The sequence below is a fragment of the Nicotiana tabacum genome, chromosome 7 (genome assembly GCF_000715075.1).
Source record: "Nicotiana tabacum cultivar K326 chromosome 7, ASM71507v2, whole genome shotgun sequence".
Taxonomy (NCBI): domain Eukaryota; kingdom Viridiplantae; phylum Streptophyta; class Magnoliopsida; order Solanales; family Solanaceae; genus Nicotiana; species Nicotiana tabacum.
In genome coordinates this window covers 132,214,397-132,275,720 of record NC_134086.1, presented here as the reverse complement: position 1 = coordinate 132,275,720, position 61,324 = coordinate 132,214,397, and the positions used below count along the sequence as shown (strand labels likewise).

The 61,324-nt window shown below is 36.1% G+C and overlaps 2 protein-coding genes across 4 annotated transcripts; both read right to left on the bottom strand.

The window, feature by feature from the left end:
* Nucleotides 1-586: 586 nt before the first annotated feature.
* Nucleotides 587-7,460, bottom strand: LOC107799963 (cullin-1-like). Of its 2 annotated transcripts, XM_016623106.2 has the most exons (9): nucleotides 7,375-7,460; nucleotides 6,838-7,000; nucleotides 5,249-5,348; nucleotides 4,240-4,425; nucleotides 4,092-4,139; nucleotides 3,812-4,015; nucleotides 3,605-3,682; nucleotides 2,680-2,769; nucleotides 587-1,162 (listed from the first exon to the last, which is right to left on the bottom strand). In XM_016623106.2, exons 2-9 carry the CDS (start codon nucleotides 6,966-6,968, stop codon nucleotides 1,124-1,126), a joined length of 876 nt encoding a protein of 291 aa, XP_016478592.1. In that variant the 5' UTR covers nucleotides 6,969-7,000; nucleotides 7,375-7,460; the 3' UTR covers nucleotides 587-1,123. The 2 variants fall into 2 exon arrangements, with proteins under 2 accessions (XP_016478592.1, XP_075073760.1); XM_075217659.1 differs by lacking the exon at nucleotides 587-1,162 and having other exon boundaries at nucleotides 2,698-2,812.
* A 1,160-nt stretch (nucleotides 7,461-8,620) lies between these two features.
* On the bottom strand, nucleotides 8,621-28,532 carry LOC107799965 (protein MICRORCHIDIA 6). 2 transcript variants are annotated; one of them, XM_075217657.1, is made up of 21 exons: nucleotides 27,926-28,462; nucleotides 27,660-27,760; nucleotides 26,924-27,270; nucleotides 26,581-26,655; nucleotides 26,424-26,458; nucleotides 23,707-23,785; nucleotides 23,496-23,585; nucleotides 23,348-23,423; nucleotides 21,651-21,729; nucleotides 20,855-20,983; nucleotides 18,662-18,760; nucleotides 18,471-18,572; nucleotides 18,229-18,375; nucleotides 17,109-17,201; nucleotides 16,192-16,243; nucleotides 15,971-16,082; nucleotides 15,370-15,665; nucleotides 13,574-13,683; nucleotides 12,154-12,227; nucleotides 9,069-9,111; nucleotides 8,621-8,951 (listed from the first exon to the last, which is right to left on the bottom strand). In XM_075217657.1, exons 2-21 carry the CDS (start codon nucleotides 27,716-27,718, stop codon nucleotides 8,841-8,843), a joined length of 2,208 nt encoding a protein of 735 aa, XP_075073758.1. In that variant the 5' UTR covers nucleotides 27,719-27,760; nucleotides 27,926-28,462; the 3' UTR covers nucleotides 8,621-8,840. The 2 variants fall into 2 exon arrangements, with proteins under 2 accessions (XP_075073758.1, XP_016478593.2); XM_016623107.2 differs by lacking the exon at nucleotides 27,660-27,760 and having other exon boundaries at nucleotides 27,926-28,532.
* Between the last annotated feature and the right edge of the window lie 32,792 nt (nucleotides 28,533-61,324).

Genomic DNA, 61,324 nt, shown 5'->3' with positions numbered 1-61,324 from the left:
CTCCTATGGTGGACGGAGCTGAGAATAATCAAGGATACAATAATCGGAGCTCGAAACTTAGCTTTCCAAGGATTTTTCCTAACACAGTCTATGAATTAGGCGAAACATCTCGCCCCTGTGAACAAAAGGAAGAGGTTGGTGTTAAGGTGGCTCAAAGAAAAGGAGGGACTTAATTCTTTACAATTAGATGAACATAGGGAAATACAACCAATGTCCAGCATTTTTTTTTTTTTTTTTTTTTTTTTAAATCTAAGGAGGCATTGACACTTTCAAGGTTCGGGAACTGAAACTTGGAAGAAGTTTTGACTTTCAATAGGCAGTGGAAAAAATGATTTACGCTTCAAACTGCTTTTACTCCAACAGGTGGAAGCATTTCATTTTGTGCATACAAAGGCTTGTATATCTCTCTCCTATAAGGTTTCCCTTGTAACTTCATATATTGCATGTTTAACTCACTGTCATATGTTGCATGTTAACTCACTGAATGCCTGTCATCCTAAAGAGAGAATGACCAAGAGACTATGCGTCAAGGACAGTAAAATGGTTAACTTTTGATGGAAATTTTAAGCTCATGAACATTGTAAGCTAGTTGGAATTAGATCAAACTATATACAAGCAAATACAGAAACAAAGCATGTGCACCAAAGCAAAGTCTGTTATAATATCTGAGCTCATGCAGGTTTTTGGTAAATCATGATCCATTCCTCAGAGTCTGCATAATATGTATCTGCACCTGTGCTACATACAAGTATCTTCTCCTCGTATGAGGTGTATACTATACACTGCAGAAATGTGCAAATTGGTAAAGTTCATTAACCCCTAGATAGTAGTACTTCTTTTTTCTAAGTAATCAAAGCCCCTAAATAGTAAATATTTTTGCTCTGCTAAATCCCTAGGTAGACACTGTCAGATATGAATATTGCCAAAAAGGAATTAGGAGCCTAACACTAAACAGCACCAAGAGAGGAGCCGCAAAAAATAGAGGGTGGGAGAGATCAGCAGAATCTTCACTGGCCTATAACACTGTCGGGGCTTTTGTTAGTGTTTTTCTGTTCCGTTTTCCTATCAAACTTTTCTGAGGAACTATCAAACACTATAATCTCGGTAAATATGTCACACTTCTTTACCCAATGTTTAAATTTGCACATCTGGACAGTAATTCCTGTAAGAAAATCCAAAATAAGTAATGTTATAAAAACTGTACTGCAGAAATACCAAGAAAGACCATGCAATTAACAATAAATCAAAATTCTGCAAGATCTTTGATATGTTGCGAGGAAAGAGAGGTTTCAGGCATGGTAGGATAATGTAGCATTTAAAAAGCTGTTACAGACGGTATATTTTGTCCTACAGCCCACATCTGTTATTGTTCTCAAAGACGCATCACGGCACCAGAACCAGGTCATACTGATGCTATCTTGCCTATTTGCTTTAGATAATCATGTGGGGGGAGAGAAAAATAAGTAAATGGAGGGAAGGAAAAACATCCAAAACTGAATAAATATATCCCTGAAACACTTAGCAGCATATTTTACCCTAGACCCCACTTTGTGGGATTTTACTGGGTAGTTGTTGTTACTTAGCAGCATATTTTGGAAAACAAAAGAGAGAAGAAGATCAGAAACCAAAGGCCAAGGTGGAACAAAATAGCTTAATCATTCACAGTACTAAAATAGAACATTCTAATAGGCAGTTCGACAAAAAATATGTGAAGGTCACTGCAAAGTTGAGCCTAAAGCATTACGGATTCTACAGAGAAAAAGCTCACATGTAAAGTAAAATTGGTTCTGAATCTTGCTCAATCTGTCAATTTTCAAGTTATGATCACATTAAATATAAAGTCATTTTTTACTTAAGAAAAGAATCTAGGTTCACTTTTTAACCTGGATTAGGTTGATTTCATTGTCTAACCAATTTGCTTTAATCCTCATTTGGTTCCACTTGAAGGTTGATTATGACTTACAGACTTGGAAGTTACTAGCTACAAGGATCTTTTTCAGACATTCATTAATATAGATTAATTACAGACTCCTCATTTGATTACACAGTTTAACGACTTCATAATGTATGCTACACAATGAGCATACATTATTCATGCACTGAAAATTCAAGTACATATAAAGAGTATGCTGGTTTATGCACTAACTTTGATCATTTTTAAGTTTTCTCAAAGGATGCCTTCAAGAAAAACCAACCAGATGTAGTCTATACTTCAACAAAGTTGATCTCCGAAAAACTAGATATTTTTTTCCATCTTGCATTGGTAGGATTAAGAAAATAGAATATAACTTCTCCTAAATCTCATAAGTTCAGAAACGCTACCTTTTAAATTTCCACATTAAAAGATAGTAAAGAAACAGAACAATCCATCTTGATTTTCTCTAAGTAAAATATAGACAATAGTGGTGCAAGTTGTGATGTTTTGCATATTCAGATGCAATATATATTTGTACGAGGTATGCTATTTACTACCCATGCATCAAGTGTCTCACTCTTACCCAAAAGCAATAATTAACTTTATAACTAAAACAATTACCTAAAAGCAAGATAGTAGAACTAACATGGGTCACCTATGTTGCTGGTGATGGGACAAGATAGGTATGAAAAGCTAAAATCTATTGAGAGTGCATTTATATGTATTGATCTTTTAGCATATAGAGACTGATAAAAAGAAACAACCTGATATCTTGTTGAGTTGAGGTTGTTCTCAGCCTTCTGTTTTTCAATCAGCTGGCTTGTCATTTCACCAATCAACTTCAAATGCACAACCTAAAAAGAATTTTCAGTCCAGAATCACCAACTGGTCCACTAACTTTTTTTAGTTAAGTAGTCCATTGGATGGCATCAAGTAGATGAAATGAGTGGTTCACCAACATATTTTGTTAAAACGAAAAAGATTAGGTGACAGAAAAAATCACAGCAACCATTCTCTAGAAAATTGACATTTTTCAGAAGGATAGTGTTAGTTATTGGTTTCTAAATCAACTGCAGCGCATATGTATGAGAAGCACTTGGAGAAGTTATTCAAATACCATGGGTGTACACTGTTTCGCATGGTTTGGTCCATTTATGAAGAAGGTAAGATAAGAAGTGGAACAAGAATTTAGGGACATGGGTTAATTTCTGACATTTAATAGAACTAACAATTGAAAACGCGGATGTAAGGTCAGGCGAAATATGGTTGCTTGAGATCCGGAGATCAAGTGACACCGTATCATTAATACAGAAAGAGTTAAAACATACAAAGGAAGTTGGAATTGACCCATTAACATTGTAGGTTCACATAAATTTAAATAGCTACAAACATTTTAGAAAGATATATCAACTGCAAGTCTGCAAGACATCAGCAGACCCAGTTTTAACGAATAAGAGTAGTCTGCACAGACATAGAGCCAGAGACCACAAAGCCTATCTGAATATAACATCCACGACATAATTTACAAAAATGATAAACTCCCGTGCAGCTTCACTCACTTATTACTAACATAGAGAGGAAACAAACAACCATTCTTCCACCAAGTGACATTAGGGCAAAAGATACAGCTAAAAGGTATTATTCTTCTGAGACAAAAATATACTTGATTAATGGAATTGACAGCAGTACCTGAAGTAGCTTCTCTACAGAGGAAGGATAGAGGAACTGACTCAACCTTCCTTTTTCATCATTCAAACACCGTTCGACCTAACAGTAGCACCTTGAATTAGAATGATAGTAGAGAAGAATGGTTTATTAGATATAAGAAATTAAATGAAAGAAACAAATTCATGCAACACAAAGCTATTTTTTAAGACAAGATAAAGTATAGAAGACCTTCAATATATAATCTGCTGAAGAATAGCTATGGAGCCACTCCGAGGCAATTCGAGCATAGCAACTGGATGTATCTGTAAGCAATTTCTCCTCAAACATGTGATAGTAAGTTCCTTTTTTGGGCCCATCATTTTCCACAAAAAAGTTAGAGAGGCCCTGTAGCAGGCTCCTGTCAATTGGTTCCTCCCTTCGGTCTTGGCTTATCTACATGTGGCATACTGTAAATCACTAACAGCATAGTTGGAATCAACAACAAACTTGACATGCTACTTAACAGTACCAGTAAAAGTGCAGCATCAAAAATTTTTGGAAGGAGATCATTGCAAACCTGAAATGAACAAATGAAAAATCAGTATATTACGAAGTTTTTGTGTCTACAAATAATTAAAAGAGTGATAATTTCCTGTAAAATATACAGAGACATTTACCCCATTCTGGAAACAGGAAAAGGCAATCTCTTTAAGGGGTGCAGATCTTTTCTGATCGGTGCATTTTTTATCAAGGTAAAGGAAAAACCCTCCAAGACACTTTAACATTGCTTTGTAATTTGTCCAGATACGTAAGAATTCAGCTAACAGAGAGGTACCACTCTTATCTTTCAGAGAAGGCAGAACCTAGAAGCAAAGTAAAAAGTGATATTCAACACTAGGCATTAGCAAGTGCTAGTAAAAGAAGATGCAAATAATAGATAAACCCACATTCATTGCATTGCTTTACTGCCGTTGCAATTGAAAACTACTAAAATTGGATATGATTTTCAGGTTAGCCTGCAATGCATGGCCAAAGCTCAAGAGACAAGGACCAATATGTTTTCTTTTGCAAAAATAACCTCTGATCCTGAACTCATCATTGAGAACAAAAAGTTTTTAAATATTTTGGCACTCTCTCCATTACATACTGAAGAAAATGTTGTATAGGCCAAAGTATACAGAGGTAACTCAAATCACATTGTTATAACAGAGGCCGACTGCATCAATGAGCACCTTAGATCACTTATTAAACCCTACCACTGAGTGTATTCTTAAACATAAGCTTAGGCCAATCAAATGGAACAGTGTTCTTTGAACAGCTGAAGCTCTGATATTAATTCTCATATTATTTCTTTTGTAAAAAAAAGTTTTCCTTAGCCAAGTCATCTTTGTAATTACAGAATCTTGGTTGCATTTAGTTATAATATTAGAAAGAAAATTCAATTTGTGAAGCATTTCATATCCAAATTAACCTGCAAATAGAAATGAATTGTACATCATCAGCATTCTACCCGTTTAAATGTGAGTGAAACCTATTACATAATCAAATGAAAGACAATAATACATACCCAAATGAAAGACAATAATATTTACATAGGCTAAATTCAGCATATATAGTTAAGACAACATTGAAGTGAAAACTTTGTTAGAGAAAATATGATCCCACTGTTGGTCCGTAAATTCTCACCTTCAAGTTTATACTCTCATCCAAGGTAGCATGATACCTATTAAGAAGTTCTGCTGATAAATCAAATGGGGGAGGTTGAACGCACAAGAGATAAACACAGCTATCAAGAGTTAAAGATACAAATTGCATGGGAATATAATAACACACTAAAGCTTATGGGGCTATAAAGCTTCCGAGGAATTAAACAAACAGGACAAGTAGAATGGCAGAATCAGAAATAATAAAAGTTAAACCTCCTTCTCTATAGTTCTTTCTTTGTGATTCACACTCCTTTTTCTTCTTATTTTTTTTTTGGGTGTGGTTGGGGGTGTTGGAATCAAAACTAACATTCACTTCCGGAAGCTATGCTAGCACATTACTTGGCACATTTGTCAAAAGATCATAGTCTTAGATCTAATTATTTTTGTTAGAACTCCAGCGTAACTAAAGAATATAATTGAAAATTTGACTTTCATGGTAGTTTCAAGTTAAATGACAGTTGCAAAAGCTGAAAACATATCTTAGCTAATATGATGGTAGAAGCCAAGCTGACACTGAGATACTGAAAATTTGGATGAATGCACATGCACAAACTTCTTTTGCCTCTCTGTTGTCACATGCCATGAAAATCAAAATGGTAATTCAGATGTAAAACAGCAATATTATTTTGATTAAACCTGTATGCATTTAGTTGAACAAGCCATTGTTGTTGTTGTACTCTCATAATTACCATCACATTTTGATGCAAACAGATTCTGCTAACTATAAAACAAATTAGAAAACCAATAAGGAAATACAAATAGAAAGGATCCTAATAACAGCGAAAAGGAAGGAAACACAATAACAGTAAACACAAAACCCAAATAGATCCTACAATGTCAACCCATGATATACGTCCAAATTGATTCACATAAAGAGAGAGAATATTCATCTTTGGTAATTAAAAATTCCAGCAGAGTTCATCAAACTAAAACCAAGAAACGAAAAGATTTGAACCATCATTAGCTGATTAAACCATCAGTTGCTGGGAACTAAGAAATCTTTTTGCAATTGAGCTACCAGAAATCTAATGCTGCATTTGGTTGGAGTAAGAAGATGAAAGGCTGGAGGACTCAAAATTTAAGGCTCATTGTCATTGTATGGCAAGGAAGTAAAAGAGAAAACGTGAAGTAAATGGGATTATTTACCTCACAATCTCAGTTTTTTCAATCCATCCAATATTGGACCAAAGAAGGAAGTTTATCACTTTTGCTTCCTTTAACCATACCAAACAACTAATTACCAATAAATCAACCATCTTCTTTCTCCCTAAAACTCCCCTCAAAATGGTCTTCACTGCTTTGGTCTAGTGGTAAGAGCATAACTTGTAATGTGTGTTAGGCGCACGTCATGGGTGCTAACCTTGCCGCAGATGAAGCCTGGTATTTAAGTGAAAAAAGTAGAGGCGCAGGCTCATTATTCACCGAGTTTTGGACCATCCACCACTTCCCTCAAGGATTCTCAGTTTGAAGGAAAAAAAAAGTATCTCCCCTCAAAACATAGAGTAATACTACTAGCAATAATGAATAAGGGGCAAAAAGCAAAGCAAGCATAACAAAATTGAAGGATACTCATAATATCTCATGTATTCTTCAGACGTGAACAGCTTACAGGCAGGGTAACCATCCAAAATAAACTTCACTTTCTTAATACCCTCCTCCAACGTCTTCATGCTCTCTTCCAGCTTCCCTCTGTTACTCATTCTCTCAATTCTTCAACCTATTCTTCCAATTTCTACAAATCAACAAAACCACAGCATTCAACTAAAACAAAATATGTAAAACACTAAAAAATACAAAAAATCACGCACAGGGTACTACATCGACACTTATCACCCTACACGATCATTCATTCATCAGTCCAGATACACCTCATTCCATTCAACACATAAATACTTTTATACGCTAGTATTTCACAATTCAACGTGCTATATAAACCTATACATACAACTGTATTATATTTATACATCAGTTTATACGACCATCACCGTACACATGTCATTTTTGGTTTAAAAAATTCACTAAAAATACAATGAACGATGAATCCGAGAAAATTTTAAAAGTACGTAACTAAAACAGAGAGGATTTTTTGCCGAATCAGTGTCTTACCGGTTAGGGTTTATCAGAGGGAATGGGAGGAAATTTTGTACTTTCCAGCAACGTCTGTTTCTATGTGATGAATGCATGAAAACTGGGGAAAAAGCGAAATATAAGTAAAGTTGAAAGCTGCCTCAAAAGCTGAATTTTCCAGTTGTATATCCGACGGTGTCGTTTTAGTAGTTTCATTCTCTGTTTTATGTTCTTTTTATTACAGCATATATTTGGTATCCTCATAATTATGGGATTTCATTGGAACATCCGGCGCATGCTAAAAATCTGTAATTAGATTATGATTTTGTTACACCTTAAATGAAGCAAGAATTATTCAAATAGATTAGCATGTTATCTCTACTCTATTGAGTACTACTTATGATTATACCTGTATTAATGCATATAATGTACGTGCAGCATTTTTACTAAGTATAACTTATTGAGGTAAAATGTATTTTAAATAAGAGTACGTGTGGGAAGAGTAAAGAAAACTGAAAACATTAAGATTTTTTTAAGAAAAGGAAAGAACCCCGAATAAATGGAAAGTCGAAACTGAAAAATTATTTTATGATGGTTTGATTTAATTTACAGATTTGACAAATTGAAGAAATTAACTCAACCAAATCATGTGTACCACTAAAGATCGTACACAACTGCACGTAAGTAGGCGTTTGGACATAAAAACATGAAATTTAAAAAATATTGAAGTTGAAAAAGAATAGTTAAAAATTAAAATTATGTTTAGATATGTATTTCAATTGAAAAAATATTAAAATTTTGTGCGAGAAAAATATTATTTACTTGAAAAAGAAGTGAAAATCACTTTTTCAAATTTGAAACTCATCTCCAAATTTTTCGAAACTCACCTTCAAATGTATAACCAAACAATATTTTAAAGAAGAGTTTAGATAAAAAGAAAAAAATGTACACGGACAAAGAGTTCCTAAGTTAATTGTTTTCGTATGTTTTTGAGATATTTTATTAAGTACTTATAACTATAGTTATTAATCTTAGGTTGAGTTTGAATTTGGTATAATACTAGTTCTATATAAATCTTGTTATGTTTTTACCCCTCTATCACGGGATTTCATCAAGAAACGCCTAGCTTACCAAGTGTAACGAGGTAGGAGTAAGCTGAGGCCCATTCCGACGTCTAGATCAATATAGTTCTTGTAGAAAGAGACATCATGTAGCCACTTTAAGGACTGCTTTTCAAGAATTAACCAATGCGCCCTGAATTTCAATTTTTCAGTTCAAATTTTCAGGAATGATAGTCATAACAATAAAAAATCGAGAATGAGACTTGTAAGAAACAGTGAAAACTTCGATTCCACCTTCCATTCTGGTCCATCAACGAAAGAAGAAAACAAGATTTTGGTACAAAACCGCCAGAACAGAGAAAGGAACCAGATTTTATCAACAAGCTAAAATTACAATTCATTTGCAAAGAGAGCTAACGACAGTGCAAAGATGGGGGCACTTCCTTAAAGAACTACATCGTCTTCCGGCTTGACTTTGTCTAATAATCTTGATTCCACTAGCAAGTGCGCATAGGTACGTTGTGCTTCTTTAAGCTCCTTCCGAAGCTTATTAACCTGCAACAAACATATGATGATTTTCCATTTGAAATCAGGTACTGCCTTCAACTACTGATGATTGAATAATTGACTTGCAACACTGAAATTTACTAAGGCAAAACGTTATTTAATTACCTTCCCATGAAGTTCTTCCTCCCTCTTCTCAAAATCCGAGCACCTGGGACAAGAACAAAGTAGTTACACATTAATAAAATTACAGGGGATACACAATGGTGCTGCAAACATAATGACACACACATTCTCTCTCTCTCTCTCTCTCTCTCTCTCTCTCTCACACACACACACACACACACACACACACACACACACACACACATATGTATTTGACTTGATTGTAATTGTATTTTATATATTTCTATGAGATAACACATAAATATCCCCTATAACTTGTTCCCTTTTTCAACTACACATTTCAACTTGGGGACCTATTATACCCCCCATAAATTTGTCTGAAACAGAGTTATTACCACCTAGAGAGACCAAAACTGGATCATCATCATGGCATTGAGACCAGAACTATTTTACCCTCATCTTCTCCTGCTTCCATCAACTTCTACATTGATTTTTCTGTAATAGTCATCTTCTTCACACTCCAGTGTTGACCAAATATTTGAAGACCAATCCTTAATTCTCTCACCTTTTCCTAGAAAAACATACCCTTTTATCCCTTTTTTTGACCGGGGAAACACCATCATTGCAGTGAAAGAAATGGTCTGTAACTCTCAAATGCTTAGACCTTGACCAAAGCTCTTCATGGTCGCCATACCCACGGCTTCTCGCAGATGGGTATGTATTGTGTTTTTTGGTATTAACTTGTAGTTTGAAGCAATGGGTTCTCTTAATTGGATACAGTGTTAAATGGAAAATGATCTGTGCGTTAAATGGATGGGTCTTTGGGGAGAGTGGGTATTGCTTGGTTTTTGTGCTTAAGAACTTGATGAGAACGTTAATATGTACTGATGTCACATACTGGCATGTTATGGAAGTTGAATTGTGTATCTTCAAATGATTTGTTTAAGACAAAATCAAGTGTACTCTCTCTAATAGCTTAATTCTTTAGATGAAAGAGTCGCACAAGGTGTTAGAGCAAGGTAGGGGTCCTCATTGTTACCATCAACAAAAAAAGGAAAAAGGAGAACAGGTCCATATTTGCCCATGAACTTTGCAAAATGGTTTAAATTTGCCGCTCATAATAGTTTGGGGTCAGATCTACTCTTGTCGTTATAAAAATGGGTTAGATTTGCCCGACTAGTGAGGTCAGATCTATCCTTGTCATCACAAAAATGGGCTAGATATGCCTTAATTAATTAACAGGAAAGGCTTTCCAAGTACATGAGCCTTTTTTACAAGGAATATCAAATTTGCCCCTGAACTTTGTGAAATGGTCCAAATTTTATTTTTCTCAGCCACTGTCCTTCATCCATCTAAATCGATCGCCACCAAAATAATTGATTCTCTCCGCTCTCAAGAATACCACTGTTACTCCACCACTTCACCCTAAGACAAGTGTAGAAAGAACAAATGAAAATTTCACTTAGAAACTACTCCATTCAGGCCACCCTCATCTTTACCACTTCCCCCGTTATCATTTTACCTACACTAGAAGACCACTAGCTCATAACCATTACAACTCCACCTTGACCGCCATAATATTGCTGCAAATGATTTAGGAGCTGAATATTGTGTACCTGAGTTTGTTTTAGCATTAGGGGATCAATATGGAGATTTGTCCTCGTTATTGGTTATCTAAGAAGGATTGGTGATGGAATTGTGTCGATAGAGTTCCGGCAAAGATAGGAATTCAATTTGATGGTGCAATTGATCATTGGTTGAGTTGCATTTGAGTTGATTTGAGGCTTGATGGTGGTTAATTTGAGCTTGGGGGATAGAGAGACCTCGCCGTTGGAGGTTCTGAGTGTTGAAGAAGACGACGTTACTGCACCGGAACTGTGATCTTCTTCTTCAAAGTGCAGGGAAAAATCTGGAGCATTTCACATAGTTCAAGGGTAAACTTGACCCTTTTCCCTCGTAAAAAAGGCCCATGTGCTGGAAATCCTTGGTTGTTATCTAGCTCATTCTGGAATAGCAAGGGCAGATCTAATCTCGACTATTAATGGAAGGCAAATCTGAACCATTTCGCAAAGTTCATGGGAAAATTCAGACCTTTGCCCAAAAATAAGAATTCACGTGTCTGGCCCATAAACAATAATCGAACCCAGACGTTTGGGGCGTGGAGGAAATAATTAAGTAAATAAAGTGTGCTTTCTCTAACAACTTAAGCTTTTAAATGAGATTGTAAGACAATTCAATAAGAAAAGCGTGGTTTTTCATAGCTTGGTACATCAAGTTTTCCTACTACTGTCTTAAACATCTCATTGCACAAGGAATTCTCTTCTAACATTCTTTGCTTATCTATGAAAAATGCTAGAGGAGAATTTCTCATTGGAAATTATATTTGAAAAAGACAGAGAGAGGTCACAATTATTGGAACAGAATTCGGGGTGTAAAAGTTTAAGTACAAAGACAGGAAAAAACAGGGGTAAAAGCTAGAGGAAAAAGTCAAGTGCCCGCTCCATAAGGAGAAAAAGCTGATGGAATGAGCATGAGAGTGAGCTGGAAGCCAAGTGCCTGTAAAATATGGAAGTTCCTTTGGAACTAACTGGGTGTGCATTTTCTTTTAAGGAAGCTTTATGTGTGTGTGTGTGTGTGAGAGAGAGAGAGAGAGAGAATGATGCGTGAAGACGTGAAGCGGATGGCCGTTAGTCACGTGATGAAGCACAAAGTTACTGGAAATGACTTTTTCCTATAGGACTATTGATATACTTTTAACCCAAACCAGATTTTGAAAATGGAGAGAGAAAGAAGAGGAACACCAAACTTTTGGCCTTCATTTTTCAACTTTTCACACACCTCAGTGGAGGTGCATACAAATTCTTTGCCATGTCAGCGCTCAAGGGTGCAAAAGATCCACTCTGGACAAGCACAGGAGAGTTATAGTTCGCCTCAGCCACAATTGAAAGGCGAATTCATGTATTATCCCTTTTTCTATAATGTGTGTGTATACATATAAGGAGAAAAGAGAAGTTGTCAGACTACATAACTTTTTTGTCATACTTGCATTTCCTTCTTGTAAAAAGGCAAAAAGAATAATTTGGAACTTGCATTAGATGACAGACTCATTAATGAAGTATATACTTACTGGGCACGGAGCTTTTGATTCTCTTGAATAAAGTGGGAAGCCTCTTGATCTTGTAAGCCACTTGAAGTGGGAGTCTACAACAGTCAAAAGACATGCAGATATTGAAAAAAGAAAAGAAATAACAGTAGAATATTTTCTTATTAATGCCCAGTTCATTATGTCTCATCTTTGCGACCAATCTATCGTAGTTCTGTAGGCAAAGTAACTTATATGCAAATCAGCGATTAAGGCCAATAACAAGATCTTGACAAAAAGATTGAGGAGAAAATCCACATTAACCTGTACTCATTAAAATAGGCAATGAGCAATGCACCCGCCGAGAAAAGCTCTTCTAACACAAAAGCATGAGGTTTCTTTCAGATAGTATGTAGCTTTTTTTTTTTTCCGGATAACCGGAAATATCAAAGGGCTAGTGGCGCACAGTTCGAAACTTGGTAGGTAATAGACCAGCCCCTCTACCCTTTTCCACTTAAATATCCGGCTTTTGCCTGTATTATGGCTCAAGCCGATGACTTGCACATCATGCACTGTGCTTTTACCACTAGACCAAAGCCTTGGAGGCTTCTGGCAGTAAGTAGGTTTTGGCATGTCAAAATAATTATAAAGAATAAAGATAAAGGAACTTAATCATTTATATGGAAAAAAATTACTAATTAAACATCTTCCCTCATAGTCCCTTTTTAACAAGTATTGAGTTCATTCACAGCAGGGGAAGCGCTACCTCTTAAACTTAACATGAGATCCAAGAGTAAGAACTTCAGCTAATCAAGTCTATTATTCTATAGATAACATGCAGTCGATATGGTAAGTAGATTTATTCCTTCTTCAAGCTATAGCACACAATCAACAAGCAGTCAAATGCCAAAAGCAAACTAGGTTTGGCGGAGAAATAAGATGTGGAAAAATCCCAAAACAAAAATCTTTCACAAGCCAAATCCAAAGTTCAAATTTCTGATTTCAAGATACCTAGGGATAGTGATGCCATATTTTTTTATGGATGCAACTAGTGGTGACAAAAAACAGTTATACATCCATATTATCCACTAAAAATGGGTTAAATAATGAACTCTTTAAAAATAAGTCAAATATGATAAGATCCTTATTAACCACTAAAAAATGGATAACCAATGGGGTTTTCCTTTACATTTGCAATAACTCAAATTGGGGGTTCCTCAAGTTTGGGAGACTAGGAATTCTCCCAAAAATGATTATATTCAAGAAGCCACGTATAATATAGATATCCACTGGTTAACCTATTTACTATCCGTATTAAATATGGGTCGGGTAGGATAATTTGTCCGTTTTTGTATTACCCATTTTCTAACCGCACATATCTGACCCGACCCGCCCGTTTGCCACCCCTAGATGCAATTGTACAAATCAATACTAGTGGAAGGAGAGCATAATCAATAATACATACCAGAATTTGTTGACTTCGCCCACCGCCAGTTAAATCAACTACTAGTCCAGCTGTCCGTTTCAAGCTTTCCTGTTCTATTGGACGATCAGCTTCTTTCCTTTTTGAAGCTCCTGAGGTTCACAGCAGACAGTATTGTTGTCAATGGTTGAAAAAGGTTATACATAGAAATCTAATGTCAAAAGTAAAAGATGGTGATTCATCTAATATCAAAAAGTAAAAGATGGTGATTCATATAACCAAGCAGGCAACCACACACAATTGCACGAGTGTTTTGGGGGAATTGCCACTCCTACCTCAAAACTAATGACTTCATAGTAACTAAATCATTGACAACCTACAGAAATGACAAACGGAAAAAGAGATCCATTGTACCAGAGCATGTGATCATCCTTTCTTTCTCCTCAGAAATCAAAACCTGATTTTATGCCGACGCGTTGGAGATACAACGTTAACATGGTGAAGGAAAACATAAACCAATACTTGTATTCCCCTAACATTACGATGGAAAGGAGATATCTCTTCATAGCTGGAGAAAAATCATTTTGTGTTGTTGTAGGGAGCATGCAAAGGTACATATGGACTGAAAGGAGGAGGAATTTTGTTAACAAAATAGACACGGGGTGAAGAATCCTGCTGTGGATATGATGCGAGATATTGTAACGATTTGGGAAGCAAAAGGGGATGTCTAAAAAAGGGCAAAATTCAAAGCAACTTTATGAATATTTGGTTCCTCTAAATTTCAATGACCTTGTCAGATACGTCAGAATATTGGTTTCAAGAAGGTAGAGAAGAAACTTCATAGTTGTACCAGAGGTCACAAAAATGGAGGTTGGAAAGATATAGCTGGAATGTTTCAGATATTTGTTGAGAAGAGTGGTGGTCCCGTACCACCTATGACAATGAACTATGCTGAGGTGAAGAAACAGGAAGAATGGCCAAACTGTAACACCAGAGCATGGAGGAAAGATGGTTAAGAAAACTATTGAGATGAACAAGCGCTATATAGAACAATGCCTGGTCGGACCTAAGTATGTGGCCTAGCGTCAATGAGATGGGATGAAAATCATGGGAGATCAAGGTTCAAATCCCAGCAAAGGCAAAAAAATTAAGTGACTTCTTCCCACCTGCCTAAGTCTTGGTGAGCAAGTTAAACGGTATGTATGCTAGTGGGAGGTAGCAGATACCCGATAGAACAATTGAGGTGCACGTAAACTGGCTCGAACATTACCATTAACAACAAAAAACATTGCATGTATGGAGCTTTGGCGAAAGGACATCCAAAATATCAGGCTGCGCTAGAAATTAGTGATTGGGCTCGGGGAAGATAGAGAACTCATGTAGAAACTATGGTGAAGAAGATGATTGGGATTTTTTTTCTCTTTGAAATTCTTTCTTTTCATTCTACTTAGATGGATCAACATGATCTCCCGACAGAACATAAAAGGAGACGACAAGACCCGTGCGCGAGAATATGGTCATTAAACATGAATATTAAGGTCATCTATACATGATGTTTGACAATTACTTAGTTTAATCCAAAGTTCAAAATTAAAAAAGAACAAAGTTTTTCATGTAATGCGCTATCAAAATAGGTATGCAAAGAAACAGAAAAGTCGGATACTATTGCTCGAAAGAGAGGCCTCAAAAGTAAAGCTAGATTGCCAAAAGAGGAAAAAGAAAAGCTCCATTCTGGTTATCAAGGCCGTTAAAAATCCTCTCAGCCATGAAATACTAAGCACAATGATCTAGGACAACTCCATTATAGAGGTGAGACATAGCTCTCATTGACACATTACCTTGTCTAGAGTTATTTTGAAAGACTGGTGTTACAGTTCCGCGTACTGTAATGTTTGAACCAACAGCACTAGAGGAGTGTTTACCCAAGAAAACAGGTTTATATGAACAATGTTGTTGCCTAGATTCCAATGAAGCCTGAGGAGTTATTGGTCCAACAGCACTAAAGGAGTTTTTACCCAAGAGAACAGGTTTATATGTGCCATGTTGTTGTCTAGATTCAGATGAAGCCTGAGGAGTTATCGGTCGCTGAGGTTTTTTCTTTGGGTGGTAACCAATGAGCCCGCAGTGATAATCCCTGTCAAAGGATTAGCATTAAGTGAGGAAAATATTTAGGTAGTTGATTATGAAAAACTTAGCTCTGCCTTTCCCATCTAATCCATGAATATACAGGGAAAAAACTGCATGATTTCTGGTAAACAAGAAATTGATGACTATGCAAGCTAAAAGCATCTTTTCTATTTCCTAGATACCTGCAAGTAAATGCTGCCTGAATCTATGCAGATAAGACAAAAAATCTAATTGGCCAATGCTTGCAACTTACCTCCAATCAACAACAGAAACAGTTCATTGGCCTTTTCTTAATTTCAAGTAATTACTTACCAGTACTCCCATGTCATCTCCTTTAGGCGTACTTCAAGCTTTTGAAAAAGAGGGGTTTTCTCGAAGTCCTGCTTATTATGAGTTGGCTGAATAAAGTTTGCTTCTAAAACACCTGGAAGGCGAAGGAAATCATTAATTAACCTCTCTAGCCAGGTTAAGGGGAAAGTCATACAAGCATAAAGAATAGTCAAACAATGCAAAGATGTTCAGAGGCTTCTTACCAACAACTCCTCTGCCTCTACTATCAGAGTACCTTACAACATGCCAAAATGGCTGCAAAGTTACAAAGATGTAAGACTTTAGGAATTAGGAGAAGGTCAGTAAAAAATGTTTACTTATTGAATCAGTTCATAGAAGAATAATCCATCAAAATTTAGGTCACTGCTAACCCAGAAAACAATCCTTACAGGATAGAGCAGGTAAAGTAAAGAACAGACCAGAAGAAGAAAAGAAGTGGAAATTCTTAAATAAAACATATTTACGGCTAGATTTTTAAATGCTTGATTCACTTTCCTCGAAAAGAAGAAGGCCATCAACTTTACGCCCTAGCCTGCTTTCTAAACGTATATGATGAAGGAGAATAATGCAACATGGACGATAAAGAGTCCTCAAGTCTCAATAAAGTAATCGCATTTGAAGCTTACCACCTTAACAAGCTTTTTAGTTTTGTATTCTTTCCTTATCTTTGACCGGTAAAGTGATTGCCAAGCAAGTGAAACAGAAGTTAAACTGTACAATCAATCAGATTAATATCACCCATCATTTAAGCAGTTTTCATATTATTCATGACATTAAAAATCTCGAGGGTAATGGGCAAACTCCAAGATCCGTCCTTATAATCCAGTTTTCGAACCTCACTAGCTACTCAAGCATTTGGATGTAGGTGGTGCACACTTAGAAAGTGTTATACTTCTTATAGCTCATGAATATTCCTTTCATTTTGTTGTGTTTTGCACCTGTTATGTTACCTAACAAGGAAACTATCTCATGATCCGTCAGTTTTTCTATATTTGGAATTATTTGACGCTAATCCAGCTACCTTCAAGGTTTGGGGATAAGTACAAACAAAGCCAATTTTTCTCAGAAGTTCAAAATCACAAATTCTTAAAAATATAAAGCAACACAAGAAGCTAGTTACCAGTATCAAACGATTTTTGTGGTAGACATTGAACCCATGAACGTTCACCACTGGAGCTTCCTTTAGGAAGCCAATTGTAGTAATGACTGAACCCTGCGACCACCAACAGAAAGGAAACTTTCGGAGAAGTTCTGGAAATATAGGAACTTAATATGTTACTAGCAAACTTTTGGAAAGCAAAAGTAATTTGATAGTCAAAGGTCAAGCATTATAAGTATCTGATCCAGTTTGGAGACAGCTTTGAGACGAAGGAAAAACAAATGCTATAGTATGGAGCACTTAGAATATAAGACTTCATAATTACTAACTCAAAATGTGAACAATTCCAGATTTTCCTCAACTGTCTCGACCTCTAAAACCCAGATCAAGCTACTCTCTCTATAAATATCGAGAAAGGTAAAGCAATGTAGATAGGAATGCTGATAGTTAGGCCAACTGTATGCATATCTTTTAAATGGCCTTTGTACTTTAAGTTAATAAAACTTTATTACCTATCAAAAAAACCTATGCGTACAATTTTAAGGAGAAATTATGTCTACTGTGCAAAAAGTGCCAAACTATAAGCAAGCATATAATGGTTTAACAAATCAAGAAAAATGAAATGTTCAGATCCATCTAATCAGTGTGAAAAGGTGCAACAATTGCTCCCTCCCTCTTAGCATACTCAAAACACACTTTCTGGTTTTCAAAATTCCAATTTGAATAATGTTTTGCTCCTGATATAATTTTACAAGTTAAAGTTCATATAGCAATCCAAGTTTATCAATTTAAAGCATCATAGAATGCATTCCAATATACAATAATGGCAATGTTAACCAAGTTCTAAAGGTTGAGATACAAAAAAACCACCGCTTTTCTTTTGAATCACTTTGCACCAACGTTTCAGTTCACACTTCTCGGAAATGCATGGTTTCACCAATGAAGTCATAACCCCTTGCTTTGCTTTTAACAACATCAACATTTACTTGTACTACCACCAAGATTACATACAAAAGGAATAAATTCTTAATCTTCATAACTGGACTGTTGCCTCATGAAAAGGGATGGAGTGTGTAAAATATATTATAATATATCACACCAAAAATTACCACTCACATTAAAGGCAAACTCTGATACATACCTCTTTGAATCCAACTGTTTGAGGCTTATACATGATAAATTCAGGATACTTGAGATCCTTAGCAATGTTATGGCATTCAACAATCCGTCCACGCAACAGAATACAGAAGTTGTCTGGGATCCGCAAGTACAACACTGATAAATATGCCTGTTCAGTATGGGAACACCAAGAAGATAATGACCAGTAATCCTCTGAATTAAAAATGGAAGTATCAAGTGGAAACTACAAGGAAGATAACTTACACGTAGTGAGTAACGAAGACGGTTAGCAAGATGCAGGTCACTTGCTGAAATACGAGAGCCACTCTTCTCTTTATCGTTTGCATCCCCTGAAAGACGAATATCCTGCAGTTAGAGAAATAGAAGTCAAAATACAGCTATAGTTCATGAAACAATCAGAAATACGAAATCTTAAATAGGTAGTCAAACCAAACCTCAGGATCTGCCTCAAAGTCAAGCTCCATTTTCCCTTCATCATTAAACCACAAATTGTAGACAATCACCTTTGTGCCATGATCACCAATGTCATCAAACTGCAAATTAGATAAGGGAGGGAGCCAAAGTCAATATTGGTAAAAGTTTTGGAATAGCCTCACGGGATTGTAAATGCAACACAGCAAGCTTTAATAGGAAAGAGGGAATTGCCACCGAATAAAGATGAGAACTATATTTGGTTTGACAACTTCAGTAGGTGCTAGCCAAGGTTTCGGTGGCTAAATTTGAATGTCTGGAAAGCCGCGTGAAATTTTTTTGTTTGTTTTTTGAGAAAGTTATTTTGAAAATCGCGTGAATTTTAAAGATGTTTGACAACTTTATGTCACCAAAACCTTCTGCTAAGTCTCAACTTTGGAGCAGTAAAAATTTTTATTTTAATTTTTGATAGGATAAGTAAATAACTTTGGAGCAGTAAATTACTGCATGCTGGAAAATTCAAAATGAAAGTTAACTAATCGTAGGCTAAACGGACAACCATGACAAAACAAAAAAAAGACAACCAGAAAAGGAAATTTAACTACTCAAAAAACAATTTCAAGTACTTGGAAAAAGATTGAAAAATTTCAACTATAAAACTACGCCTCAATCCAAACAAGTTAGTGTCGACTATATGAATCCTCATTAACCACAAACAGTGTTATCAAAGGCGAAAGGCGCAAAAAAGCTCTAAGGTCGGTTGGGGCTTTAAGCGCAAATAAAGCATGGGCTTTAACGAAGAAAGGCGCAAATGGAGAAAAACGACAAATATTGTGTAGTCCAAGACTAATATCTATAAGCGGGAATACCAAATATATGGACAAAAAAATTGAAGAACATTTATGATAAAGTGAAATATCAATTGTTTAGTGTCGCCTCTTCAAGATTACGCTCATTCCCAGCCTTGATGACAATATTGAAGCTCCCGCTAAGTGAGGCAAAGCGCTCAACATGTTTCGAGCCTCGCTTCAGGGCTTAAGCGTGCTTTAAGAGCGCCTTTGATAACACTGACCACAATTTAAACTATAAAATCAGCTAAAAACAACTTAAACCATTCCACTCGTGACACTCAAGGACTTGCTAGATTTAATAATCCACATCATTATTTAATGCATGAGGCATGAATCAATTTGCCTATTCACACACACCATCATGCATCGTTTTGAAAATGGAAGTGCTATAAAAATAATTAAGGAAAATGGAATAATCCCTATATAAGGTCTTTTCTATATAGGAAAAGATTACCCAGTCTGACTTGTACTTGACAAAGAAGGAGACCATTTTCCTCATTACTTGGGGTTCAGGTGGCTAAATGTGGGGTTGAAAGAAGTTTCAAATGCTATTTATCTATCAAAGTAATACTGGAAGTATGCCTGTCAGCAGCACCACAGTTAGATCAGAATATCAGTAGAAAAAGCAGCATTATCATTTTGAAATAACAATTTGAAGACAAGTTAGAAACAAAATCCAATGCCTTTATGTTGAACCCAGAATGGACTTTTGGCATGCAAGATTTGGAATACTATACCAATGGTTATTTGGTAAACAATTTGGACAGAAAGACACAACAAAGTTTTTTAAGGCAAATGGAGGAATATACATAGCCTTAAGCACAGATGTACTTTTTGCTAGCTTTTTGGTGCAACCTTGTCTATGAAAATGATGTTGATTCCTTGTTTGGATTTTGGAATGACCGTGGACTTGTTTGAATATGTAACTTTTGACATACTACCTTAGAGCTGTCTATATCTTTTATAAAATTCACCCTCATAAAAAAAATAATGCCTTTATATCTCCATGAATATTTTTCAGGTACAGTTAAATACCCAGGTATACTTCCAATGATGGTGAATAAAATATGAATATAACTGACACTTCAAAGGAGGACTTGGCCGATGAATCTAATATAGATCATCACCACAGAGTGATTCGTAGGTTGACAACATATTTAAGAATGAAGAAAGAAGTTAGATTTATATCTATAATTGCTTCTCTTTCTTTTCTTTTTTTTTTTTTGGTTCGTATTCCCCAGTAAGATGCAAGGAGGAGAGCTCACATGAAGAAAGAAAGCCAAGGAAAGAAAAGAGGTTTATTATAAAAAGGTTAAAAAAACTGACAGAAAGAAGGCAACAACCTTGAAAGCCACCAAAACTTACTTGCTTAAGAAGCTCTGCTTCTGTTGCAAATGGAGACCAGCGCAACAACAAGGAAAGGTTACTCACAAAATGCTGTTCACCATGTAACGAGTTCCATTTTCCAGCTGCTGAACTGAACTCAAAGTCAATCTGCATCACCAGAACGAATACTTTAAGGCATACAGCATGAAGGTTGGAAGGAGAATAAAAAAGCAAGAACTATAAGTCACCAGCAGTAACTGATGTTTGGTTACTGTTATTTAACAACTTATGATCACATGGGCAGAACCCAGGTAGCACCCCACCCCACCCCCCCTCTATGTATGAATGTATCTGATTTTGTCTTCATTTTTCTTTCAGGGAAATAGGAGGAGTTATCTAATAATGAGACATGCATAAGAAAAATTTGGAGACCCAAGTTAAGCAAGAGACCATCAGACAAAGGTAGAAATCAACATCAAAGTCATAATTGATAGAACACCTGAAAACTCTAATATATCACAAGAAGCAAATTATAAAAACCACCTAAAGGATAAGGATAAAAGCTACTCTGTTAATAACTTTACATACTAAAACTAGAGTAGTGGCAATGTTACTGTTTTTTATGGAGAGAAAGCACATATCCATCTGATGTTAAATGAAATAGGAGGAGTTTAACATATTAGTTTGACTTTCTGTACCATATTTGTGAAAGAAGAACAAGATATTGTAGCTAAGAAGTTAAAGGGTGATTGGGAAACCGCCATATCATGGTTTGAGCTATTAAGACGATTTAAACTCAATTGCATACTTAGTCGAGGAAAGGAAAAAGGCTCACCAAAGGAACCACTATTCTGTCAAGGCCCGCTCGGGACAGAAATGTCTGAGATAGAAGCCCAATGCTTTGTGTCAATTTCCTGGTCACAATAGCAACATATAGAAGATTAGATGGGGTTACCTGAGCATAGACCAGTGCCTGGGTGAGCAACTGATGTCACAAAAGAAATAAACCTTCCACGTCTTCTAGTTTAAATTGGTTTTACTTTTTCTTTTTTCTTTGGGGGAGGGGGGTTGGTAGTTGTTGGGCTAGGCCTAGAGATTTTAAGGCAATGCCCCCTCCCTGAAGCTATATGCATTAGATAGATTGTACATCTTTTTAAGGTGGAGACAACTCTGCTAGAACAGGAAACTAAAGCAGCTTAAAGGAAAAAGAATAGAGAAACGCAGAATATGAAAAGAAACTGTTGTTAGCTCTTCTACATGTTGTTAGCTCTTCTACATGTTGTTAGCTCTTCTACAGGCAAAAAACTAATGTTCATGAAGGTTCACAGAAGTCCTCAATCGACATCTAAATTGTGAGTCTCTAGAAGTACAGTATAAACAAGTAGGTCAAAAAATAACATTTCTCCATTCAACTTTAATTGCACATGCTCCTCAAAATGGAAACCAAGCCCCTCAAATTATATTTACAAAAACCTCTGAAGTCCTCCGCAAGATTCTCCTATAGGCTATAGTAAGCAAAGATCAACATTGATAACCTAGAAAGATAACTAATAGATCTGCAAGATCATGTGACAGTCTAGGACAGTTTTTGATCAAGTAATGATTTTATCAATCAGCATCCAGAGGATCCAAGCAAAATACAAAGGAGTTGATCTCCTGATGATATGATCATCATCTCTGAGATAATGCTGTGCTTCTAAACAAGACATAAGAAGCTACCAAGACCCAAAAAAAAAATTACATTGTTTACATAAGGACTTGGGCAAAGCATGTTTCAGTCTATGGCTTTCAAAAGAATTAATTTTAAACATGGCAATTTGTTTTCCATTAATAAAAAGTCACTTTGGCAATACTGAAAATGAGCTGATTCTACTCGATCTCCATCGGCATTGTATTTTTCTATATAAATGTATGTGTGTGTATATTAAATACAATATCGATAGTTCTCTACAAACCTTCAAAGCTAGACTAATAGCATTTAGACAAAAAGTAGGAGTTTGCGTGTATACATACAAACTCAAAAGCAGAACCAATCTTAATCTGTGAAATGCTTCTCTTCCCCTCAACTATTCAGCTTTTGGGAGAGGGAACTCATTAGAAGTCCACCAGAATAAAACCTTCATTTTTCATGCACAACATACCTATCACAGAGAAGCAACTTCTATAGTTGATTTTTCTTGACTTTGGCATGTCAAGATACATACAACAAACAAATATGTATACGAGGAGATTTCCATACTATCTTGTTTGGACCAGCATGACCAGTTCACACCTATTTTTCCATTATCACCAACAAGCAGTCGTAACCATGTAGACATAAAAGGGACACTCACAAAATACAATAACCATGCCTCAGTCCCAAAAAGTTGGGGGAGTCTCACAAACTACAAGTCAAAGAAATCATCAAGGCTCTTTAGAACTTCTAACAGGCTTGTAGTTGTTTTTACCAGAGAAAAAGGAAAAGAACTAATCAAACAGAAAGGGAGAAAAAAGTAAAGATAAACCAGCACATGCAAGAATTAACTACCACACCTGTTCTTTGTGCAGCGGCTAAAGACAATAACATCTGCCCCAAGTCTCATTGAACTGGTCTTAAAACCATTTCCATCTAAAATGCTGAAAGTTAGCAATTAACAAGACATGACACAGAAAAGGACACCATGATAATTAACATGCATACACTGTCCAATAGCTGAAATTGACTTCTTATCCGAAAATCCAAAACTCATACAACGACGTATGGCTTCTGGGTCCATTCCACCGCCATCATCTGGAACAAAGATTAGAAAGAATTACATTATCATATTCTAACCTTTTTCTTCAACTGAAACCAGAGCAATCAAAGCATCAGTATGAATTGCTATTCACTAAACAAGAAAGAAATGGAATACCTTGAACCAATAAAGCTGAACTTCCATTCCTTGGATTCAAGGTTTTATCTACAATAACAAAGGTGGCTCCATTTTGTATCTAACCAGTGGAAGAAACAAGGGTGCAAAATAGAAAGTGAAAGCATTAGCATGAAGGTTTGGACAAAAGGGTTGCAGTATCTCAGCATTGCTGACACCTTAAAAGGCACATTATCATCAGGGTCAGGGGATCCCAGAATAAACTTTATTCAGCAAGACAACCTACTCCTAGCCCAGATTTTGAACATATACATATCCCATCCAGAGGCCTGGAGCATTTTACATTGTCCAATGTATTACTCCCGTTAGATTAAATCTTATTTTTTATTTTTATCCTTTTTCCGATGACGGTGTAGTCCGGGTGGGTCAGCTTGCGCACATAAATTAGATTTTCTTCATATTTCACTGTCACAGAAAAGTTTACCTATTTCCTTGAATTGTATTTTTTTATTGCTCCAGCAACTCTAAATAATATATAAATTTTATTACTTTATACTATTCCAAACTTCTGTGACATTTCACTAACTACTCCATTTCTTCACATTTCAAACTATTAAGCATCTACCGAACTTTTTGAAAATTAGCTCCTAATGTATCCAGTCCAATATAAGGAGCACCTATTATACATTATTAATCAAGTCATAAGAAGTTTTTCTATTTTTACAATGTGCCCTCCTTTCTGATAAATAAGTTAGTTTTTATTAAGAACAAAGAGTGGTAACCCAGCATCCAAGAAAGAGCGTTATAGAGAAGAACTAGCTCCTACTGTATCCAGTCATCTATAGAGACAGGGATTTGCTAAGTGCTCCAAAAATACACCGAAAGAAAAATGCTCTCTCTGTGGGGCATTGAATATTCCTTTCCCAAAGACGCCTTCCTGCCAGATTGCCCAAAATATGGCATATGGAAAGGCCTCACCCATTCTGCTCATACTTTGCAGCATTCTCAGCAGTAACCAGCATTTCAAGAACTCGAAACCTGCTTCTGCCCTGTTATACCTAATAGATCCTACTATATGAGTACTATAAAGCTTTATTTTTTTGATAAGGTAAATATTTTTATTAACAATTGAGGACTAACCCCGTATACAAGCCGTATACCAAAAAAGAGAACCTACACCAAAATATAGTTCTCAACAAAAGAGATCCAATCCTCTATACAAATAGGGACCTCATGAGCAGTGGCGTATGCAGAATTTATTATAAGCGGTGTCACATTTTAAAGAAGTAAACAAATGACCTTTTTACCGATGCGATACAATTTCTATCTGAAGTAGTAAAACTTTAAGAATTTCTAATTAAAAAGTAAAAGAGAGAAGGACGAAAAAGTAGGTTCGATCCATACATGATCTTCAAAATAAGAATGAGGATATAATAAAAATAAAATTCAAGGCAGGTTCGATCCCTCAACCTAGCCTAAAGAGTTGGGGCGCCGGACCAATTGACCAAAGAAAGGGTTAATGCAAGTGGTGTAACTTATTACTATTTTTATTGTATCTTGTTTTCCAGATTATTTTATACATATAAATAGCAAAAAAATTTGACGAAGCGGTGTCAGCTGACACCGCTTGGACCTTAGTGCATCCGCCCCTGCTCATGAGTACACCAAAAACAAACTAGGAACAGAAAACTACTTTGCAACTTCACAAAATCTTGTTCCACCCCTTCAAAAGCCCTCCTATTTCTCTCTTTCCATATCACCCACATGATTGCTAAGGGAGCGACACTCCATGCCCTTGGACATCTCTTTCCACTCATGTGAACCCAAGTATGCAACGGTTCCTTCACTGTACCCAGCATCGCCCATTGCACCTCAAACAAATTAAGGATCACTCTCCACAACTGATTAGCCACTTTACAATGCAATAGGAGATGATCTAGCACCAACTAACATAGGTGATCCTTCTCTTTCCCAGGTTTTCTGCGGTCAAAATCGCTCCCCTCGCCGCCAACCACCCAAGAGTATAAAGCTTTATTTCACCCGAGTATAAATTTATAAGAGTATTGACTAGTTAAGTTCTCTCAATAAGGTGGACTCCACACCATCTCCCTCTATCTCTCCACCTAACTCTATTTGTTCCTTCTCCTTTATATCTATCTTTACCCTACTTGTTCTGCGACTTCTTCTTCAGCCCGCTGTAACTTTTTCTTTCTTTTCATGTATTATAGATACCATAATTGTTCATAGTGAACAATCGTCTATCCATGTTTATCATTTTTGGAAATTTTCAGCTATCACGATGATTAACAATCGTCTCTTTCCCAAGTTTTCTGCGGTCAAAATCGCTCCCCTCGCCGCCAACCACCCAAGAGTATAAAGCTTTATTTCACCCGAGTATAAATTTATAAGAGTATTGACTAGTTAAGTTCTCTCAATAAGGTGGACTCCACACCATTTCCCTCTATTTCTCCACCTAACTCTATTTGTTCCTTCTCCTTTATATCTATCTTTACCCTACTTGTTCTGCGACTTCTTCTTCAGCCCGCTGTAACTTTTTCTTTCTTTTCATGTATTATAGATACCATAATTGTTCATAGTGAACAATCGTCTCTCCATGTTTATCATTTTTGGAAATTTTCAGCTATCACGATGATAATTATGTGCCCCTAAAATAGGTATAGCCCACCAAAAGTGGAAGACAGTTGGTGCTATACAGAAAGTAAAAGAAAAAAGGAGAATAAGCTTGAAAAGAGGCTTACCTCATCAACAGCATTGTCAAGAAGCTCCGCCAAGGCTTTAGACACCATAAAACAATAATAACTAAGTTAAAACTCGGGTAATAGCATTTGCAATACATGTAAACCTATCACAATGTAAGTATATGAAAACAAAAAATCAACCAGCAATTGCACATACCACCAAATGCCCATTTATGGGAAGTTGCATTTGAGTGAAGGAACTTGGGGTGAATGTGAAGGAAACTGGAGCCCTCTGTAATGCCACAAATTAGATGGCAACAATCTTAGATTAAAAACACATACTACTTGAATTACAGTTAAAGAATCAGGCTATAAGGCAACACTGAAGGGTAAGCAAAATCAAGAAAAAAATTGACCAACTACTCAGCAGAACTCACTTAGCAGGCATGGTTAATCAACTAGTGGTAACTTCATATGGTCCTTTTACCCAAATGAACATAATGATCATTTGCTAAAAGTAAATTTAAAAAAGTAAAATTAAGTACTTCAAAGTATAATACTTTTAAGGGTGGACTTAGTAGTAAGCCCCTCATCATAATTTCCAGCTCTCCAGAACTGGCGAGATAGGGGTGCTGGACAAATTTGTGATGTAGAACAAAGACTTGAATCATCTATTGGAGACTGATCTTGATCCAAGACAGTGGTGCCACTCTGCTCAGTAGTTGCAGAATCTTGCCTTCCACAATTGCTTGAGGTATTTTGGTATGGCAAGGGGTCAGCTTCACAGTATTCCATTTGTGGTATTGAACTTTCAACCAATCCTGATTCCAACTTAACAGCCTTTGTCTCCACACCTCCAAGATTGTTACTACACAAGCCAACCATATTTGTAGAATTCATCCCAGGACTGATAAGAAATTAAATAAGGGAAAGTAAGTATAAATAAATAGGCTAAAATAGATTAGAGAACTAGAGGGCAAACATGATAGAACTTTGAAGAAGAGTGAAAGCACAAAAGGAACATTTTCCCACGGAAGCAGATAAGCAAGACCAGTGATAACTTAGGACTCGTTTGGTTTGAAAAAAGGTTATCCTGGGACTATAATCCCACATCCAATATGGGATAGATAATACCAAGACTTTGTACAAAATATTATAGTGGTATTAGCTAATACCAATAACCAAACACTGGACAAATGTAATCACATATTTTATACGACGATTTTTAATCCAAATCATATAATTTAACACTTAGCAAGGTGTGTGGCCTAGTGGTCAAAGAAGTGGGCTGAAAACCCTGAAGTCTCGGGCTCAAATCCAGTGGAGGCAAAAATGTTAGGTGATTTCTTCCCCATTTGCCCAAACCTTGGTGCACAGAGTTACCTAGTACCGGTCCACTGCCATTATCCAAAAAATAAAATATATCACTTGGTTAAGTGATAAATGTGTTGGTTTGATGTAAACACAAGGTGCATGTAAGTCTAATGTACATCTCCTAGGGTAAGAAAAACTCAATAATAATAATGGCAACGAAATCAAACTTCTTGAAGATAACGCCAAACCTGATGAAAGGAATTCAATATCAAACTTTAGTTTTCATAGCACTAACGGTCCAACACCAATATCAAACTTCAGTTTTCACAGCATGAACAGCCATTTTTGTGTCCCCACAACTGCTTCATATCGGACGCAACAGCAAGTTCTAGGTTTTCAAAATTTACTCTTCAATTTCTTGCATCCACATTCAACTTCCTTATTTATTTTCCCCTCTCCAACTTAGAAACTCAAAAAAGACCCTAAACGTTAATTTTGCAGAAACTTCACAAGTGACTGCTTGGTTCAATTACAGCAGTCAAATGCGAACAAAAATAAATAAATAAATAAAAGATATGGTGGGTGTTAATCTGAGTGAAGGAATTAGGGATCTAAAATAACAGGAAAAATTGGAATCTTTTTGAAGAGGAGGGAAATAATTCAAGAAACAGTATTGACAGGGAATCTGGGGTTAAGATTTCAAAAAGGTTGAGGACTAAAACGGCAAAGAAAGATGTTTCGAGGTCCCTCCCTTTTGGTCCCTGTGGATTAAAGCTCCAAGAGCTAGGGCTGAATATGACGAGACCTGTTGACGGACACCAATAAATAAGGCGTTAAATTCGTTGAAGCAGCCGTGGTTCAGTACGTTGTGATTTCGCCTTTTGAAAAAAAAAAAGAGTACGAGAACATGACAAAAATTGTCCTTTATGTTTGGGTTAGGTTGATAAATAGCCCCTTAAATATATCTTGAGTAGGTTTGGTCCGCTGAAAGTGAATATTTAACAAATTCTAATGGTTAGATTTAAGGTGCTTGGAAAAAATTTCAGCAAAAACTCACATTTAGATGTTTCTGTTATAAAATATAACCCAAAATAACAATATAGAACAAGCAAAAACAAACTAAGAGATATAAAGAGAAAGAGAGATTCTTATTTATTCTTCAATTGTATGTATTTTTCTATCTATTACAAGGCCTTTATATAGGCATAAAAAGTGAAGAAAATATATCATGGAATATGTCATTGAACATACAAAATATGTCATTGAATATGTCATTAAGCATTTGAGATGAAGATTATGGAAGAAGAGTAGACATCCACCATATTTATCATAACACTCCCCCTTGGATGTCCAAAGATAATGTGCCTCGTTAAAACTTTACTAGAAAAAAACCCTATGGGAAAAAAAATCCTAGTGAAGGAAAAAGAGTACACATGATTAGAAATACGCTCTTTTATTGCCTCGTTAAAAACCTTGCAAGGAAAACTCAATGAGACAAAACCTTGTAAGGGAAAAAGAGTACAACGTGTATTAACTCCCTCTGATGAGAGCATCAACTCACATCCTTGAGCCTTCGCATCCCAATTTTGTACACCAGTTTCTTGAAGGTTGATGTTGGTAGAAATTTGGTGAACAAATCAGCCATATTATCACTTGAACAAATCTGTTGCACATTGATATCACTATTCTTTTGAAGATCATGTGTAAAAAATAACTTTGGTGAAATGTGCTTTGTCCTATCTCCTTTTATGAATTCTCCTTTCAATTGGGCTATGCATGTTGCATTGTCTTCATACAAAATTGTGGGTAGTTTTTCACACTTCAAACCACATTTGTCTCGGATAAGATGTATTATAGACTTCAACCAAATACATTATCGACTTGCTTCATGAATAGCAATTATCTCAGCATGATTAGAAGAAGTAGCCACGATTGATTGCTTAGTCGATCGCCAAGATATGGCAGTGCCGCCACATGTAAACACATAACCTGTTTGAGATCGAGCCTTATGCGGGTCAGATAAATATCCAGCATCGACATAACCAACAAGATCGGAATTGCAATCATTGCCATAAAATAAGCCCATATTGGTAGTCCCTTTTAGATATCGCAATATGTGTTTGATCCCATTCCAGTGTCTCCTTGTATGAGTAGAGCTATATCTTGCTAAGACATTAACCGAAAAAGTTATGTCAGGCCTTGTAGTGTTAGCAAGATACATTAGTGCACCAATTGCACTAAGATATGGTACTTTAGGACCAAGAAGCTCTTCATTCTTTTCTTGAGGTCGAAACGGGTCCTTATTGTAAGCACGTGATTTTTGCCCTATATGAGAATTACTCCAAAAAAAAAATTAAAATAAAATGATTTTCCTTGGTGTGCAATTTTGAGAATTTTTGTGACATTTTTGGATAATTATTTGTATTTGTCTGTGCATGTTTATTTGCTAAATTAATAAAAAATACAAAAATATGTTGCATTTTGCATGTAGGATTTAATTCTACAATTGTTAGTAATTAAGTTTGCTTTACAAAAACTGAAAATTACAAAAATAGGCATCTTTTGCATTTTTAGCATTTAATGTCCAATTGTGCAATTTTATGCTTAATTATTACTTAATTGTGCGTTAATTATTATTGGGAGTTAATTTGCGCTTTTATAACTTAATTTAGTTCTTAATAATAATTTAAGTATTTTTATAATTTAGTTTTAGAAAAATAAAAGAAGAAAAGAGAGCAAAAATATAAAGAAAATCTGAATTAGGCATCTTCTTCAATCTCAAACCACAAGCCCAAATAATTGCCCAACCTTCCCCATGACCCGGTCCATCTCCACACGGGTCGACCCGGTCCATAACCCAAATACCCAACACCCCATATCTTACATTTGACAAAAAAAAAAAAAAAAAACCCTAAACCTACACTACCCATCCGCCCCCCTCCTCTCTTTCCTTCTTCTTCCTCAAGCTTCAAGAAAGCCAACAATGGCCACCCTCTCTTCTTCTTCTCCAAGACTTCACCATCCCCAAACCTCAGCCAACCATGGCTGCCCTTTCCTTTCGTCTTCACCTTCTCCAAACAACCCCGCCATGGCTGCGTTTTCAAGCTCTTCAAAATGAGCACGAGATTCCGTCGAGATGCTGCCCGCTTCTTCTTCTTCTGCGACCAACTGCTGTTACTGTCTCTTTGTCGCTGCTGACCGCTGTTCTTCTTCCCGTTGTTGCTGCCCGTGGTTTCTTCTTCTTCTTCCCGTCGCTGCTGCCCGCTGCGTCTTCTTCCCGTCGATGCGGACTGTTGCCCACTGCTTCTTTTTCGTTGTCGTTGCTGCCATGGCAGCTTCTTCCAGCTTCCAAATCGCTGCTGCCCGCTGCGTTCTTCACGTCAAAGTGCTGCTGCTGCTCGCCATAGCAACTTCCACAACTACATGCACACACACGGAGGAAAAGCAAAGCAGTCCGGTTAAAGTCCGGCGAAGTTCTGTCAAAGTTTCGTTTGGTTTCGTTTGAGTCCGTTCGAGTTCATCGTTGGTCATTTCCGGTCAGTTGTTTTAAGTTTCATTTCTTCCGTATTTTGTTTGATATTTTCGGATTTGAAATAAGTATATGTTTGATTCTTTTCTTGTTCATTATTTATCATTTCTTGATTATTCCTTCATTTTTGTTTTTATTCATTTGTTTTGGTTTAGTTTTAACATAAAGGAATGTTAGTTTGATCGCTTGAATCATCCATCTTTGTTGTTTAGTTTAGATTTAATTCGTGTTCATTTTTTGTTTTGTTTGAAGTTCGTTTTTAATTCGGTAATTTAATGTGAGTTTATGTCTTGGTTTTTAATTTTTTAAATCATGTATTTTTGTTATAATTTTATTGGAGTTAATTAAAAAGATCAATTGATTATTTGAAGTTTAGTGATTTGAATATGTTTATTTGTTTTGTTTAAGCTTAATTCGAATTTGAATAAAACTTGCTTGTTATTGTTGTTGAAACTTTTCATTTATGTTCATACTTTGTTTGATTGTTCTTGAATCCGAAATTAGTATAAGTTTGATTTTCTTGTTTGTTGTTTATCATTTATGATTATTTCTTCAGTTTGCTTCATGATCTTGTTTAGTTTTAATATAGAAATTGTTGGTTGTAATGTTTTTAGATTTAATTTTAAGTTCAAATGATTATTGAATTTAGAAATCTGAATATACATGTTTGTTGTTGTTGAATCTGAAAGTAGGTTTGTTTGTTGTTAAAAATATTGTTTAATCAAGATAATTTTAGTTGTTTCTTTGTTGTTCATCATTTAGTTTGAATTTGTTGTTAAAAATTTGTTGAGAAATTGGTCATATTGGCTATATTTTGGTTGAGATTGATTAGGTGAATTGGTTATAGCTGATGGGGTAGTTTGGTAAATTGCAGTACGTTCAGGGGTAAAATGGTAATTGCAATAAGGTCGGGGGGGGTAGTTTGGGAATTGTACATTTTTGCAATTCTTTATGTTAAGCATGGGGGACAAAATGTAATGGGGTGTGAGTGATATAATTGTTTATGTTAGGCATGAGGGACAAAATGTAATGAAGTGTGGGTGATATAATTGTTTATGTTAGGCATGGGGGACAAGAGGTAATGAGTTGGGGTTTGATATATTTATTTAATGTAGTGGGGACAAAACATTAGGTAGTGGATTTAAAAGGGGGATGAGTGGGAAGATAATGGGTTTGGTAGGAGAAAGTGGTTGATTTTAATTGAGTAAAGGGTTTTGGGATGGGATATAAATAAATGAACTTGATCAGATTTTTGAAAAGACAGAAAGAGGACGGACAGATAGAGAGAGAAAAAAAAAGAGCTGAATATTTAAGAGAGAAAGAAAAATATTAAAACTTTCAAGAAAAAGAAAAGAAAAGAAAAAATACAAATAAAAAGGAGCTGGAAATTAGAAGAGAGAGTAGTACACACCTGATAAATATTCTGATATACGAGTTTAGAAATTAAGGGTTAAACATTAATTAGCCTTTCAAATCTGAAAATTCCCTTGGTTTCTGTCCGTTGTTTGTTGTCTGTGTTTCTGGATTTTATTTTGATTTTCAAATCTGTTCCTGGGCTGTTGTTGCTGGGCTGTTGTTGTTGTGTTGTATTGTTATTGCTGCTGCTGATTCTCATCTTCATCTTCTTTTGCTTCCAATATCAGGTACACAACTGACACGCTGGTTATTGTAAACCGAAAAATGAAGCATGAATACGAAAATGAAGAGTTGAAATTCTAAATTTAATTTAATTATATTCTGAATTTTATTTGTATGTATAAATTATTTAGCTTGCAAAAATCAGAATCATGTAGCTATTTAATATATATAGTGGAACATCCGACGATAGCTTAACAGATGAACTATCTATATATTGCCTAAAAAATAAATAAATGGTGTAGTAACTCCGCCTAGTCAAAAAAAATCAAACGAATAGGCCATTTAGGAACTTGGTAGGAATATTGTTTAGTTAAATAATATTGGTTAATTTCAGCATGTAAATGGTCTAGGATTAAAATTAGATTGCTAAGTTTTTTTTTTAATTTGATAAATTGAGAACATGCCTAGTATAATGTAACTAAGTAGTAACATGTGAATAAGACGGCCCAGGTCTAGTTTTATGTCATACACGTTGGGCCTGGGGCCGCAGTGGCAACAGACTGTCCTGTTTGCATTATTTTCAGATTTTATGAATCATATTCGAAACTCATCTATAACAACTCAAGCATGTAAATAAATTAAGACATTTTCTCTTTTATTTTTGTAGAGACAAATTTAATAAGAGAAAAATGTAAGCATTTTAGGACTGTCCTTTAAAAATAAAATGAGATGAGCCTCGCCCAATAAAATGCACCAATTGCGGGGCCCTCAATAAATGTTTAATTGAATATTTAGAATTCGGGATGGACTGTTTAGTGAATTCCACGGTCTTACCCAGAAATAATAATACGCTAATCGCTTTAGGCACGATTTTAATAATAATACATTCCTAAACACGGGTGTGCATTTCATGCGACCCAAATCCAAATCCCAAAACATCAAATAAAATGTGTTCCGGATTGTGGGTGCATTTCATGTGACGCAGTCCAAAGACGTGTTTTAAGCGATGTTCACATTCTTTTAAAAATAATAATAATAAAGTGGTAAAAAGTTAAAATTTGCACATGAGCTCATAATTGTATAAAAATCAGATATTTAAGCCAAATATGATAGTTGAGTGACCGTGCTAGAACCACGGAACTCGGGAATGCCTAACACCTTCTCCCGGGTTAACAGAATTCCTTATCCGGATTTCTGGTGCGCAGACTGTAATATTGAGTCATTCTTTTCCTCGATTCGGGATTAAATTGGTGACTTGGGACACCCTAAATCTCCCAAGTGGCGACTCTGAAATAAATAAACAAATCCCGTTTCGATTGTCCTTTAATTGGAAAAAACTCATGTACCCCTCGCGGGGCGGAAAAAGGAGGTGTGACAGCTCTGGCGACTCTGCTGGGGATTATCCCAGAATCTCTGGTTCAGGGTTCAAGAATTCGAGTTTAAAATAACTGTTATGGTTGGCTTTGTTTGTTATCGGATTTTTTTTACGTATTCATGCTTAATGTGCTAAATGTTGCTTTTTACCGCTTTAATATTATCTGAATTGTGTATATAAAACTGCTACGAAACCCTCCTTCCTTCTGAGTCTTTTTAATTTATGGTGCACACGTGCGCGTGGCCCACCTTTCTGTTAGAAGTCATACCAAATAAGACGAAGTTGGGACAAGTAACTAGGCCGGGTAGACTTTCGTGCTCCCGGTACGTTGCCCCCACTTCGGCTCAAGCTGTCCGTTTGGGCAAGCCAGATCTAGAACAATATGCCTCAGGTTTTGAACATAGAATAACATGACTTCATTCCGGATCCCTAGTAGGAACGATTATTTGTATCATGTTGCATTTGGCTTAGGGGACTCAACACAGGGGTTGGGTCTGTCTAGGACTAACAACCTGAAATGAAAAAGACTATCTTGATGCATCTTATGTGCTACATGTTGCATTCCTTCAAGGGTAAAAGGGTCATTTGGCGGACCAATGATAATTGAGAGTGAATGAAAAGGAAAAAAGGAAAAAGAGAGGGTGAAGTGCGAAGATAAAGCAAATAGGGCCCGGTTATGTTTTGTTACATTTTTATTTTAAAAAAAAATGAATTCAAATAAAAAAAACTTTGCACTTTTTATCATTTTTGAAAAATCAAAAATAAAAAAAAGGGAAAAGAAAATCCAAAAGATTTTACATGTTTCATCACCTTTTAAGAAAAAGCAAAAAAAATAAATATGTTTTCTCTAAATTAGTTATTTTTTATTTCGCACCCGTATCCAATCTACCCGAACTACGCGGGTTTGATTCTCACCGGATGTGTGATACGTAGGCAACCCTCGTCGGGTCCAACCCCCCTTTTGCTAAAATAGCCAAAAACAAATAAATAATAAAAAAAAACATGTCAAAATTTTAATTCTATCATAAAGAAGTCGGGTGACGCTGTTTTGTCAAAACATAGCCGAATGTTCCCGAAAGGGACGCCGGAAGGCTGACTTTGCATAAACAGCCACCTTTGGGTCGTTTTTTAAGATTTGGTCCAGTTGACCCACACAGCCTTAAAAATCTTCGTCCCCGAGACGTTGAAAGACCGCGTTTGCAATATTGAGTTTTCTAATTTGAAAAACGATAAAAAGAGTCGTAAATAAGTCAATTGATGTTGTTTTGTCATAAATAGCCGAATGTTCCCGAAAGGGATGCCGGAAGGCTGACTTTGCATAAACAGCCACCTTTTGGGTCATGTTTAGGATTTTTGGTCCAGTTGACCCACACAGCCTTAAAAATCTTCGTCCCCGAGGTGCTGAAGGGCCGTGTTTGCAACACCAGGTTTTTATTGTAATTTGAAAAGAAAAAAAAACAAAGAGTCAGCGGTCAGGTGAATACCCTTTGGATTTTTAGTCAAAAATAAGCCGAGCCAGCTTCGGCCGCGTCTTAAACCGTTCTTGCCGAAATAGCCTTAGAGTATCTTTCAGTTGTTGAAAGACTATTTTCGTAAAAGAATGGGCAAGTTTGTAAAGTGTCATAAAATAATCCTCCCCGGCCTCAAAATTCATGTGAAATTTGGAAGGGGCCACATTTGCAAAAATAACCGTTTGGTTGCATTTGTCAAACGGAGAAAGGAAGCTGGCCATTTGTTTTTGGAGTTTGTAAACCTTTTAATTAGAATATGTGGGTTGTTTGATCTTCGAGTTTGTAGGTCATCTTCAAACCTTTGAAACCCAGTTTGTTTTAATATAAAAATTGAAAAAAATGTTGTTTATCTTTATTTGGTCCGAACTACGCAAGGTCTGATTTATGTGGGGTCATGATACGTAGGCAATCTCCATGAGATTCGACCACAACAAAAAAAATTGAAAAAAAAATTGAAAAAAAATCGAAAAAAGGAAAAAGATGTTGCTAGTAATAAGAACCGACTGAGTCAATTCTAACATGTTTTGTTTTGAATTGTGAAGAAAGTTGAGTTGGTCGGTTTGTGGTAAGACGGAAACACAAGATCCAAAGAAAATGATAACTGACATCAAAGTTGTTACAAATGCTCAAGAGACTCAGAGTCAGAGGGTTCAACAAGAGTCTACTGTGCCGGAGAAAAATAGAATACTGAAACAGCAAATGACCGGAGTGTGTCAAGCATGGGCCAGTGGGCAAGGATAGCCTCGTCATGAGTCACAATTTGCGACACTACAAGAGCAATACCACTCTCCTAAGTACCACCCGTACTCGTTTGATCTTCCTGCAAAGATTGAAGAGTCTGCCCGAAAGATGGTACAAGAAGAAATGACCCAAAGAGTGAAAAGCTTAGAACAATGGTTGAAAAACAGGCAAGGGTTGTCTGGTCAAAAGAGCGTTGCCTTCAAAGATTTATGTATGTTCCCCGATGTCCACTTGCCGCCTGGTTTCAAGACTCCCAAATTTGAAAAGTACGATAGACATGGAGATCCCATTGCCCACCTGAAAAGGTATTGCAATCAGCTGAGAGTTGCGGGAAGAAATGAAGAATTGTTGATGGCTTATTTTGTGGAAAGCCTTACAGGAGTAGCTTCCGAATGGTTTATGGATCAAGACACGTCTCGCTGGTATGTCTGGGACGACATGGCACAAGCCTTTGTCAAACAGTTCCAATACAGCATCGACATTGCCCCAGACCGCATTTCCCTTTCAAACCTGAAGAAGAAACCAAGTGAAAGTTTCATGGAATATGCCATTAAATGGAGAGAGCAAGCAACTCGAGTTAAGCCACCCATGGATGACCACGAGCTAATAACTGTCTTCCTTCAAGCGCAAGAGCCAGATTACTTTCAGAACATGATGTCCGCAGTTGGCAAATCCTTCTCGGAAGCAATCAAAATGGGAGAAATGATAGAGAATGGTCTTAAGACAGGAAAAATTATAAGTCAAGCAGTTTTTAAAACTGCAACTCACGTTGTCCGGGTTGAGTCTGATAATTTTTGCGACACAAATGAGAAGATTGAAGAAATCATGATGACATCAGGGTCAAGAAGAGGTCCTAGGAGAACATCTAGAAGGTTTGAGCAGCCTCCTCAAGTTTTCTATTAATCCCCTGAGCAATATTATCCCCCTCAGAACCCACAACACTCTATTTTTCCACCTCAGTATGTTGCCCCACCACCAAAACACCTTAGAAGGCAAGCACGAGCGTCACAAAATCTCCAGAAGCCTCCACATAACTTTCAGGTGCCCTATAACCCACATCCAAGCCAGAGGTATAAAGGGGAACGAAGGTTGAAAGATAATTTTACACCAATAGGAGAGTCCTATGAAAGCTTATTTGGGAGGCTAAAGCATCACGACATGATTGCATCTATTCCTCCAAATCATGTGGACCCACGTGCAAGAAGCTTTGACCCATCTAAAAGGTGTGAATACCATTCCAATGCCCAGGGGCACAATGTTGAAAGTTGTCGGGATTTGAAAAGAGAAATAGAAAGGATGATCCAGGAAAATCTGATTGTGATCCAAGATAGTGACACCCAGAATATCGCGCAGAATCCTTTACCTGCACATCATGATGCACACTTTATGGGGAGGATGCCTGGTGACATGGAGTTTGAGAGTCATCCCGGGAAGCTGCTAACTGATGATAATGATATTGAAGTTGGTAATGGTCTTGGCAATGATGATGCAGAACTCAATGGCTAAAATATCGTGTTTGGCAATTGGAAAGGCGCTCCATCTCCTGGTCAGCCAGAGAGGAGTTTTGGTGGTTTATTTTGTTGTCATTTCTGTCGTCCGGATTATTAGGGTTGTAATTCGGATATTGTCTTGTGTCAAACCTTCTTATCTTTCCATTTTGTCATAGCGGTTTGTTTAAGTTTTGTCCAGGTTGTTTTAGGATTTTATTCTGGTTTGTTTCGTTTGTTTTATTATTCAAACCATTTCACCGGTAGTCTAATACAAAATCCGATCTTTTATTTCCCGTCATCTTTTGTTTGGTCCTTCTGTCATTTTTGTTCAGCGCCGATTCTAGTGACATGACATGTGCGCACAGTTGGGCCTGATCTTAAAAGATAATCATAAAACCATTGGGAGGTGATCGGAACATTTAAAAAGAATAAAGATGGTTTGAGATTATTCGGAGCTCGAGTCATGTGGAACTGGGGCAAATAAAACATAAAGAAAACCATGAAATCAAGTGAGAGAATTGCCCAGCGGTGCTTTAAAAATGACAAAAGAAAAAGGCAAATGTTTCAATATGGTTATCAAGTTCGGCACAATCAGAAGATGTGGCGAATATTTAATGGTGTTGTTTGTGCTTGGCGTGTTTTGAAGATTGGAATGACGAAGGCATTTTGTTCTGCTACCTAAACACTTTATCCTTCGTTACCCTTTTTGAGCCTTATTTATTTTCTTTCATACCCCTCGTTCGGAATCAGTAGCAAAGGTTAGAAACACAAACGTGGAAGAAAAAAAAAAGAAAAATGATAACAAAAAAACAAAAGAAAGTCAGAAGAAAACAGAGGAATTGGGAACTGCGTTTGACCTGATTCCTCAAAGAGGATACGTAGGCGCCTCACACCTCGGTCATAGGGTGCATAATATGCATAGTGTAACATAGTATAACAAAAATAAAAATCCCCAAACTAAAAATTGGGGCAAGAGTTGCGCTTGTTGTAAACAAATATGGTTCCGAAGGTTGTAATTTTGAACCCCAAATTTATTTTTGAGCCTTTAATACCCTTTCTTTCTAGCCTATCCAAAACCCACATTACGGTCCAAAGAAAGACCTTCTGATCAGTCTTCAAAAGATGTCAAGTCAGACAAATGAGAGTCTTGCCGGTGAACATAACACTCTGTTCCACAGCAGAAAGGACTTTAATCCCCAGCAGAAAGAGTCATACCGGCAACACTCCAAATCCCCAGCTGGAAAGTGATACAAATGAGAGAGTCTTATCGGTGAAAATCTTTACGGACACCGTAAGGCGATGAAAGTTGAGAGAAACACTAAAATGAGAGAGGCTTGATAGTGAAAACCCTTCGGGCACTACAAGTCGAATGAGATTGAGAATCAGATGGGGAATTGCCAATTATAGGTCTTGAAAGATGATTGACGGCGGAGGATAGGCCACATATGCATGTCATGACCATTAAAGTCGGTATCTGCGTTTGATAGGTTTTTATTTATAGTTTCTTTTGTTAAAAAGTCATCTTTTTCCTTTGTCTTTTATTCTGTTCCTTTTTTCTTTATCCTTTCATAGAAAATTCCCCAGTAGAGTCTGTTTGTTCAAAACAAGTGAGAAATGACTTCAAAATAGGCCATCAACTTTCCAATCATGCAAGATGAGATCTGACTAGTACATCCAAGTGGTATAGTCAGGAAGGAACAAGCGCGAGGCCAGTGTCAAGAAAGATATCTCCAGCAAAAGGAGATTGACAAAAGGATCAACGAGTGTCAAAAGGGATATCCTTGCCGAAATCAAAGGTTATAAACCTCAAGGCCAAGGCCTGTGGACAAATCAAGAAGAGCAATGGGCATGATTTGGGAGATTCATGCAAGACTAAAAGGTCGGGGAAATGCCAGTTTCCGAGATATGCCACAAAAGAAGAGGGATATCCCCAGCAGAAAGGGATTATCCCCAGCAAATAATATCATCCCCAACAAGTTGTGGAACGCAGAGCAAAGAAGGAGAAAGGGAAAAGCCATCCCAGTGGAGTATCACAACCAACTACCGTGCTTTAAACTAACAAATTTTGTTTGATTTGAAACAGGTAAAGGAAATGGCATTGATGTCGGAAATGCATGCCATAAGGGAGATTGTCAAAGTGGGGCAGAAAATTTTCCTTTCATTTAGAAAATTTTCTGGAAGCCAGGTACCTATTCGGGGAAGAATAAAGATAACATCAGTCTCAAAGGAAGTGGTCTTTGAACCAGTGTTGCCCCCAACACAATAAGTTTTAATAAAAGGAGTTGTATCCCCCAGCGGACAGAACCAAAGAGATGAAACTGGTGTTTAGAAAAAGCAAAAGCCATTATCATCCCCAGCAGCTTCCAGAAGAATGAAGCATCGATTTGAAGGGATAAAATTCCCCAGCAGCGTTATCCTCAACAACGTTATCCCAAAAAGATAACACTTTTATCCCCAGCAGTGTTGAGAGAAAAAAAAATTGAAGGAGGGGAAGAAAGGAGACTCCCTCAGTGGTATTATCCCTAGCAAGCAAGAACAAAGCAGCACAAAGGAAAAAGAAAAGAAAAGAAGAAATTACCAAGGTAAGTTTCTCAAATCATTGATCTTTACATTTTCCTCCTAGGATAAAAAGTCCTAATCTGATGAATTTCCCTCCCGATACAATCTTAGTCCGATGAATTTTTCTCGGTAAGTTTCTCAAATCATTGATCTTTACATTTTCCTCCTAGGATAAAAAGTCCTAATCTGATGAATTTCCCTCCCGATACAATCTTAGTCCGATGAATTTTTCTCCTAAGATATCAAATCTTAGTCCGATGAATTTTTCTCCTAAGATATCAAATCTTAGATGAATCTTTTTCCTAAGATCACAACAAAATGGACCTAGTTTGACGATTTATCTCCTAGAGTCACAATTTTGGTCCGATAGAATTTTTTCTCCCAAGATAAGATATCAAATCTTAGTCCGATGAAATTTTCTCCTAAGATACCAATCTTAGTCCGATGAATTTTTCTCCTAAGATAGAAATCTTAGTCCGATGAAATTTTCTCCTAAGATATCAAATCTTAGTCCGATGAATCTTTCTCCTAAGATCACAACAAAATGGACCTAGTTTGACGATTTATCTCCTAGAGGCACAATCTTGGTCCGATGGGATTTTTTCTCCCAAGATAAGATATCAAATCTTAGTCCGATGAAATTTTCTCATAAGATACCAAATCTTAGTCCGATGAATTTTTCTCCTAAGATAGAAATCTTAGTCCGATGAAATTTTCTCCTAAGATATCAAATCTTAGTCCGATGAATCTTTCTCCTAAGATCACAACAAAATGGACCTAGTTTGACGATTTATCTCCTAGAGTCAAAATCTTGGTCCGATGGAATTTTTCTCCCAAGATAATATAATAAAATCTTAGTCGGATAATTTGAAAGAAAAAAAAAGAAGTTTGAAATTGAAAAAAAGGGAGTCATTTTTTAGTTTTCTTAAGATTATCAATGTTCAGTTGTTGTTGAAATCAGGAGCCCGCCTGAAGAGAGGAAAGGCGTTTTATTTTTAAAAAAGTTGTTGAAATTTCTCCAACCTAAAGAAAGGAATGGCATTTTTATTTTTCAAAGTTGTTGTTGAAATCAGGAGCCCGCCTGAAGAGAGGAATGACGTTTTATTTTTAAAAGTTATTAAAATCTCGTCAACCTAGCAAAAGGAATGGCATTTTATTTTTTCAAAGTTGTTGAAGTCAGGAGCCCGCCTGAAGAGAAGAATGACGTTTTATTTTTTTGAAATTTCGCCAACCTAAAGAAAGGAAATGGCATTTTTATTTTAAAGTTTGTTTGAAGTCAGGAGCCCGCCTGAAGAGAGGAAAAGCTTTTTATTTTTAAAAGTTGTTGAAATCTCGCCAACCTAAAGAAAGGAATGGCATTTTATTTTTAAAGTTGTTGAAGTCAGGAGCCCGCCTGGAGAACGGAGGCTGAATTATTTTAAAAGTTGTTGTCGAAGTCAGGAGCCCGCCTGGAGAACGGAGGCTGAATTATTTTTAAAGTTGTTTGTTAAAGTCAGGAGCTCGCCTGAAGAGAGGAATGGCGTTTTATTTTTAAAAGTTGTTAAAATCTCGCCAACCTAGGAAAAGGAATGGCATTTTATTTTTAAAGTTATTTGTTGAAGTCAGGAGCCCGCCTGAAGAGAGGAATGACGTTTTTTTTTTAAAAAAAAGTTGTTGAAATTTCGCCAACCTAGAGAAAGGAAATGACATTTTTATTTTAAAGTTTGTTTGAAGTCAGGAGAACGCCTGAAGAGAGGAATGACGTTTATTTTCAAAGTTGTTGTTGAAATCAGGAGCCCGCCTGAAAAGAGGAAAGGCGTTTTATTTTTAAAAGTTGTTGAAATCTCGCCAACCTAAAGAAAGGAATGACATTTTATTTTTAAAGTTGTGGAAGTCAGGAGCCCGCCTGAAGAGAGGAATGGCGTTTATTTTAAAAGTTGTTTTTGAAATCAGGAGCCCGCCTGAAGAGAGAAATGGCGTTTTATTTTCAAAGTTGTTTGTTGAAGTTAGGCGCCCATCTGTATAACAAGAGGAATACTTTTTTGTCTTATACTGCAGATTTTGAAATCAGTAACCCCACCAGAAGGCAGAAGGTTACAACAAGAATCCCCAGCAGGAAACAATAAAAATCCCCAGCACCGGGAAGCAGAAGGTTGCAACAAGAGGTCCCAGCACAAACTCAAGTGCATGTGTCAAAAGGAAGAAAAGACGCATTTTGAAAGACGTGGCATTTGAACATTAAATCATGCCCAGCATAACAAATCTAATAAAGAGAGTTGTATCCCCAGGGGAACCGCCGAAAAGCTTAATGAAGAAAGCCATGTCCCCAGCGGACCGAACAAAATGATGAAAACTGGTATTCAGAAAAGCAAAGGGCCAGAAGTCTCGGAAGAAAAGCACCGGAAGAAACGCAAGCAGACAAGAAAGCAAGGCAACAAGAACAAGTTGCAGTCTAGCCTAGCTTCTTGTTTTCTTTTAAGCACGGTGTAACAAGGAGATCGGTAAGCAGTGTTAATAGCATGCAACAGCAGTAACCTTGCAATCCCACGGTAGTCCCAGCTACCAAAACTTCCCTAACTACATTGACCTGATTCCTGTTTAGCCCAGGATATGTAGGAAACCTCTGAAGCAAAGGTTCGGTCAAATCTTTTTCAAAAAATGCTTCACACGGAGTACTCGGATGGGCAAAAATCGCTCACTTTATCTTTGCACGAAAATCCTTCGTGTCTTCGGGCAAAGAGGGGCAGCTGTAAGCACGTGATTTTTGCCCTATATGAGAATTACTCCCAAAAAAATTCAAAATAAAATGATTTTCCTTGGTGTGCAATTTTGAGAATTTTTGTGACATTTTTGGATAATTATTTGTATTTGTCTGTGCATGTTTATTTTCTAAATTAATAAAAAATACAAAAATATGTCGCATTTTGCATGTAGGATTTAATTCTACAATTGTTAGTAATTAAGTTTGCTTTACAAAAACTGAAAATTACAAAAATAGGCATCTTTTGCATTTTTAGCATTTAATGTCCAATTGTGCAATTTTATGCTTAATTATTACTTAATAGTGCGTTAATTGTTATTGGGAGTTAATTTGCGCTTTTATAACTTAATTTAGTTCTTAATAATTATTTAAGTATTTTTATAATTTAGTTTTAGAAAATAAAAGAAGAAAAAAGAGCAAAAATATAAAGAAAATCGGAATTAGGCCTCTTCTTCAATTTCAAACCACAAGCCCAAATAATTGTTCAACCTTCCCCATGACCCGGTCCATCTCCACACGGGTCGACCCGGTCCATAACCCAAATACCCAACACCCCATATCTTACATTTGACAAAAAAAAAACAAAAAAAAAAAACCTAAACCTACACTACCCATCCGCCCCCCTCCTCTCTTTCCTTCTTCTTCCTCAAGCTTCAAGAAAGCCAACAATGGCCACCCTCTCTTCTTCTTCTCCAAGACTTCACCATCCCCAAACCTCAGCCAACCATGGTTGCCCTCTCCTTTTGTCTTCACCTTCTCCAAACAACCCCGCCATGCCTGCGTTTTCAAGCTCTTCAAAATGAGCACGAGATTCCGTCGTGATGTTGCCCGCTTCTTCTTCTTCTGCGACCAACTGCTGTTACTGTCTCTTTGTCGCTGCTGACCACTGTTCTTCTTCCCGTTGCTGCTGCCCGTGGTTTCTTCTTCTTCTTCCCGTCGCTGCTGCCCGCTGCGTCTTCTTCTCGTCGACGCGGACTGCTGCCCACTGATTCTTCTTCGTTGTCGTTGCTGCCATGGCAGCTTCTTCCAGCTTCTAAATCGCTGCTGCCCGCTGCGTTCTTCATGTCCAAGTGCTGCTGCTGCTTGCCATAGCAACTTCCACAACTACACGACACACACGGAGGAAAAGCAAAGCAGTCCGGTTAAAGTCCGGCGAAGTTCTTTCAAAGTTTCGTTTGGTTTCATTTGAGTCCGTTCGAGTTCATCGTTGGTTATTTCCGGTCAGTTATTTTAAGTTTCATTTCTTCCGTATTTTGTTTGATATTTTCGGATTTGAAATAAGTATATGTTTGATTCTTTTCTTGTTCATTATTTATCATTTCTTGATTATTCCTTCATTTTTGTTTTTATTCATTTGTTTTGGTTTAGTTTTAACATAAAAGAATGTTAGTTTGATCGCTTGAATCATCCATCTTTGTTGTTTAGTTTATATTTAATTCGTGTTCATTTTTTGTTTTGTTTGAAGTTCGTTTTTAATTCGGTAATTTAATGTGAGTTTATGTCTTGGTTTTTAATTTTTTGAATTATGTATTTTTATTATAATTTTATTGGAGTTAATTAAAATGATCAATTGATTATTTGAAGTTTAGTGATCTGAATATGTTTATTTGTTTTGTTTAAGCTTAATTCGAATTTGAATAAAACTTGCTTGTTATTGTTGTTGAAACTTTTCATTTATGTTCATACTTTGTTTGATTGTTCTTGAATCCGAAATTAGTATAAGTTTGATTTTCTTGTTTGTTGTTTATCATTTATGATTATTTCTTCAGTTTGCTTCATGATCTTGTTTAGTTTTAATATAGAAATTGTTGGTTGTAATGTTTTTAGATTTAATTTTAAGTTCAAATGATTATTGAATTTAGAAATCTGAATATACATGTTTGTTGTTGTTGAATCTGAAAGTAGGTTTGTTTGTTGTTAAAAATATTGTTTAATCAAGATAATTTTAGTTGTTTCTTTGTTGTTCATCATTTAGTTTGAATTTGTTGTTAAAAATTTGTTGAGAAATTGGTCATATTGGCTATATTTTGGTTGAGATTGATTAAGTGAATTGGTTATAGCTGATGGGGTAGTTTGGTAAATTGCAGTACGTTCAGGGGTAAAATGGTAATTGCAATAAGGTCGGGGGGGGAGGGGTAGTTTAGGAATTGTACATTTTGTAATTCTTTATGTTAAGCATGAGGGACAAAATGTAATGGGGTGTGGGTGATATAATTGTTTATGTTAGGCATGGGGGACTAAATGTAATGGGGTGTGGGTGATATAATTATTTATGTTAGGCATGGGGGACAAGAGGTAATGGGTTGGGGTTTGATATATTTATTTAATGTAGTGGGGGACAAAATATTAGGTAGTGGATTTAAAAGGGGGATGAGTGGGAAGATAATGGGTTTGGTAGGAGAAAGTGGTTGATTTTAATTGATTAAAGGGTTTTGGGATGGGATATAAATAAATGAACTTGATCAGATTTTTGAAAAGACAGAAAGAGGACAGACAGATAGAGAGAGAGAGAAAAAAAAAGAGCTGAATATTTAAGAGAGAAAGAAAAATATTAAAACTTTCAAGAAAAAGAAAAGAAAAGAAAAAATACAAATAAAAAGGAGCTAGAAATTAGAAGAGAGAGTAGTACACACCTGATAAATATTCTGATATACGAGTTTAGAAATTAAGGGTTAAACATTAATTAGCCTTTCAAATCTGAAAATTCCCTTGGTTTCTGTCCGTTGTTTGTTGTCTGTGTTTCTGGATTTTATTTTGATTTTCAAATCTGTTTCTGGGCTGTTGTTGTTGTGATGTATTGTTATTACTGCTGCTGATTCTCATCTCCATCTTCTTTTGCTTCCAATATCAGGTACACAACTGACACGCTGGTTATTGTAAATCGAAATATGAAGCATGAATACGAAAATGAAGAGTTGAAATTCTAAATTTAATTTAATTATATTCTGAATTTTATTTGTATGTATAAATTATTTAGCTTGCAAAAATCAGAATCATGTAGCTATTTAATATATATAGTGGAACATCCGACGATAGCTTAACAGATGAACTATCTATATATTGCCTAAAAAATAAATAAATGGTGTAGTAACTCCGCCTAGTCAAAAAAAAAATCAAACGAATAGGCCATTTAGTAACTTGGTAGGAATATTGTTTAGTTAAATAATATTGGTTAATTTCAGCATGTAAATGGTCTAGGATTAAAATTAGATTGCTAAGTTTTTTTTTAATTTGATAAATTGAGAACATGCTTAGTATAATGTAACTAAGTAGTAACATGTGAATAAGACGACCCATGTCTAGTTTTATGTCATACACGTTGGGCCTGGGCCCGCAGTAGCAACAGACTGTCCTGCTTGCATCATTTTCAGATTTTATGAATCATATTCGAAACCCATCTATAACAACTCAAGCATGTAAATAAATTAAGACATTTTCTCTTTTATTTTTGTAGAGACAAATTTAATAAGAGAAAAATGTAGGCATTTTAGGACTGTCCTTTAAAAATAAAATGAGACGAGCCTCGCCCAATAAAATGCACTAATTGCGGGGCCCTCAATAAATGTTTAATTGAATATTTAGAATTCGGGATGGACTGTTTAGTGAATTCCACGGTCTTACCCAGAAATAATAATACGCTAATCGCTTTAGGCACGATTTTAATAATAATACATTCCTAAACACCGGTGTGCATTTCATGAGACCCAAATCCAAATCCCAAAATATCAAATAAAATGTGTTCCGGATTGTGGGTGCATTTCATGTGACGCAGTCCAAAGACGTGTTTTAAGCGATGTTCACATTCTTTTAAAAATAATAATAATAAAGTGGTAAAAAGTTAAAATTTGCACATGAGCTCATAATTGTATAAAAATCATATATTTAAGCCGAATATAACAGTTGAGCGACCGTGCTAGAACCACGGAACTCGGGAATGCCTAACACCTTCTCCCGGGTTAACAGAATTCCTTATCCGAATTTCTGGTGCGCAGACTGTAATATAGAGTCATTCTTTTCCTCGATTCGGGATTAAATTGGTGACTTGGGACACCCTAAATCTCCCAAGTGGCGACTCTGAAATAAATAAACAAATCCCGTTTCGATTGTCCTTTAATTGAAAAAAACTCCTTCACCCCTCGCGGGGGCGGAAAAAGGAGGTGTGACAGCTCTGGCGACTCTGCTGGGGAGCACTTAATAGATGTGCTCCATTCATGTAAAACCGTTTCAATACATTTTTAACGTAGGCAGATTGATGAACAAAAATCCTATTTGTCAAATGTTCAATTTGCAAACCGAGACATAATTTGGTCTTTCCGAGATCTTTCATCTCGAATTCCTTGTTTAAATAATCAATTACCTTTTGGAGTTCTGTAGGAGTTCCAGTAAGGTTTATGTCATCGACATATACGGCAAGTACAACAAATTCCGATGTTGTTTTCTTTATAAAAACACATGGACAAATGGCATCATTTATATAACCCTCCTTTAATAAATACTCACTAAGACGGTTATACCATATTCTTCCTGATTGCTTTAGACCATACAAAGATCTTTTCAATTTGATTGAAAATATTTCCCGTGACTTTGAATTATGTGCGTTAGGCATTTTAAATCCCTCGAGAATTTTCATATATATCTCATTATCAAGTGAGCCGTAAAGGTAGGCTATAACTACATCCATTAAATGCATGTCAAGCTTTTCATGGACAGCAAAACTAATAAGATAACGGAATGTTATAGCATCCATAACAGTTCAATTTATCCTCTTTTCTGCTTTCTCTTTACAGTACATGCCGTGGGAGTCTGCTTTTACTCCCGGAAACACTCCCTTTAGGAGTTTACTTCCTCCAAAACTGCAGGGCACAACATTGCATTGCCTGGGGCTAGCCTTTAGGACTGTTGGGGTTACCCTGCATCGGATGAATCCCTCTTCGGTCTCTGGTAGTAATCTACGGGTTGTAGGCCTGTGCTTTTGTCTGCTGCAGGAAAGCGAAGGATTGATGATGGCAGCAGGACGCGATGCCAGGGAAATCACCAAAACCGGGGCAGAAAATTTTCTGCCGATTGTCAAAAATTTTCTCGGAAGAACGAGGAAACAATTTTAATACTTTTCAGTTCTAGGTCGCCCACCAGTAAAATGCGGGAATACTTTCAGTTCTAGGTCGCCCACCAGTAAAATGCGGGAATACTTTTCAGCTCTAGGTCGCCCACCAGTAAAATGCGGGAAGGTTCGGTCAAATCTTTTTCAAAATAAAAAAATAAAAAAAAATGCTTCACACGGAGTACTCGGATGGGTAAAAATCGCTCGCTTTATCTTTGCACGAAAACCATATGTGACAATCGACACCAGGCCTTTGTGAAAATCCTTGTGCAACAAGGCGTGCCTTATATCTTTGTACCTATTTTTTTCATTCCTTTTGCGTACAAAGACCCATTTTTAGCCAACAGGCTTAACACCATTAGGTGTTTGGACTACAGGCCCAAAAACTTCACGTTTTGCAAGTGAACTTAACTCTAATTGGGTTGCTTCTTGCCATTTTGGCCAATCAAGTCTTTGTCGACATTCTCCAACAGATTGAGGTTCAAGATCCTCACTTTCTTGCATAATGCTAGATGTAACATTATATGCAACGATGTAATCCACCACTATATCCATTCGATTCAAATTTGTCTCAATATCGATTAGATTTATTGATAGTTCCTTATTTTCTTGAGTCTCAGGCTCATTGATTTCCTCATGAATCTCAGGATTGGTTAAATCGTGAATTTCATTATGAGACTCTTTAGTAGTGTCATCTTGATCATTTGTTTTCCTTTTTCTAGGATTTCGATCCTTAGAACCTAATGGTCTGCCACGTTTTAGGCGTGCTTTTGACTCATTAGCTATGACACTAGAAGATTGTCCAATAGGGACATCAATACGGATTGGAACATTCTCTGTAGGGATATGTGATTTTGTTATCCTTTTCAGATCCGTAAATTCATTTGGCATTTGATTTGCTATTTTCTGCAAATGGATAATCTTTTGCACCTCCGTATCACAAATAGAGGCATGTGGATCAAGATGAGACAATGATGTATTTTTCCACAAAATTTCACGTTTGGTTTCACTAATTTCTCCCCCTAATTTTGGGAAGAATGTCTCATCGAATCGACAATCTGCAAAACGAGCAGTGAACAAATCTCCCGTTAGCGTTTCAAGGTAGCGAATAATGGAGGGTGATTCAAACCCAACATATATTCCTAACCTTCTTTGGGGACCCATCTTGGTGTGATATGGGGGTGCTACAGGCACATATACAACGCATCCAAAAATTCTTAGATGAGATATATTAGGTTCATGACCCAAAACTAATTGCAACGGGGAATATTTGTGATAATTTGCCGGTCTGAGACGAATTAGCATTGCTGCATGCAAAATGGCGTGACCCCAAACAGAAGTGGGCAACTTCGTTTTCATGAGTAACGGTCTTGCTATCAATTGCAGACGTTTAATTAAAGACTTTGCAAGGCCATTTTGAGTGTGAACATGAGCTACAAGATGTTCCACTTTTATCCCAATTGATAAGCAATAATCATTAAATGCTTGGGATGAAAACTCAGCAGCATTATCAAGTCTAATAGACTTAATTGGATTATCGAGAAATTATGCCCGTAATTAGATTATTTGTGCCATTAATTTTGCAAACGCGAGGTTGCGAGATGACAATAGGCACACATGGGACCATCTAGAAGATGCATCTATTAAGACCATAAAATATCTAAACGACCCAGTAGGTGGGTGAATAGGTCCACAAATGTCCTCTTGTATACGTTCCAAAAACACAGGAGACTCAATTCCAACCTTTGTTGGTGATGGTCTTATAATTAACTTGCCTTGATCACAAGAAGTGCAAGAAAATTCATTATTTAAAAGAATTTTCAAATTCTTTAATGGATGCCCAATTGAGTTTTCTATTATTCGTCTCATCATAATTGATCCAGAATGACCCAATCGATCATGCCAAAGTACAAAAGTATTGGAAGCAGTAACCTTTTGGTTTAAGGTAGAATGTACCTCAATTGCATTAATTTTTGTCCAATATAGGCCACAAGATAAAGATGAGAACTTCTCAATAATTCTTTTCTGGCCAGAGACATTCTTGGTAACGATGAGATATTCCATATTATTCTCATCTATTGTCTCAATATGAAATTCATTTCTGCGGATATCTTTAAAACTCAACAAGTTCCTCTTGGACTTGGAGGAGAACATTGCATTCTCTATGATAATTATTGTTCCCATAGGCAGAGTTATAGTAGCTCTTCCAGAGCCTTCAATTAGATTACTACTACCGGAAATTGTAGTAATATCTACATTACACATACTTAAATGAGAGAAATATTTCTTCTCTTTGAATATTGTATGTGTCGTACATGAATCAATTAAGCAAATATTTTTACAATTGAACTTTGATCCAAGTTTGCTTTGAAAGATATCCATATTTGCTTCCCGTAGATTGACATACAAAAGAAGTATATGAATAAATATTAGTATTTTTAGAGAAAAATGAAAAAGAAATAAAGTTAAACCAATAATTCAATATCAGCCTTTAATGCATTTTCTGGCAAATTCTAATTATTATACAAATAATTACGCAAAAAATAATACAAGTACGCATATGACTAATACAACTACAACAAATTTATTTATATGTATAAATTATTTGCATTTTCCTACACATTGTATGAAAAATAATTGATTCGTGTAAGAAAAGAACATACTCATAAAAAAAATTAAGGGTGAAGTAACAAAAGTTGTTCCAGGGTGCTTGTAAACCTTTTCTTAAAGAGAATTAAAGCAACGTAAAGGAAAGTTAAAATTGTTAAAAGATCACTGAGACTAGAATACTAATTAATATGATATTACTCCTTGTTTGTGAAATTTATAAAATTTCAGAAATAAAAATATTCTTAAGAACTACATAAGGATAATTATAAAGTGCAATAAAAATTACGAGATGTTTATTCATTACATACTACGAGTAAGAAGGCATAAAAATTAAATTGCTCAATCATTTCTAACCACAGATCACCGATCAAGTGGTTTATTTTTTATCAGGGTGCTCAAAAAAATCTGTCACATCCAAGTGGGTGATGTCAAATTCATTGTCATAGACAAGATTGGCTTTAGGGCCTTTATTCTTCAGAGATGCTTGATAAAGCTCAACCAAATGTTTTGGTATGCGACAAATTTTTGCCCAATGCCCTTTTCCACCGTAACGATAGCATTTAGTTTCTGAACCCTCTGCGTTTTGCTTCTCATATTTCCCTTTCCATTTTTGGAAGTTATTTTTCGGTGGAGGATGATTAACACCAGGAAATTTTCTTCCTTAGATATGGCCACGACCACGATCATGAATATGACCACGACCTTTTCCACGATTAGTATAATGGGAATACACCTCATCCTCTTTAGGCAATGGTATAGACTCAGTGGGTCGATTTTCATGATTTCTCATAAGCAATTCATTGTTTCGTTTAGCCACAAGTAGAAGAGAAATCAACTGAGAATACTTTGTGAAGCCTTTCTCTCGGTACTGCTGTTGCAAGACCATATTGGAAGCATGAAACGTTGTAAACGTTTTTTCAAGCATATCATAGTCACTGATATTATCTCCACAGAGTTTCAATTTAGAAGTAATTCTAAACATAGCAGAATTATATTCAGAAATAGACTTAAAGTCTTGGAGCCTAAGATGAGCTCAATCATATCGTGCTTGTGGAAGAGTGACCAACTTTAAGTTGTCATATCTTTCCTTTAAACCATTCCATAAAACAAGTGGATCTTTTACTATGAGATATTCAATTTTCAACCCTTCATCAAGGTGATGGCGCAAGAAAATCAAGGCCTTAGCACAGTCTTGGGTAGATGCTTTATCTTTATCTTTAATGGCGTCTCCAAGACCCATTGCATCTGAATGGATTTCAGCATCCAATACCCATGTCATATAGTTCTTGCCCGAAATTTCAAGGGCAACGAACTTTCTTTTCATAATATCAGACACAATTAAAAAAATACAAATTTGAGAAAAATTATACCTTAATTTTCTCAAAGATCTTCTTGAGATGGTAGAGCCTCGTGCTGATAACGTGTTATAAAATATAACCCAAAATAACAATATAGAACAAGCAAAAACAAACTAAGAGATATAGAGAGAAAGAGAGATTCTTATTTCTTCTTCAATTGTGTGTATTTTCCTATCTATTACAAGGCCTTTATATAGGCATAAAAAGTGAAGAAAATATGCCATGGAATATATCATTGAACATACAAAATATGTCATTGAATATGTCATTAAACATTTGAGATGAAAATCATGGAAGAAGAGTAGACATCCACCATAATGTGATATTTATCATAACAGTTTCGTCTTTTTAATTTTTGCTATTTTTTGTCCATTTTATGGTATAATTTTTTTAAAGGTAAGTTTTATAGAGTAGTGGTTAGGTCTGCCATGTTGTATGTAACTGAATGTTGGTCGGTAAAGAACTCACACATCCAGAAGATGAAAGTAGAAGAGATGAGGATGTTGAGGTGGATGTGCGGGCATACAAGGATGGATAAGATTAGGAATGAAGATATTCGAGAGAAGGTGGGTGTGGCCCCCATGGAGGACAAGATGCGGGAAGTAAGACTCAGATGGTTCGGGCACATTCAGAGGAGGAGCACCGATGCACCGATGAGGAGGTGTGAGCGACTGGTTGTAGTGGGCATGCAGAGAGGTAGAGGAAGACCTAAGAAGTATTGGGGAGAGGTGATCAGACAGGACATGGCGCGACTTAGGATTACTGAGGACATGACCCTTGATAGGGAATTATGGAGGTCGAGCATTAAGGTTGTAGGTTAGGGGAGAGTGTGAATATTTCTACGGCACAATAGAGTGAGACTATCCAGTTATGAGTTAGACTAGGAATGCCATTGGTCGTCTATTGACGCAGGGTTTTACCTTCTAGTTGTATTATACGAGCCATCTATTTCATATTTCGTATTTCGTATTCCGTATTTCATATTTCATATCTCTTATATATTGTTGTTATTTTTAATACGCATTTTTATGGTACTAATATATCATCTCCTGTTGCTTTTTGAGCCGAGGGTCTCCTGGAAACAGCCTCTCTACCCTTCGGGGTAGGGGTAAGGTCTGCGTACATATTACCCTCCCCAGACCCCACTTGTGGGATTATACTGGGTTGTTGTTGTTGTTGTTGTTGTTGTTGTTGTTTATGGTATAATTTTATATGTTTCTAAAGTTCAACTTTACGATCCGGCCTCCTAAAATTTGAATCATGAATTTCAAACTTGTCATTAGAGAATGATAAAGAAATAGGAATAGTGGTGATCAATTTGATAAAACTTTATTACGATTAAGTGGTGAAAATAATGCATGTGAACCTAAAATTGTGTTTTAAGTCTCAACCTGATATAATGCGTCCTTAAGTTTGAAATGCGTAACTTCAAGACTTTGTGTCCTTATGTTTGAACTCTACATTCCAAAGTTCATGACATTGTATCATTAAATTTTAAGATTGTGTTTTTCGAACCTTATCGTATTATGTAGGGGTGGGCGTTCAGGAAATTCGGATGGAATATGATTTTGGTTTGAATTTTTAGTTTTTAAAATGAAGAAATTACAATCTAAATAAGATCGGATTGGATGAGATTTTTTAAGTTCGATTATGGATTCATCGGACTGGATATTCTGAATTTTTATTTTTTAGCGGACAAGTGAAGATTTTTCGTTATTCATTTAAAAAAGAAACATCCAATTAAAATATTCATGTCAAATTGCTTTAAAAGTTACCCATTGGCACCAGAATCATTCAGTTGAAGTATTCATGCAAGCAATAAAATATTTATTAAGGAAATACAAAAGATGCATTAATAAGGCCCTACGAGTTAACAAGTCAAACGTAATAAGACCTCGCTAAATTAGATAGTAACGCAACTTCAACTTTAGGTATTTATTAATACAAAATAAAATGAAAACTGATATGGGTAAGGATGAAAAGAATCCTATATTGGATTTAGTAGGGTATCAATATTGAACGTAATAATTAATATTGGATATATGAGTTAATATTTAATGGGGGCGATAATGAACTTATTAGTATTCATGAAAAAAAAAAGAATTTTTACCTCCTATAGCAAAGGTTAACACCTTATTTATTTTAAATAAATATCATTTAAAAAAATTATATTCTATAGATACCTTTTAAGGTTTATAGCAAAATATTTAATTTTGGTTACCTCCTAACCCTAAGCCACTAAATACGCTATTTAGTTATACTATTTCTTTCTCTCCATACTTTGATACATCCCCATTCTCTTCCCTCATTCCCTGAAAATATGATGCTCAATCTCAAAATTCCTCCCACCACACTATTTTCTTTTCATTCCGATCAATTCTTGCACCGAATATTAAATTGCGATTTAAAAGTAAATCAAATCCCTAACCAAACAGAAAAACAATCGATGTCATGAACTATGAAGCACCTTAGATAACAAAGAGAAGAAAGAGAATTAATTCAATCTGACCACCGACAAAATATAAAGCCTTGGATACAAACAGATAAACAGAGAACTATGAAGAACCTTAGATAGTAAAGAGAAGAAAGAGAATTAATTCAATCTGACCACTGACAAAATATAAAGCCTTGGATACAGCAGCCGATGGAGCAGCGGCGACGGAACAACGGACGACCGAGATTGAATCTGTTGGGTAGAAGGTAATGAAAAAAGGTGTCGCGTGTTGTACCTTCACATCTTAAAGGTGTCGCGTGTTGTACCTTCAAACGTTGCTACGGCGGATTCGCCGGAAATTAGGGTTTGTTCTTGAACAAAGACGACGGAGTTTGAGGCTGAACAACTTGATTTTATGTTAATATATTTCAATGTATTTTCATGTATTTCATTGTATTCATTGTCTTTTTTTTCGTTGTAATTCAATGTATCTTGTTGTATTCCATGTATTTCATTGCATTCACTATCTTTTTTTCCATTATATTTCAATGTATCCCATTGTATTCTACGTATTTCATTGTATTCACTGTCTCGCTATTTGCCATGAATGTATTCATATTTTTTTAATTAATATAATTTATGTATTCAGATGTATTATATAATTTCTCTGAAGATTGCTATGTTTTTGGGGTATTTTTCGGTTGAGAATCTTTTTTATAGCTGAAATACAAAATTTGTGTGTTATAATTGAGTTTGTTGAGTTATATTAGGAGTCTATTATGTTAATTGATTCACTTTCCGTTTTAAAAATAGTGTAATCCCCTATTTCACGCCGTGAATACAGTCGAATATAGTCAAATACAATAATATGTCCAGCTGTAATCCCATGTTTCACTCTATGAATACAGTCAAATACACTCGAATACAACAACTGATTAGCTGGACTTCCATGATTCACGCATATTTTTGCTATTGTATTTATGAATACAATAGATTAAATACATCAAATACATCTTATAACCACATAAAAGGTATCTATAATCTGTAATATAGCAGATGGTATCTATAGATGGCTAATTACTACTAAAAGATAGTGCTTTATGAAAATTTCCCCCCAAAAACACCTAATATGGGTGGCCATAGTTTGACCAAACCCGAAATCAAATCGAAATTCAAATTTTTGGATTTTTAGTTTGAATTTTCAGATTACGAATTTGATTTCTAATTTTAATTTTTAAATTTTTTGAATTTCGGGTTGGATATTGGATTTGGTACTTTAAATTTATGGATATCCAAAAAATTAAAATTACTATATTTTATATCTAGTCCATTATCCATATGCCAATAATAATAAGTCCAATACCCTACCATTAGATAGTATCTCATATATATATACAATACTACTAAAATATTGTTTAATACTTAATATTTGGACATAGTATTACTATTGCTACTTCTTATCAGCCTTATTGATGTCTTTGTTATATTTTTTTGATAGTGATTTCATTACTAGAATATTTTATTTGGATGATTATAGTGAGAATGATGAATGTTTTAGGTAATTTGGCATGAATACTTTATTTGGATGTGTTTTGTAAGAAGAGGAAATACCTAAACTTATAGACTCAAAATCGAAAATCCAAAATATCCAAACCGATCAATTCAAAATCAAACTTAAAAAGTCTTATCCAATCTGAGCTTATTTGAATTGGATTTGGATTGTCATTTATGTAATTCAAAAATTCAATATCCAATCTGAAATTTTCGTATTCAATATGAATTGCCTGAATGTCCAACCATACGTCTAATGGATAGAGCTAAATATGAAGTATAAATATTTCTAATATTTAGATATCCAACAATCCGAAGTCCTCTATCCGAAATCAATTCAAAATCCAAAGTTTTTAAAGATTAAACATGAAATTCAATTTGTAATACGAAAATTCAAACCAAAGATTCAAAAGGTTCAATTTTTGATTTGGATTTCGGGTTTCCTCAAACTATGTCCACCCCTAACATTATGTCCTCAAGTTTAAATTGTGTAGTTCAATAAATTTTAGGATTCTAAAATTCAGGCCACTAGAAAAGGAAAAAAAAAGGAAGAAAGGGGAGAATAAGAAAGAACAATTATAGCAGTGATCGAGTTGATGTGATCTTCGTACGATTAGGTGACCAAAATGATGCATACATTTCTAAAGTCTATTTCTGGTACGTGAAAAGAAGAAACATAGAAAAAAATAGAGAAGACCAAAAAGTGGCTCTCACCATTATAGGATGCGTCTTTTTTCTTAAATGCATCACAAACACTAGATACATTTTAATCATCAATTCTAAAAGCACGGTTGGGTATCAGTCGATTCGATCCGGTTGTGAGTGTTGACGGTTTATAAAATGCTAAACTGATATCCGAATTGATAAAATATAGATAATCGGGTATTGATTAATCAATTATTGATCATTGTCGGTTTAGTTTTTAGTTTATCCGATAAGATAACTAAAATCCAACTTAGAGGAAAAAATAGTACTTAATCCCATATTTTTATTATAAAAATTATGGCCATAGTGTTAAGAGAAAGGAACTTACATTTTTAATGGAATAAATTTTAACTTTAAAAAGCAAAACCTTTTTTGTGCATGAAAATCCCAATGATCTCAATTCTCAAAGTCAACAAAAGGAATAAGTTAGCATGAGTTAATTCTTTAAAGTTTTAAAACTAAAAATCTGAACTGTGAACTGAAAATTGAAGTTGAGAAATTCAAAAAAGTTTAAAGTTACCCTAAGAGTAAGGTATGAAGATGAAGAGTGACAATTGAGAAAATAGAGAGAATGTAATCGTAAGGTGGCTTTATATACCTAGTGATAAAAGTGTAATTTTCAAAAGGCTTATTGGGTTACATTTAAATTGTTAACAAAATTGAGAAAATTGATATCCGAATCGATAACCCAATAGTTAAATAATACTAAACCATTAATTTAAAAATCTGGTATCGATAATCCAACATTAATTTTTTCTGTTTGGGTTGTCGATTTTACTCGATATATGCTAACCCTACCTAAAAGTGATGGTCTTCTCAATTAATGTAATTGTTGAGGATTAACTTAGCAACTACATAATGCTTCTTGTGCAAAAAACGATGCAAACCCAAATCTGGTTTAATTTTAGGGAAAAGGTCCAAAATTGTCCCTCTGCTATTGTTTATTGTTTAATTTTGTCACCCGTTATACTTTTCGTCCAATCTGGCCCCTACCGTTAATCAAGTTTTTAAAATTACCCCTAACCCTAATGTTTTGATACTGTGGCAACTGACCCCCTCAATTTCATCCATGTCAGCTGCCATGTCATCGACCACACCAAATTAAAACTCTAACATAACCCCAGCTAATACGACTCTCACTCCTCACATCTCCACCCTTTCTCTCCTCTTCTCTCCCTCACCTTATACGACATTTCACCGGAAAATTTCTCTGGGCAGAATTAATGTGACGACCCGACCCGTCGTCTCATGAGTTACTGTATCGTTCGTCCCATTTTCTGCTTCCTCATGTTTCATTATCGGTATTGGGTGCATTAGAATTTATTTGGAGCGATTTTGATAAGAAATGAGACATTTAGTCTCTTTTAAGAAGGTTTAAGTTGGAAAAGTCAACCGGACGTGGACTCATGAGTTAAAGGGCTCGGATATGAATTTCGACGGTTCGGTTAGTTCCGGGAGGTGATTTGTGACTTAGGAGCAGGACCGGAAGTAATTTTGGAGGTCCGGTGTTGAATTAGGCTTGAATTGGCGAAGTTAGTATTTTGGCGAATTCCGGTTGATAGGTGAGATTTTGATCCGGGTGTCAGAATGAAATTCCGAGAGTTGCTGTAGCTTCATTGTGTCATTTGGGATATGTGTGCAAATTTTCAGGTCATTCGAACATCGTTTGGTCGGGTTTTTGATCGAATGTGTGTTTTAGAAGTTTTAAAAGAACTTAGGCCTGAATTCGATATAATTTGATGATTTTGGCGTTAGTTGAGGTGTTTTGACGATTGGATCAGTTTGGATAATATTTTAAGACATGTTGGTGCTTTTAGTTGAGGTCTCGGGGGACCTCGGGTGTATTTCGGAAGGTTAACAGATCGATTTAGGCACGAAAAAAATAAAGCTGTTGCATTTTTTTACAGCGTTATGAACAGTGCACATGAACAGTACCCGTAACAGTATCCGTGAATAGTGCCGTGAACAGTACCCCATGAACAGTATCTGTTAATAGTGTCGTGGACAGTACCCCGTAACAGTATCCGTGAACAGTGCCGTGAACAGTACCTCGTAACAGTACCGCGTACAGTACCGTAACAGTATCCGCGAACAGTAACACAGGTGAACAGTAACACGGGGTGAACAGTAATTTCGAAAAATTCTACGCAGAATGTTTACATTTCATTCGCGAAAATCACCCCATTTCTCCACTATTTTTAGTCATTTTGAGAGCTTTTGGACGGAGATTGAAGGGAGTTTCAACTAAGATCGATTGGAGGTAAGTTTTATGAGTTAAATACATGATTTTATTGAAGAATCATCCTAGAAATCCATGAAAACATAGCCAAATTATAAGAAATTAAGGCTTGAGATTGAAATTCTAAATTTGGGATTTGAGGGGTCAAAAGGACTCCGATTCTTGTGAATTTGGTATGTATAGACTCGTGGCGAGATAAGGAACATTTTGATGTAAAAATTTCTGGATTTCAAGATGTGGGCCCGGGGCTCGGGTTTTGCAAATTTCGTGATTTTTGATATTTTTCGAGTCTTTTCGATTGGGTAATATTCCCTTAGCCTATTGTGATGTATTCGTTGTGGTTTTGGCCAAATTCGACGCGCGAGGAGGTCGATACGAAAGAAAAGGGCATCGCGGAGTAGTATTTGGCCGGCTAGAGGTGAGTAATAGATGTAAATGATGTCCTGAAGGTTTGAAACCCCGGAATTTCACATCGTAATGCTATATTGAGGTGACTTGCACGCCGGATAACGGGCGTGGGGTAGAGCACCGTTGGGGATTGTGACTTGGTCCGTCCCGAGAGATATTTTACTACATTTTTGGTTGAGACGTATACTTTATTAGTGTAAATTGGGCTTGTTGCCATGCTTGGGGCCTTGTGCCGACCTGTAGAACCCTTAGGGGATTTTTGACTGGTTTTCCTCACTTATTTTGTTAAAGAATTTATATCCTCAGTCATGTTTCCAATTGTAGGCTTCTTGCCAATTATTTGAATCCTTCAAGGATTGATATCATTGTTTTCGCATATTTTGCATATCATTTGACCTCAGTCCAAGATTTTAAATACTGTTTTGCAAACTCAGCCATCTTTCTAATATTTGAAAACTTAAATGATATTTCGAGCTCAGAACTACTGTTTTACAAATGCCCAAGGGGCTTATGATGATTTCTGGACTGAGCATGGATCAGGCTGCACGCCGCAACACTGACTTAAAATAATGGTAACAATGGCACTGTGTGATGTGACTTGAAACATTATGGGTGGCTCGGGCTGCGCGCCGTAGCAGGAACTTGAAACAATGGTAACAATGGCACTATATGATGTAAATGGGTCAGGTAACAATGACTGACCAGGATTTGATTGATGCCACGAGATGACTTGATATTGCGCTTAGGCTGTAGGAGACCCTCCGGACTCTGTACACACCTTAGTGAGCGTCGTCGACGATAAATAAATATGGATGGCTCGGGCTGCATGCCGCAGTGGGTACCAGAGGGTACCGTCATATGCATTGCATTGCACTCATGCATTTATTCTTTATCTGCATTATCTGTCATAATAATTATGTGCTCTTATTTCATTGACTGGTTGTTTTATACTGTTCTGAGCCTGAGGGGCTGATATTGTTCTGAGATACTGAGCCCGAGGGGCAGATTTCTACTTATTATTTTGATACTGAGCCCGAGGGGCAGATTTCTACTTATTATTTTGATACTGAGCTCGAGGGGCAGATTTCTAGTTATTATTTTGATACTGAGCCCGAGGGGCAGATTTTTACTTGTTGTTTTGATATTGAGCTCGAGGGGCAGATTTCTACTCGTCATTTTACTACCAAATTACCTGTTTTACTGGTTTAAAAGAAATTTCACATGATGTTTCACTGAATTGTTATTTTAAATGATTTCACTGCTTCTGTATAGAATGTTGTGTGACTTAATGTGTTTTCTTACCTTCAGTCATTATTTATATTTATTACTCGCTGGGTCGGAGTACTCACATTACTTCCTGCACCATGTGTGCAGGTACAGGTATTCCTAAGGCATAGAGCGAGTTTTCTGCTGTTCAGGTTTCATCGGAGTTATCGAGGTAGCTGCATGGCGTTCGCAGACCCGTTTTCTCCCTTATCTTCTGTTATTTATGATATCTTTAGACTTTGTTCCTAATTCCATACTTTGTAGAATTTTAGTAAACTCTGTAGTAGCTCATGACTTGTGACACCCCGATTAGGGCTGAGTTGGGTTGGATTTCCGTATTTTATCTATACTTTTTGCTATTGGATATTATTAAACCATGTTTATACTATAATTGTGTTAATTAATTGTCTTAAAAGGATGAATTGGGTTGAATGGCTGGCCTTGTCTTCATG

Excerpts from the sequence above, each read along its gene's own strand:
- LOC107799963 (XM_016623106.2), bottom strand. The coding sequence starts at position 6,968 with ATGAGTAACAGAGGGAAGCTGGAAGAGAGCATGAAGACGTTGGAGGAG. Across the intron at positions 5,349-6,837 it reads GAATACATGAGATATTATGA|CTGTGTTTATCTCTTGTGCG; the intron begins GTATCCTTCAAT and ends AACTCTTGATAG. Across the intron at positions 3,683-3,811 it reads CAGCAGATTATATATTGAAG|GTCGAACGGTGTTTGAATGA; the intron begins GTCTTCTATACT and ends TGCTACTGTTAG.
- LOC107799965 (XM_075217657.1), bottom strand. The coding sequence starts at position 27,718 with ATGGGGAAGAAATCACCTAACATTTTTGCCTCCACTGGATTTGAGCCC. Across the intron at positions 23,424-23,495 it reads AATTTCAGCTATTGGACAGT|ATGGAAATGGTTTTAAGACC; the intron begins GTATGCATGTTA and ends TCAGCATTTTAG. Across the intron at positions 16,083-16,191 it reads TAGAGGCAGAGGAGTTGTTG|GTGTTTTAGAAGCAAACTTT; the intron begins GTAAGAAGCCTC and ends TTCGCCTTCCAG.